The sequence below is a fragment of the Anser brachyrhynchus genome (assembly GCF_964034855.1).
Source record: "Anser brachyrhynchus genome assembly, chromosome: 2".
NCBI classification, from domain to species: domain Eukaryota; kingdom Metazoa; phylum Chordata; class Aves; order Anseriformes; family Anatidae; genus Anser; species Anser brachyrhynchus.
Genome location: NC_137695.1, coordinates 76,630,204 through 76,691,151, shown reverse-complemented (window position 1 = coordinate 76,691,151; position 60,948 = coordinate 76,630,204). Strand labels below are relative to the sequence as shown.

The window sequence follows — 60,948 nt, the reverse complement described above, 5'->3', positions numbered from 1 at the left end:
TTTTTTTCCTAACTGCAAAAGTAGATCTGTTCTGTCTACAATATTTACCTTGTAAATTTATGTCATTGTGAGCTCCGTTTGTAACTCTCTTGTTGCTTAGAATGAGTATAGTATAAATCAAACTCTTATTCAAATTACGTTTGATGGATTTCATATTAGTTATTAGAACTTATAATACAGTTTCTCCCAGAGCAGCTGATCTGTAGCTTAGAGCAGCAAGTTCTTGTAATTTCTTATGCAACATTTTATGAAAGTGAGTAAACTATAGCTAACAGACATGGCACCTACTGTCATATTCACTTTTCAACTATCCTAGCAGGAAAAAAAAAAAAAAAAAAAGGTGCAGATGAGCTTTAAAAGACACAAATCAAAAGCTACCACTGGATAAAGCTGCAGACTTAGATTTCTTTTTCCATTAAATTTAATGAAAAAAAAAATCTAAAAGAACTGAGCGAAGCTATGCTACTGCTTGTGCAACATAAGGTTTCAACGAAACTTACCGTAAAATTGTGTCATAAAAATAAATTACATGTTATACATATTGTGAATGGTAAAGAAGTATGGTGTAAGCCTACAGATTTTTTGTGTAATTTATTTTACTTAGGATTTTCTGTCTAAATGCATTCTGGCCCTGAGTGCACCACCAGGCCCTCCTGTCCCAGGTCCGGGCCCCACAGCAGCCCCTGGGCCACCAGCCCTTGCCCCACTGAGGCCGTAGCGGGGCCAGGCTCCAACTCCCCACAGCCCTGCCCTGCCCACAGCCAGCCAGGCCCACAAATGGGCCCAAGGCCTGGCCTGGCCTACAACCCTGGCTCCAGGGAGGTGCCCAGTACCCGGGGCTGGGGCTGCCCCAGTGCCCTGCTCCTGGCTGGGGCACTGGGACGGGCCCTGCCTGCTGGGCCCTGCCCTGATTTTCACATTCCCAGTGCTTGGCCCCAGGGAACTGCTGGCCCCCTGCTGTGCCCTGGCATATAGTTCTACCTGCAATTCCTGATTTTTGGTTTGAACACAGAATTAGGCACAACTTGTCATATGTCTTCTCAGAGAAGAGTGACATGTGACAATTGTTTAGGGATTTGCAAGAGTCAGCCTCAGTGTTACCTTCTGAACTGAACTCCATAAACTGCCATCTTTGAAGGACACCAGAAGAAACAGTAGGCTTCTCTAAAGTGAACTGCAGGATTGGAGCTTGAAAAACAAACAACAATTAAAATGTAAATAAACAAACAAACTAGGGTCAGCGACTGTCTAATATAACCACATGAATGATAATTCAATAAATGTAGCATTTTTCATTCACCTCTGCTGAAGTCATTTAGTAGACTGACAAAGTATATTAGTATCATAAGGTGATTTTAACAAGTTTGTATCTCCTGATGAATAAGGGGTTAAAACTACTAAGAATCGTAAATAATATAGATAATTAAGAATGTCTAGGCAAGATGTGCAGAGCAGCGGAACACCAGATAAAGAACAAGAGCCTCGTCCTTGGAGATGTCAGAACAGGACATTGAAACCAGAGATAAAGGGAAATACCAACCATAAAACCGGTACGAACAGGATTTGTGGTTGGGCAACAGGCCAAAATTGCCCACTCAGCAGAAAACTGGACCAAAGTTGAAAAGTACATTGGGAGGAAGACTCGCAGCCTTCCTCTTCAGGACCACTGCCCACCCTTTGACGACCACTACTCAAGGACTAAAAGCAGATCTGCGCAAGCGTAAGGCACCAAGAGACTAATTAGCATGGAAAGCGAGAGTAGGCGGGGATAGGTCATAAATATATATAGGCGCTTACGAAATATCCATCGTTTTGCTGTATAAATTTGGCATGGCTTTTCGTTTCAGTATGCACAATAGGCAGAGAGATCCCCCATGCATCCAGCGCTGCTAATAAAGAATATACCACTTGAAGAAATTGGAACCTTAATCCTTGAATCACTGAGAAGCTCTGTGTGACAGTGCTTTGTGTTTTGAGGAAATATCTCCATCTCCCACAGATGTAAATGAAAACAAAAAATTCTATGCATAGGGTATAGATCAGAAACTGTTTTTCCACACACAAAGAAATATGATGGGGATGAGAAGGATGGTATGAAAGCCAGGTTCTGGAATTTATTGAACAATTAATAAAGTGTTTTTGTTTGCTTGTTTGTTTTTAATTTATTGAAATTCATAAAGTTATCTGAGATATATGCCTGAAAGACCATGAAAAAGCATTTGTATCATGTGTCAATGGTACTATCTATCTTTAAGCTTACCTCCCACTCATGGAAGCAATGACTACATCTCTTCCTAAACTGGAATATGAGCAGTCTGTAAGATAATATCTTACATGAATTTTATACAGGTGTGAAAAGGATCCCTTGAACATAAACTCCAACTTGGTTCACCCAAGTGGAAGTAATTTAATTACAGTACACATCACGATTTTAAATTAATTAAAAAAAATAATAATAATCCTTAATGTTCAACTAGCCTATTTTTTCCCATCTGCATAGAAACATCTGTGAACAGAATTTTTTAAAGCTTGTATTTTCATTAGTATGTGAACTTTGACTGGCTTATCATCTAAAATATGATTCCTGAAATCAAAATCCAGACAACTTGAATGTGTACAATTAATATGAAGTTTACAAGTTATGCTTACATAAACATGTAAAATAAAACAAACAAAAAACAACACAAACTCACTTTCTTAATAAGCACGTTTCAAGACAGCATGAACTTTAGTTAAGTTCTGCACAGTGGTTCTATTTGTTATACATTTTATCAATATTCATTCATAATATTATTTTTTATATTTTATTGTATATTAATATTTAATATAATTTAAAAAGGAAAAACAGTGCTGATTGTTCATCAAAACAAAATTGTGTTGAACATTTAACAACTGCATTATATAACTTTCAATCCTTTTTACTTCATACTGGCCCTAGACTTGTGCCATGGATATTGTACAGTACCTAAACTCTTGATGAATACTCGGCTTTAATTTGACCAAAATTGAATCTGGTTTGTGTACTGAGTTCACTTTGCAGTCCACTCAAAGCTTTTTAACATGGTCTATCATGAAACTCTTTCAAAAGTTCACTTCCAATAGAAACTAAAACAGTACTGTAAAAACACCCATAAAAAGCTAACATTTCAGATATCAGTAATAGCAATAATAAAAAATAAAAATAAAATGCATTGGCAGTATGTAAACCAATATTAAAAATTTTTTTGATCTTGCAGAGCTGAAAAAGTAAGCGTATTTTTATATTTCTGATGTTATGGGATCAAGATACATAAACTTGAACTATGAAATTATCATAAAGGTAATAAAAAGAAAAATTAGATTCTCAGTTAAAACAACACAGTTACCAAAACTAAGAAAAGATTAGGAGTGTGAATATGGAACATTAAGCAATAAATAAAAATGATACACTTGACAAATGTTGTAAGAATCAAATTAATGTTTTGTCAATGGATGTAATAAGGAGAAAAGGACCAATATTAATAATTAATAATTATTATTAAAGAGGTAAAATTTTATAATAAATCTAAAATGAGAATAGACAAAACACTAAAGAAATATTCTGTAAACATCACTAATTGCATCTATCTCTGTTATACGGCAATTCCAATGATGGATATCAATGTATATATTTCCAAAGCTACCCCCCAAACTGTCACACTTCTACTCACAGAACCACTGCAAATGCAATAGTTTTATTCACATGGATATGTAAGTATATTATATATACTTTAATTTGTAAAGATTGCAATGGAATTAGCATTTTAGTTTGGCAAAGAAGTGTGCTTTCAAAGTGATTATTACCTTTATGGAGCTTTGGTCATATCATAGACTTAATTTGGAGGATATGAACTGAAATTAATCCAGAAGGTGAAATAGGAGCACACCTAGGCAAACCTTGGTTTGTCTGTGCACCAAGACATTTGGTGTTTTCATTCAGACTGGATCTAATCCAGAGGATAACCCTCCAAAATGACCATAGTGGGGACACATGCTTTTCCGTACCAATGGTTCATCTAATAGCTCCAATCCCACTGACCTGCATTACTTTTGAACATACACAAAGGGTACTAGACAGCTGAGACAGTACTAATATGTTTTGTTTTCTTTTTTTTTCCTCAGAACTTGCAGTAACACAGGCTATATTTGCAAACCTGTAACTTTTGAGCATTCAATGGGAAACAACTTCCCAAGATTAAACAAGAGATAGAATGCAATAAATTTTATTTTTTGGAAATTAAAAATGTTTATAGAAAAAGTGGTTATCATGCTTCATGAAGCAAATTAGATTGTTTCAAGTAAATTTTAGCATCTACTTTAAACTTAGAAGAATATGATATTATAGATAGGAAGTTTAGGGCAAAATATTGCTACCAAAGTGAAGTAAAAAGAACAAATATTGCAAATACCGATTAAATTGTACAGTTTTTAGCTATATAAGCTTTGAAATAATAACATTAATTTGTACCTGAAAATAAAGTGAATGAGATGAAATTAGGAAAAAAATAAGGAAATAGACAGAAGATGATTCAATGAGAAAAATATGATGTTTATGTCATGACATTTTAGAGGGTTTGCATTATTGATGATGCAAGATGCTACAAATGTTGCGGGGAAACTTTTCCTTCTCATTTTGCAAATGAAATATCTCAAGGAAAAAAAAGAAAAAAAAACTTTGTTGCTGTTGAAAACCTGGCAATATTTGCCTTAGTAATATTTAGCAATTCACAAATTACAGGGTGGCAGCCATTACAGCTATGATAATCACAAAAAATGTAGGAAGCTGTTGTCAGTAACTAACGAAACAGTCATAGTTAATGAGTATGCTTTTCTGATAGCAAGTCTAAACGGTGACTGTTGCCCCATTTGTATTAAAATTACAATAAAAACATTCTGGAGTATCTGTGAGAGGCCAAATGCATAAATGACTGAAGTAAGTAAAATGTTACAGCTTCAGAAAGGATAGCAGTGAAAGTAAATGATTAAAAATCATACCAATGGACAAAAAAAAAAAAAAGGAATTAGCTTAAAAAAATCTAAGTTCTTACTCTACTGTTCATAGACTAGATGTTTTATCTCTATTTTTATGAGCTTTTCTGCTTCAGTGGTATCATTTAACTAAGTAGAGGTAATGTGATTTGCCACCAGTGTATTTTTGGCTGGCTTTCAATGTCTACATCCTCCTGGATAGCTTAATTTGTAGTCTGTAGTCCAATTCCATGAAGATTGACCTGATTTTCTTGCACCCTGCTACAGAATAGTCCAGATATCCAGACCTACATTCTCCCAGGAAGGCATGATGCAATTCAGATCTGGATGCAAACACACTGTCATGATTAATTCCACAACAACAAGTAGATAGGTTGTTTGAGGAGACAAGGATCGACAATTTTACCAATTCACTAGCTGTATAATTACAAGAATGTATTAATATATCATCAAGTGCAACATTCCTCATACCAGAGGAATTCAGAAATTAGGATTTACCAGTCCTGGGGCTCCAGAAATGGCAATTATTACTTAATTACTTAATTATTACTGTAATCAAAGAAAAATTGTCCTTTGACGATGGACAAGGCTATGACCTTAACACATAGATTGTATCTGGCAGTTAAAAATCTATGAGTTTTTCAAAATATTTTTTACACAGCAGATAATGCAAGGTTACCCTACTGAAATATATATTCCTCCTAATGTATAGGGAGTTAGTACAAAAAGCGCATGGCTTCTCACTAGTATTATTTTGACAGTAGCTTTCAGAATTTCTACCTTTGCATCAAGTAAGCAAAGTATTTATTCTCAATTCAGATATCACAGATAGTATGTTAGTGTCCCATGTACAGAACTTAGTACAGTAGTGTGATGCTTAAATAGAAGGTAGCTAAGAAAAAAAAAGTTATAAGCTAAGCCTAATTAGTTTCCCCTAGGATATATCAATAAAGTGAGCTTAAAATTCTCACTGCTGTTCTGGGTTAATGTAAGAGTAACATCATTGTATTCTCAATGATGTTCATAACCACGATAAAATAATTCTATTTCTTAGGCAAAGAAAAGTTGAAAAAATAGGTTTATCCATTTATTTAGTCAGGTAATAGCAAATTAAATATTAATCAAATGTATATCAAAAATCACAGGTAATATCAAACAACAGTGAAAAATCTGCAAACGTTCATGATGTTAAGAGATGAATTGGTCTTACATATCAAAGGAGCGTATCATAGAAACAGTACGAAAAAGAGTCTACAGGAGTAATTCAAAGTATTCTATTGCCAAGATTCTTGATCTTTCATTGTTGTAATGCCACATTTTTTTTTCAGTCAAACAGACTTGAAGTAAATGAATTCATGTTGGTTGAATTCATAACACTCAATAAAAACTTTATAATACATAATTTAAATATTATTTAATAATTAAAAACCTAATTATTAAAATAATAATCTGATTGAAGACTTTATGCCTCTTGCAGACTATGGTAGCAGAAATAATTCAACATTGAAATAAAATGGGACTTAAACCTACTGTGTGGAAAAATATTTGCTTATAGAAGAATCAGATCATATGGTTGACACTTTGTGCTTCAGATTCTATAAATTTTTATCAACAGTTTGCTGTTATGGTGCTTAAATTGATGAAAAAATGGCCTCAAGATATGGAAAACTCTGCATCCTGTACCACATACATTTGGTGGCTTCCTATAGATCATTATCAGTAGTCTACTTGTACATGCATAATGGCATATCACATTGCAAAGAATAATGCCCCATTTCTTCTGGAGGACAGATTTGTCACATTTTAAAGTCCAATACTTAATTTATGTTCAGTAAATTCATGAACTTTCAGACTAGACATAAAGGAGGCCTTAAAAAACATTATAGATATCTCTATGGTATCCACTCTCTGCTGATTAAATACTAACGTTACATCTACCACTACACACAATCACAAATAGATTTTGTGCTGAGAACTTCCCAGTGTTTAAAAATGAAAATCAAGAGATAATAAGATGCATGAAAATTGGATCACATACTATTTTCTCACTGACCTTCTCTTACAGAATGGTTGGAGGCAAGACAAGAATAGAATGAGATCAATTACAAGAGGTTGAAGATTTATCTTTTTAACAGAAGTTGAAAATAATATGCCTATGAGCTGCTAGTATTTGAACTTTCTCAGGAAAATACTGAAAATTCAGGTGACTTAAAATCATCTGTTTGTTCTCCATCACAAAGCTACATAAAAAATATTAGAGTGGATGTTATTTCTATCACTGTATCATGACTCCAAAGGGACTGTCCCTGAGACATGAAAAACTAGAAGATGTTCTTTTAAACAACTGAAAACGCATCTTAGTTTAGAATCACAGAATGACTTGGTGACCTTAAAGTTCCAACCCCCCTACTATGGACAGGACCATCTTCTGCTAGATCAGGTTGACCAAAGCCCCATCCAATCTGGCCTTGAACACTTCCAGGGATGGGGCATCTCAGCTTCTCTGGCCAGCCTGTGCCAGTACCTCACCACCCTCTGAGTGAAGAATTTCTTCCAAATATCTAACCTAAACCTACCTTCTTTCAGCTTAAAACCATTACCCCATGCCCTACATGTGCTTGTGAAAAGTCCCTCTGCTTATAAGCTCCCTTTATAGGAACTAGAAGGCCTCTAAAAGGTCTCCCCAGAGCCTTCACTACGCTGAACAACCCCAGCTCTCACAGCATTATTTGTAGGAGAGCTTCTCCAGCCCTCTGATCGTTTATTTTTGTGGCCCTTCTCTGAACCCACTCTAACAGGAACATGTCTTGTGCTGGTGGCCCCAGAGCTGGATGAAGTACACTAGGTAGAGTCTCACAAGGCTAGTTAGGGAACTATATGGGAATCAAAAGGTTCAACTTAAGGAGGTTTTGTTTCTAGGGCTAAAGAACGGAATGGAAAGGAAAGGAAAAGAGATTATTCTTTCAATTGTCTTACCCTTTGAAAGTATCCAGTCACCTTCAGGATCTGTATTAATAGTGTTTGCATCAAATTCCCTCCCAAAAAATCTATCGTCAGGTCATCAAAAATCTTCATAACATATTAAGCCATGATAGGTAAAAATCAAGTGTAGAGAAACAATAATAAGACACCTATTAACAGGTCATTAATGTCATCATAATTATGATCATTATTGTAATCTGATCTATTGTTTTTGAGATATATCATCTCACTAAATTAAAATGAGAGAAAAAAAAAGAAAAAAGCAGGTTCCTAAGACCAGTTATCAGTATATGTACATCATTGCATTTAAAAAGTAAAGAGAAACGACCATTCTCTATCTCTACCCAGAGATGTTTGCACGCATGAAGAAAGCAAGCACGTGATCAAGTGTGTAAACAGAAAAACCTCAGGGCTCATTAAATTTGTAGTGATTTGTGATGTTCAGCATAGACTCTCACTGTTTGGATTCCACAACCTGTAAGAGATTAATATAAACATAAAATAAGAGGCTAAAGCATCAAAATTGTGTTTAATATGAAAGGGGTTAATTAAAAGGGATGCATAGTGCATTACATTCATAGCAAAATCACACCATAGAACAAGTAGCGGAGAAAAGAGATCACTGTAGTTAGTGCTTTGTTCTGATGACCCTGGTCAGATAAGTCTATCTATTTGCCATAAGATGAATAACTACTAATTTTGCAGATTTCTTCTCTGAATAGTCATTATACTTTTTAAAATTCTTTCTATGGAACACCAGCTTCAGATATACTATTATACAGATATACCAGCTTCAGATATACTATTTAAGGGAAGGATTCTCCTTGTAAACTTACTTATCTACAAAACCAATAGAACAAGAATGGGAAGAGAGTACTCAAACTCTCTTAGAAACTCAAACAATTGTATGTAGGCTTATATGCAAAGCTTCACTGACTTGAAATAATTTGAAGGAAAAGACGTCTTTCCCACTTTGCTCAGTACTTCTAACATTACAACAAAATCTCTCAACCACCAACACTTCAGTTTACAGCTTGTATGTCATGCCCTCATTTTCAGTGAAACCTAGCAGCCTCTGCTCATCTTTTTCTTGCATATACTATTCTGAAATTAAAGAGCTGACTAAGAATAACTCATACTGCCATAAGAAGAGTCCTTAATCAGTGAAAGGATATTATAAACCCAAATATATGAAATTTGAACATAATAAACCTGTTTTATTATCTATGAGAAAATATACTCTTCTGTAGCTCAGAAAAAAAAATCTGTTATCAAAACCCTTTGCATATTCAGCTATAAATCCAGATAACCTGTGATCCTACCTAATTCAGATGCAATACCCTCAATAAAGCTGATGAGACAACCGTAACACATTTTAAAAGCTTCCATACTTGTTTGCTGCTCCCTGTTTTCTGTTACAAAGAAACATTTCTGTTAAGAAACACTTCTAATAAAATAAAAAATAACCATAGCAAAGCTATGACAACAAGGAAAGAAATGGGAGAAGGAATAAGTTCAGATTTATTTCTGAGTATTTTTTATGAAGTTTAACAGTGTTAATATCAAGCCCATGCACTTCATTTTTTCTGGTAAATATCTGTACAAGGGTCAACATCCATCACCACAAGTATTAAGTCCTTCAACACTGAATTATATATACACGTTAATAGAAAATTCACAATGTAAAAGGAAGAGCTACAATTCTAACCTTGAACACATACATAAAAAGCATTCATTGAACTCATTTGAACTCTAAATTGATTTTTACTAAACATCACTCAAGGCTAAGTGAATTTTAGTTAAAAAGTTACTATGGTATCATCTGTCCCTCTAACAAGGATGTCAAAAATAGCCTCTGGTCTACTTCCAACTGAGCCCTTATCTTTTGCAGCAACCCATCTGCTGTAACATCAATGAAAATGGATTTTTTTTTCTGAGTATATTTAAAATGCATTGACAATTATTTTAGGTATTGCAATATGCATGTGTATTAAATCTGCTTATAACTTAATGTTTGTAAGTGAAATACAGACAACAAAAAGAATCTTTTTGCTATGGTCCATGAAATTCATTTAGGGAAGATTTGTAGAACAAAGTCATTTTAAGAGTTCCTTTTCTTTGATATCTGACACTGTGAATAGAGTGACTAGTTTCTCTAAGTGTAAATTAAAAGGGAGGTAAAGAAATCTCCTGGAGGTATTGAGTCAGACTTAAACCAACCATACACATATGGGAATTAGGAATTATGTGCATTTTCATTTCATCTAAAATTTATATTTGTAATATTTATTCTATGGTTTGTAAACACAACAAAGAAGACAAGACAAGAGGTAACAAGCACATTGTCTGAACGTAAGGAAACACTCTTTAGTACAAGGGGCTGACTGAGCACTGAAGCAGATTACTCCCAGACATTGTGGAGATGTTCAAAAGCCAACTGGACATGATCCTGGGCAAGCCTCTACATTGTCTTGTTTGAGCAGGGCTTTTAGACAAGATGACCTCCAGAGGTCCCTTTCAAACTCAGCCATTCCATGACTATGCAAATGAAGAGAATGAATTAGGGGATTCAAGTAAAGCAAGGAAAAGGAAAAATGGAGGGAGATCACAGCATACCTGTCAGCTACAGTCACTGGTCTGGAAGATCAGCAATGTAGGGATTAATTTCACTTTTTTTCCCAGCTTCCTGAGTATTTTTAAATGAAATTTGCTCCTCTGCTCTTCAGAATTTTAATGTATAAAAGAAAGAATATTTATCTGTCTTACTAGCTTGTTGATTAATTCATACACCTGGAGGTATTTTACAGAATCATCTAAAGAACTACTAAATTTGCTACCAATAAAATGAGTATGATGTAGTGGTAGTAAAACTGAAATAGAAGTGAAAACGAGAGCAGCAGTGGGAGCAAAAGCATATTTTGAAGATTTGGCTGTACAGCTGAAGGTCTTAGTTTCTTTCTTCAGTGCTAACCAGAAGCATAACATAGAATCATAAAATGATTTGGGTTGGAAGTGACCTTAAAAATGATCTAGTTCCAAACCCCCTGTCACAGGCAGGGACACCTCCCACCAGAAGAGGTTGCTCAAAGCCCCATCCAACCTGGCCTTGAACACTTCCAGAGATAGGGCATCCACAGCTTCTCTGGGCAACCTGTTCCTGTCCCCCATCAACGTAAGTCATTCATGGTCACACATAAATGAAAACAGATTTGGTAAGAGATTTGTGTTTTATTTTAAGATTAAGCATGGGTACATAATAACAATAGCATAAAATATCATCTGTTGCTCTTAGTTAGGAGTAACAATTTCACCTTCAAAGATGATCAGACTACTGGCTGGTTGTCAAGTTAAATGAACAGATGATGGGTAGTATCTTTCGGAAGTACTTTTTTGGAGTACTCTTTTTATGAGTACTTTTACCTATTTGTTGCTCCCCCACCTTTTTTTTTTTTTTTCCAGAATCAGAAAAATGAAGGACCACAAAAAGAAAAACAGCTCATTGTTAAATATCTTCATATTCAGGAAAAAAAATGTCTATACCACTTTTCCAGTGTAATTTTGCTGCAGGGTTTTTCAATGTCAGAGTTGTTTTATTAACTAAAAAAGACATTTGAGTCCAATATTTCTGAAGTGATCCGTGGCAACTGCCCATTATTCATAGAAAACACAATGCAATTCAAATTATCTTAGCCTGTCTCTCACTGAGTGAACCCTGAGCTACTGACTGAGGACAATAGGACTGCTCAGACAAGAAAACAGACCAGAAATGATAAATAAAGGAAAAAAAAATAATAAAGCCATTCCAGTGGAGCAACAGCATTATAAAAATAATAATAATAACATAATAATAATAATAATAAAAATAGTTTCTCAGTTTAAGATGAGAAGCTCCAGGGGCAGAATACTTCATTGGGGTGAGGAATGGGAGCACAGGTAGGGCGGAACACTTCAAAGCAAAGGAAATCTGTCATGCCATAGCTGCAGATGCCTAATGAAGCCTCTGGTACCAAGAATGGTCCTGGCAAGATATTTTACCTCCCCATTTGTAAAACATGGATGATTACTTCCCTTGTCATTTGTTGCTATCAAAAAAGTGTTCATATAAGGATAATCCACCTGCATTTATTTCTGAAACAGTCATCCTCCCAATATTTTGACTTTATGAATTATTTCAAAAATACAGAAGGAAAGTTCTGACCCAAACTTCAAATGAAACAATTTAGAAAACATTCTTTACAAATAAGATAAAAGACAAGCTGGGTAACAACAACTTGCCTGATAATATGCTTTAACCACTATTGCATTCAAAAATATAATCTTAATTATATACTTTACGTAATGTGGCAGGGCCAGACTGCTAGGGACAAAGATGATGAAAATCTGCACAGTTTGTGCTTGCTTTCTACTGTTATACAGTGTTTACTGTAGTCTAGTATATCCAGTTAAGCTTCATACTCTGAGGGAACACTTATCTTCTCTTCCAGTGCCCAGTCAACTGTATTAAAATAGAAAAGGGCAATACTGAATAGTGGATTACTCCAGCTGCATAGGTGTTAGAGAGCCACATTTGCCTTATGTTCAGACACACAGATTTCTTATTATGACATTGTTAAAAATTTGGCCTTCTATCCTTGAAATGGCAACCATGTATAGGAAGCTAACATAGAACTCGTGAACTAGGGATAAAGGACATCAAATAACATCAAATTTGAGTACTTCTGTGCATGTAAACATGCATAACTCACAAACTACAGATACACAAAAGTACTCAAGAAGACTCCTATCACATTTTTAATAACTTGAGAGATTTAATGATATAAGATTTGACTGCCTTGGTTTCTGGGAACTATATACCATGATGGAAAAAGTGGAAAAGTCATAAAATATATAAACTTGTAAGTGATGAGTTTTATATTGGAAGAGGAAATACATATATAGATTGTAGTACTCAGAAAAATATCTCCCTAGTCGCTGCTGTTTTCAGTAACTACATTTGTGAATGACCCACTCTGTCACTATTACTTCAGAAAGAAGTAGAATCACAGTAGGCCCGAAACTTTTCCAGTCTTTTGTTTTGTTTTTTGAACCTGACAAAATTTGATTACACTACACTTGGTGGACGAGCTGTTATCACACAGTTTCTTCTGTGTTTGGTTATTAAAAACAGAAAATAAATATTAAATGTTAAAGCTTATACTGTTAAAAGTGTGATGCTTTCTATTTTTATTTTTTGCTTTATTCTGCTGGGTTGCTTTTTTTTTTTTTTAAACTTTCCCAAAAATGTCAAGAGAAAAATACACAGGAAGTTTGAAAATACACAGGATATCCCTCGTATTTTCCCCAGTTCCCCATGACAGCCCTATTTCTAAATTGGAGAGAGATGGATTTGAAGGCTGGACCATTCAGCAGATAAAGAATTGACTGGATAGCCGCAACCAGAGAGTTGTGGTTCACAGCTCTACATCCAGGTGGGGGCTGGTGATGAGTGATGTCCCTCAGGGGTCTATCTTGCGACCGGTGCCATTTAGTATCTTTGTCATAGACAGTGGAATCGAGTGCACCCTCAGCAAGTTTGCGGATGACACCAAGCTGCACTCGACAGAAGGGAGGGATGCCATCCAAAGGGACCTGGACAAGCTTAAGAAGAAGTAGGCCCACATGAACCGCCTGAAGTTGAACAAGTCCAAGTGCAAGGTGCTCTACCTGGGTCAGGGCAATGCCAGACATGAGGACAGACTGGATGAACAACTCATTGAGAGCAACCCTGCGGAGAAGGACTTGGAGGTTCTGGTAGACAAGAAGATCAACATAGGCCAGCATTTTGGGCCCAAAAGGCCAACTGCATCCTGGACTGTTGGCAAGGCCAATGTAGGTCGACAGATGTGACTGTCCCCCTCTGCTCTGCACTTGTGAGGCTCCACTTGGAGTACTGTATCCAGGTCTGAGGCCCCCAGCACAAGAAGAACCTGTTAGAGCAGGTCCAGAGGAGGGCCATGAAAATGATCAGGGGGCTGGAGCACCTCTCCTATGAAGGAAGGCTGAGAGACCTGAAAATGTTCAGCCCAGAGAAGAGACGGCTCCAGGCCGACCTCATTGTGGACTTTCAGTATTTTAAGGGGGCTTGTAAAAAAGATGGAGAACAACATTTTGCTCAGGCAGATAATGATAGGACAATAGGGAATGGTTTTAAACCAGAAGAAGGAAGATTTAAACTAAACGTAAGGAAGAAAAAACTTCACTCAGAGGGTGGTGGGGCACTGGAGCAGGTTGCCCACAATCATACAACAGAATCGCACAACCATTAGGGCTGGAAAAGACCTCCAAGATAGTCTGGTATAACCATCCCCCTATTACCACTATCACCCACTAAACAATGTCCCTAAGCACCGTATCCAACTTTTCCTTTAACTCCCCCAGGGACAGTGACTCCACCGGTTGCCTCCCTGGGCAACCCATCCCAATGCCTTACTAATCATTCTAAGAAATTTCTCCTAATTTACAACCTGATTTGGAAGATGAGGATGCCCCATCCCTGGAGGTGTTAAGACCAAGTTGGACGAGGCCCTGGGCAACCTAATCTAGCGGGTGGCATCCCTACCCATTTCCGGAGGGTTGGTACTAGGTGATCTTTAAGATCCCTTCCAGCCCAAGCCATTCTATGATTCTATGATCTCGTTAACAAAAAATTCTCAACCAGCAACTCTCTTCTTTTATCCCTTTCCCCACCGTTTAGGAAACTCCCTCAGTATCTAGCTGTTTAAAACTATGCAGTTAACTGGGCAATGACAAACCATGTAACTTTACAGAGGTAGAATAATACTCTATTTTTCTATTTATTACTTGTTGTAGCCCACATAGTAGATGTTCACAGTAAATACATTCATTTCTCCATCAAAACTCCTGAAAAGCAGGATTGGGTTCTTCATTGCACCCTAGCAGTTTCTGAATTCAACTTAACTGGTTGGCAAAGCTAAAAGCAAAATCTTATAATGTTTAATGCCAAATGAGGAGTGACATTTTTTCTCATATTGCCAGATGTAGAGATTTCTGTCTGTTCTTGTAACACGTCAACTGAAAGAGTGATCTGCAATTAAGGTACAACTCTAACACTGTGGTGTAATCCTTCCCCTCATATTCTCTCTCTTGAGATGTGCTTTGTGCGCATTGCCTGGCACAAACGGACACTATTCCTGATTGTGCTATCAGAATTAATAATAGGAAACAAAATGCCACTGAATTAAGCAGAATTACATACTAATAATTAATACATTAATGTAAATAAACACAGTAAAGATTGCATCCTAGCATGATTAATCTCTTGGACATTGACTACTATTGGCAGGTGAATTACAGTGACTGTGTATAAAACATTTTTTAACATATTTGATTTTTTTTTAATAATTATCATACCAAATTTCGTATTTGATATTCCCAAAGTATCTTTTTCAGGCTGGACTGGCTGATATAGGTGCTCTTATGTTGAGATTTTAAGTATTTCACTGTGTGCATAGATGACAGCTATTTAATACATCAAGAACTCACATTTCTAAAATTTTCTGTTGCTTAAATATACCTTTGCATGTTATTGTATATGCTATGCCTTTTACAAAGCAGATTCTAAATGAAAGAAGACTTTCTCCTCTTTCTGTCTCCAACTACCAAACCCTTTAAGTTTTCCTCAGAAGTTTTTTTTTTCCCCCCTCTAGACTTCTATTGATGCTCACAGCTCTTCTCTGGATTTTCTTCATTGGAGAGACATTCTTGAACAACAGTAGGTATTGTAAACTACTATCTGTGCTGAGCACTATTTGTATCTGACATCACAGACTTCTCCTATAATACCAACTGCATGCCCAGATTACTTATCTAGTAGACTCTTCTGTTCTTGAAGTTTTAAATACAGTAATACTGACAGAGACACTGCCATGGATCAGAAATGGTACTATGACAACCACCAGATAAACAGTCATTACCACTTAGCTGCTCTCATGCTTTTGGCAGACAACTGCTTTGAAAGCTTATCATGTTTCCTGAACTTCAGTTCATTTTATGCATGTTTTGTGCCTACATTTCAGTTTACCCTCTAAGGAGTAGTGTTTAGCTGAATACCTATTTGTTATTTTTGTACTGATAGTTGGTTATGCTGATGTGCCAGAGTGGCAAACTGAGTGTAAGTGATTTCTCAAGAACAGGGTAGGCAACTTCTGAAGAACAAGACATTGCACAGAACAACAGATACAGATGTTTGGGGGAGTGTGGTATGGCCAACTGCTGGCTGAGAAGAGGGGAAGCCTGGGAGCAGTAACAGGCCTCTTTCACTTGCCACCTTCAGGACATTATAAACTTTCCTCAGTAGAGAGCAAAAAATTAAGTAGACGTCTCCACTGAGGTATACCACCATCAAATTGCCAGAGAAACACAAAAACTGTGTTTTTGTGTTCAGTTACACAAAACTGTACCAGAAAGCCCAGTAATCAAAACATTCTGGCTGAACTTGGGCTTTACAGAAAAATCCTTTTGCCCAGCAAAATATTTGTGATTCTTGATAGCTCCACGCTTCGCTTTGAAAACAGGCTGTTTGGTACTCAGTAAACAAGATTTAAAGCCCCTTTTCATGTAGCCTTTGGATGTAACTTTTTAAGTGTTCGTGTCTAAGTATAGTGAATATTTTTGCAAGGACAAGAAAAAGATGTAAATTAGAGCATCTTGGATGATCCTATGGATGTCACCAAGGCTGCACAATTTTTTTGCATCAATCATTCTATTTCAAGTGAAATGCTATAGCATTTCTTTGTAAAAGTGCTTAATTTTGAATATATTATTTTCTATTTGGTCAGCATTTTGTTTTCTGGGATTTGACATAAAAGTACCTGAGAAGATAATTAAGCCTTTTCTTGAATGTCTGAAACTGCAGCTATGCTGAGGGACACAGGACAGTAACAAAATCAGTGCTCTTTAACTCTGCGTATTGGTAAGGAGGTTTGGGGGGGGGGGGAAAAAAAAACAGTGAACCTGAGTATTGGTAATGGGAAAAATGTGATTGTTGATAACAAATATATACATTAAAGACTGGGCATACTACAAGCCAGAAGGCAAAATCTGTTTTTACATTCCTCCAACTACTAATTTTGAAATTTAATATAAAACTATAGGGATTGAACTAATGATTTTAAACAAACAAACAAAGATTTAAAAAACGAGACACAAACTTAAAAGCTGCAAGACTCCCAGGGCAAATTCAGTGTTATCCTACACAGGAAAACTGAAAATAGTAAACACTGGCAAACAATGTTATTTTCATCTCTGCAGCTAAATGAAATATTTTGTTTCGTTACAAGTACAATTTCTTGTCAAAAATCATTTTAGGCTAAGTTTTTCATCCCATTTTCCTTACAACCAGTGCTTAGTTTCACTCCCACAGGTGCAGAACTATGGACATTGCACTGTTAAGCACTGTAAAGGCAGATCTGAAGAAGCAAGGAGATTTCATATTGAATAAAGAAGAGAGGGTGGTATCTAGAAAACAGCAGCATTAAGTTCTAGCTCTCATTCCAAAGGAATTGAAATAGGTCATCCCTCCACAGACCATGACTATTTTCCTTTACTGAAATTGTATCACTTCAAAAACATTGCTAATATTTTTGAGCCTTGAACCCATTGCCCCAAGCCTCACCAGAGAATAACATACATCATGCTGTCCGAAGGATAACTTCCTGCTTTATTTTTAAAAATAACTTTACATCTGATACTTATAAGGAATTACTTCATTTTTCATTGTGAAAAGACATTTAGTTAAGGGAACTGTGATGCTACCAGCCTCTATTACCTACCCTAGAATGCTTACTAAAAATGCCTTATTTTTATTAATATATTTTAAATTTCAATATTTCATTTAGAGTTGTCAGTGCTCGTACCAAAATAATAAAATAATTGTGTATTAGAGATAAATAATAACAATGAATAATAATGGATAAATAATGATGAATAATAATGAAGATGAAAGACAGCAGTATTTTCAGTTGAGAGACATCGCATTCAGAAAAAAAAAATCACAATATGTAGTACATTATGTTGTTGACAAAATATTTTATCTTCATTTCCTCAGGTTTCTTTCTGTGTTAATAAGTTACTGCCTAACTGGTTACCTACCTCAGAAATGCTGAAATTTTCAGCACTACTAGTGTTTTTGAGGAGAACTGATGGATTTTTTGATTACTTATTATAGTCATCCTGATTTTGTTTTCGTGTAATTGTTAACAGGATCAACTCACAGGTACAGATAATAATAGTGACACAATATAGATATTTGAAAGTTTTAGCCATGGAATCTGACTTCCCATTTTTACTAAAGCTGCTCAATATTAATAAAGTTGGAATAGGCCAACCAAATTATTCCTTACCTAGCTTGCAATTCATTATTAACCATCCTTTTCCCCTGTTAAAGTAACTTCTTGTGCAGCACCATACCAAGAACTACCTTACTTTTATTTTCTTAGAAAGTAAATTATCCTGTTAAGTTCTTCTAACATAGATTTTTGCCTTTAGTGATTAACTTCACCCCGTTTTTATTCACTTCTGTCACCTCTTATTAGGTTTTCCTCTAAAATCTCTTAATTGAGATGAAAAATGTCTATTGAACAGATCTGTTCTGCCTATTCTTTTTTAAATGTAGGTACAATATTTGTTATTAATCATTCCTAAGGCCTGATGTTTGACTTGATAGATGTATGAATAAGCTCAAGAAACTTGCAATTCCATGTGCCAGCTGCTTCTGGTATGGCAACGCTACAATCATCCTAATTTGAGCACTTTACAGCACAGGGAGTCACAACCACAATCCGAGAGTTTCACCATCACATCCCTATCCCTCACATGCTTCTCTTGATAGTTATGTGATAAAGACAGACTTATTGCACTTCACCTTGATTATGCAGCAATGCACATGTGGCACAGCTGTACATGGGTTAAACTGTACCTGAAAATGTAGCTCCCTGAATGCTTTATCTACTACAGACAAGGAAGTTTCCATGTTCATGGTTTCATTTTCATTCTCCATATTGTCTTTGCTAACACCATGTTTCAGAGTCCTTAACAAAGACTTGTACAAAGCATTTATCTTTCTTTCAAGATAAAGGTAGATTTTTTCTATTTCTACTAGAATAACCCCTCCTTCCCTTACTTCTTTAAAATTTATTTTTTTTTATCTAAGTAACTCCTTGATGACTGTCAATATGCTTTGAAAAGTTTAATTTATTATAACTGTTTGTTTCCCATTTCTCTTTTTTTTTCCCCCCTTTTAAATTATGGGGTTGGTGGTTCTGTTCATTTTCTGGACAGCCTTTTTTGTTGTTGTTTGTTTTCTTCATTCCTTTGGTCTTATATTCAGCTTACCTGGCAACAGACTATCACAGGAATATGACACAGCTGCTTGGTTTTTAGTCTGCAAGAGACTCTAGCCTGAATAAAAATTTTCCAATATAAGAAGTCCACAAAATGACAGGTGATTGTGAGGCAAACTACACATCACCAACAGTTCAAACATTTTGTTGAAAAATTACCTTTATAGAAAAAATGTTGTGTGCTAGACTTCTTTTCTGCGTCTGGAAGTGGAGAATTCTTGTTTCTAACTGATGAAACTCTAACTCGTGTCTCACCATCTTGAAAAGATCCTGCCTACCAGTTATCAAACACCTGTATCTGTGAGAACAGCAGCAACCATTTGAAACGGCTTTTTAACCAATTGTAGCTGTGGTTCTTCAGGGAACTGTCATCAGTTCAGAATTCCCAACAAGTTTTGAAACCCTCAAATAATAATACAAACTTATTATAGATCCTCGCTATGCTAATTCTTGCCTCTTGTATGCACAGCTTTAACACAGCTATTTGGAGGTTTCTGATACGCTGTTGAGAAATGCATACACACAGATGAATGTACAAGCACTTGCAACATGTCTAAGAAATACTTTTCTTTCATAAGCAACTGTTCTTTAGGGACTTTCAAAGCATTGCCCTGAAATTTTGAAAACCATGTTCAGAAACGCAGTAAGGTTCTTTCTTTAAGGTATTTATTCTAAAGTTGTTGTGGTTGACTCTAGCCAGCAGCCAAACAACTACCCAGCTTCTCACTCCCTCCCCTTTCCATGGGATAGAGAGAAAATAGAAGGGTGAAGATAAGACTCATGAATCAAGATAATGATCATTTAACAGGAAAAGAAAAAGTGTGTGTGTGTGTGTAGCAAAAACAATTCATCCACTACTTCCCATCAGCAGGTGGATGTCCAGCCGTGTCCTAGGAAACAGCAACATAGCAAAGTTGCTTGGGAAGACAAACAACATAACTGTGAATATTCCTCCTTCTTCCACTTTTCGATGATCTCTTATTGCTGAGCATGGCATCACCATATGTTATAGAATATCCCTTTGGTCCACTGGGGTCACTTGTCCTGGCTGTGTGCCCTCCCAGCCTCTTGCCCAACCCAGCCTTCTCACTGGAGTCACAGAGTAGGAAAAAGAGAAAGCCTGGACACTGTACAAGCACTATTCAGTAACAGCCAAAACACCGGGGTGTTATCAACACTGTTTTAGCCACAGCTATGAAGTACAGACTAATTCCAATGAGTGTTAAGAGTTATGGAGTCCTAAGCTCCCTTTAGAAAAATCCACTGTGTGTCATTCCATAATGAGAAATACAATGCAACAGCATGTATTAAGCACAGTCTGACACACCTAGTGATTTTTAATGAAATCTCTGGTGTGGCATCTGTACAATAGTACCACTGCTTATTGTTTTTCCCTCTGATGCTGTGAAGTTACAATTCAGTAAACTTCCACTTATCACCACATTTCTGTACAGACTTACATTGACCAGACAAACAACCTCAGCACACTAAGTTTAGCTAAATTATCTGAAAGAATGCTTGTTTACTGTATGATGTTGCGACTACTTAAGGAAGCTTAGAGGAAAAGATCTAGAAAGCTGAGTTTCCTTGTTTGAGGGAAAGTATAAATTCAACATCATCATTTCTTTTCCTTGTTCAGCTTTGAAACTCTGGCCTTCTCTGATGTGGTTTTATTGATTCATCTGAGTATTTCTATCAGTCTGAAGTGTTTCATTCATGAAATATCTTTTTTTTTTTAACCTTTCAGATCTGTAGCAAAGAGTGTTTCTGTAGGACAAACATGGCTGCAAAGTAAACTTAAAACTCAACAAAACCTTGAGATTTATTCCACACTGTTAATGAAGAAAACCTTTTTTTTAAAAATCAAAATTCAGCAAGCTGTATGGCATCAATACAACTATGTCCATTCACAATGTGAACTGCTGTAAGAAATCTTTAAAATATCCCAATTAAAGAGAGTCAGACAATTACAAAAAATAAGACCACAATTGCATCTTTCTCTCCTCTCAACTTTTTCCTCTGTCTCCCTTTCTCCCTTCCTTCCCCCCAGTCCCTCGAATCAAGTGGACTTACCAGAGCAATGTTAAAAGGTCTAGCTGATGTCTTATCATTCTCTACAGAGCTTTGACGAACATCAAAGTATAAAAGCCTTTACCAGCTGTAAAAAAGTTTTAGGAGAAAACAGAAGTGATTAATAGCAATCACATCCTGTGCATTAAAGAACCCAGGAAAAACTAACAAAACAGATCTAGTTCTTTCCTCAATGATATTTTTTCATCTCCTCTCAAGCATTCTACTTTCTGCTGTTGACTGAAGAGACAAAATGATATGAGAAAGATGGATAAATATTTATCCATATGGTATGAAAGTGCCCATTATAAGCATAACTCGAAAGAATTTTTAAACTTTAACTATGTATTGGATTAAAAAAAACCAAACACAATATTAATCCCACACAACAGCACAGTGATTTCTTCCCAGAGCTGTCTAAACAATGCTAGAAGAATATCAGCAACAACTAAAAAGCAAGATACCTATATTCCATTATCACTTTTTTTTTTTTTAATTTCCAATAATGCAATCACATCAGTGAAGCAAGCATCTGAAAATGACAGACTAAACTACACATTGGTGTTACTGATGCTACATAGAGGACATGGCTTTGCTTTTTTGAGCAAATGGCCTCTTAGCAAAACTGTAGCGTAAAGCAGCCAGGTCTACTCTACTCTCAAGTGGACAGGAGGACTTAGGTAAGACTACTTACACTGAACTTCACACTAAATTAAACACACAAATCCACTAATTCTGACACACATGAAGCTCTTATAGCTCTTAATGCCATGAACTGTAGATATAGCTGATTTGGCTTTTCACAAATGTTAAACTGCTTAATTAGCTTCAATTTAGAGCTAGGTCAAATCCACATACCTCCATCACTTTCTCTTTCAGCCAACCTAATTGCCTGGAAGTCTTTCTAGCACTGACAGCATCATCAGTCTGCTGCTTTCCAGATTACAAAAAGAATAACACAAATGAAAAACTGCAAAGTTAAAGTCAAAGGACAGAGGGAGACTGAAGAGACCTAGAAGCAAAAGAAATGAACAGACCTCAAGAGGTCATAAAAGAATTTGATTCCAACTTGGAAAAACAGTAGTAGTCCTTCAGTTATCTATGCAAGGTAACACCTACCAGAGACAAATAAAAATAGTTTCCATTTAAGAAATAAAATGTATATATAGGTACGTGAGACCAGCCACACTACATACAAGGATACTAAGGGAGATGGGCAATACCATTGCAAGGTAGTTCTCCATCATCTTTAAAAGGCCATGGTGATTAGGGAACCTCCCTAATCTGTAATCAACAGCTCAATATCTGAATAGGTGTCAGCTGTGGGTGCAATTATCTTATTACTGTTTAATGTCTTTGATAACAACCTTGATAAAAGGAGAATGCATGGTTGTTAGACAGATATGATGCCTCAATGCCCTGCAAGCTAGAAAGCCATCTAAAGCTGAAGTATGGCTATGAAGGCCTTAGAAAGGCTTACTGCTTTTATGCTCAGGATGATTTTCTCTACAGTTGCACACTATTTAATCTGAATCTCTAAGTACCCAAGCCAAGTTAGCATGTCTTCAAAAACAACAAAAATCCTATACCTCAAAGAGATACCACTAAAAAGAGGTGTCTACATTTTAGAACTTATCTAAATTTGGAAGTGGGAGAAATATTCTGGAATAAAACATCATACATATAGTAATGCATTGTGTTTATGTTCACAGTTTTTCAGTGCCTTTGCCTTCCTAATCCATGAGTGCTGGGAGGCATTCACTGGGACATGTAGCAGTCCAGATAACATCAGGTTTTCCGGACACTGTAGAACAGCCAAAGAGCACAGATTTAGAAGAAATAGAGCCTAAGGCCTGAAAACCTGAGTTTAAACAATAACCATAGATGTTAGGGAAATGCATGTAAAACTTTTACAAGCCAATGTCTCATAGTAACAATTTTCCTGATTTTTCCTGGGATGATAGGGACAGAAGGAAATGTTCTTGAAAAACATGAGGAAAGGCTAACAACTCTCAAAGCTCAGAGACTAAAAACATGATGAGGTATGTAGCTTCTGAACTAAGTATGAGAGTAGGAAACTGTGCTTTGGAAAAATGTTAATTTTTACTCTTTTTTGGGGTGCCAAACTTGTGGTTTTGCATGTTGATGATTTCTGGCCTGTATTTTTTAGGTTTAAATGTGTGAAGTTTTTGTTGGAGAAGTTCTCATCTTGATTTCCTTTTAGGAAAGATTCAATAGAATGATTTCTTTTATTTAAGAGCAAGACTACATTCATGTTTTTAGCTGTTTCTGCAAACTAGTTGCACTTTTTTTTTTTTTTTCCGTTTGAAAGAAAATATTTCTAGCCATTTTTTTTCTAGGAAACTAAGCTTTTGCATTATGCCTTTTTCTGGTAGTCTCTGTATGCTGCCTCTGTGTTCTTCCATTGCCTAATGCAGTACAGGGACTTCAATCCAGTGTGAGCATACTGGAACATTTATGTGTCTCTTTATACAGTGTATAGGGCAGTGATGTCAGAAATACTGAGCCCAAGAACAAGATGGTTTTAAACAGCATGGTGCAGCACCTCTCCTGGCTTTCCCAAGCAAATGCTGTGATAACACTCATTCCACTTTCACAACAAGCTCATTCAGATGATGGTATCTGAAGATAACTGTATTCTACTTTGCAAAGATACCTTTATTCTTCACAGATTTGAGAAAAAAAAAAAAAAGTTATTGCAAGAAAGAGTGAGCAAGGGTGCAATAGACTTCTTACCCTTCACACAAACTGAATTCAGATTTACAATTCAGTTTGCAATTTTGGTTATAACAGTAAGCTTCTACATTGCAGGTATATGTTTGAAAGATGGCAGAATATCCAACTAAAAGCAAGAAAGGCTTGTTGAGATTTCATGGGGAGCAGGGCGAGCAACTTCACTGGCTTGTTCTCACACACCACGACCCTTCCACCCTTCTTCCCATCTCCCACTGACTTCTGTGAATCCCTTCTGCTTCTTTTGCTAATACCTTTGCTTTATTTAGTCCACAGTGGCATTTATTAAGTTCAAGAATATGATCTGACACCCCAAAACACTCTGCAACAAAGCAAATCCAAATTAGACTCTCACCAATAAGTAACAAGTGCAGCTATCTTGTCTGTCTGTGATAGGAGGTAAATCTTAGAGATTAACCACCCATAGGTAAGAAATGTAGCTGTCACTCATTCAACATTGTACCCCATCCTTTTTTTCCTTGGCACGGGTGTGATACGGCTGGTATTTATGCACCAGCTGCTTCTGGAAACATCTGCAGGCAGTAGAGCAGAAGGTAGAAGGTGTTTTAATTCTAGCTCATCTGCAGAGAAAAGCTGTTTACTTAACTTTTATTTTTGTGGATTGAAGGTTAAATTTAGCAGTACCTCAGGTTAATCATAGGTAATTATGTTGTACATCTGCCCCCAAGCATGTCTCTGAACTGTCATTTTCAAAGTTTGCTTGTTTTCTGGTGATAGAGTAGGTGTTCAAAAACATACATTTTCAGAAATTTTTAAACCAGTCAGCACAATTTAAGTCAGACATACCAACAAGTCGAACATTTATATTTGATAACTGACACTGAAATGCTAATGTTTGCTTAAATATTTTACTTAAATCCAACATACCACATCATGAAAACGTAAGTGGTTAATTGTTTAATCAGTTAAAAGTTATGAAAATAATGGGAAGATGTTATAAAGGTAACAATAAATATTTGCAGTTATAACCTTCACTTATAGCATGTATCTCAGTGTGATGTTCTTTAAAGTACTGCTTCAGTTTCAGAAACTCTACCCCGGACAGTTTACGATCTCTCAGCAGTTTATTTTACACAGCTTTTCCTGAGCACAACAGGTACACTCTCTTGATGGCAAATTTCTTGCAATGATTAGACAAAATACATACAATGTCTTACAAAGAAGGAAGCAGAGGGGACTTCCTAACAAAGTGAGGAATGTGACTGCTTGCTCTGACCATAATGGGATTTGAGCTACATATGAGACAGGGGAACAAAAACTAAAATAAGATTAAAAAAGATTAAATCTATTTATTTTTCAATGGTGGTAAAAAATAAATAAATAAAAATAGCAATTTATTGTGGAAAAAAATGCACTATTAAAGTTTGACTTTTCAAAGAACATTCTGGACAGATTGGAGAGCTGTGTGATCACCAACTGCATGAAGCTTAACAAGAGCAAGTGCTGCGTCCTGCACCTGGGATGGGGCAACCCTGGCTATACATACAGACTGGGTGATGAGATGCTGGAGAGCAGCCCTGCACAGAGGGATCTGGGGGCTGTGGTTGACAGCAAGTTGAATATGAGCCAGCAGTGTGCCCTGGCAACCAGGAGGGCCAACCGTATCCTGGGATGCATCAAGCACGGCATTGCTAGTCAGTCGAGGGAAGGGATTGTCCTGCTCTACTCTGCACTGGTGCGGTCTCACCTCGAGTACTGTGTGCAGGTCTGGGCACCACAGTACAAAAAGGACATTAAACTGTTGGAGAGTGGCCAGAGGAGGGCTACAAAGATGGTGAAGGGCCTAGAGGGGAAGACATATGAGGAGCGGCTGAGGTCACTTGGCCTGTTCAGCCTGGAAAAGAGGAGGCTGAGGGGAGACCTCATTGCAGTCTACAGCTTCCTCACAAGAGGGAGTGGAGGGGCAGGCGCTGACCTATTCTCCTTAATCACCAGTGATAGGACCTGTGGGAATGGGGTCAAGCTGAGGCAGGGGAGGTTTAGGCTAGACATCAGGAAGAGGTTCTTCACCAAGAGGGTTGTTGCGCACTGGAACAGGCTCCCCAGGGAAGTAGTCACTGCACCAAGCCTGTTTGAATTTAAGAAGCGTTTGGACTGTGTGCTTAGTCACATGGTCTAAAATTTTGGGTAGACCTGTGTGGTGCCAGGAGTTGGACTTGATGATCTTTATGGGTCCCTTCCAACTCGGGATATTCTATGATTCTGATTTTTTCCATGCAATTTTTTTATGTGAAAATACTCAATGCCTATCTACATATTTAGTTATCTCTGTATTTAATATCCTTCTCCATCTTTTTTATTAATGTTTATCTTACATAGTCTTCTACAAATTATATTCTAAGGCAATGTCCCTATTACATGAGTTCAACCTTTGTATAACAATAGAATAAAACCACACTTTTATGTCAGTTGCAATCATCAGTTCATCTCTTGTTACTCAGAATATATTCCCTTCATTTCATCAAAACCTGAGTACCAGATATCAAAACTAAGGAAAACAGAGTTACCACATTCATCTTTTTGACAGTGCATGTGTAAGATAAAATCTTTATAAAATTTGTGTTTTAAGGCTGTATTTTAAATGGCCTGAAAAAGTGATTTCTTGCATGAAAAGAGAAGTCATGTTCAATAAAGGAATTACATATCCAAAAGGAAAAGACAAATAACAAAGTTACTGGAAAAAAAAAAAGTGAGAACGATTTAGATACATTTGTAATTAATAAACAGGGAGGGATTTTTCTTTGTTATCTTGTCAAGTTGCAGTTATGAAGACATTGAGCTCTATGATGATAAGGGAATTCCAATGAAGTTATGTCAGCAAGTTATGTCAAAAGGAGGATTGCTATCCTGACTTATATAAAGAATGACAGTTCTTTCCAATACTTCATTTTCTCACTGAGAAAGCTTTAAAAAAGCACTTGGATTAAATAGCTAAATTAACTAATTAAAATCTGTGTGTTGCACTTAGAGAAAAAAATTGTGTGTACTGAGCCTCATAAACCCATGAATGGTAGAGCTCCTGTAATTATAACCCTCTGTGAGCACATAATCTTAAAACAAATCTAAAAATATCATGTTTAATACTGTATTGTGTTTAATCATTTCATCATGAAAAATAATTTGTGAAACAATTAATTTTGGATTCATCACCATTTCCTCAATATACATGGAAAGTTAGTTTTTTTTTCCACTATATATCATTGTGTATTAGTTCAGTAAGATTTTATTATTTAGAAATCAGTATCTGTATACCTGAAACATTGCTTCATCAGAATACAAGTCAAGTAAAAAGATTAAAACCTGTTGGAACCAAAAAATATATATAAATAAATAAATATATCCTTTAATTTAAACTATCCTTGCCTGTGTAAGTAAATTCAAATGAGAACAAATTTAACCTTTTGTCTTCCTGTATAACTCAGTTGTTTGAAAACCAGTTAAAGGATCATAAGCAGCAAATGAATATTAGTGTTAAAAATAAACTGAATTTTCATTGAGTTTATCATTTTTAGGCTAATGATACAGAAATTAATTTCATATCTGACTTAGGATGGAATATGGAATGGTCTTTAATCAAATTTTATTTTTCTATTGCCTGCAGACTTGTAATGCAATGCCCCATATAATACAGTCTCATTGACGACACTGTTTATTTTATTCTGCTTCTGTTTCAGTTTTAGCTACACTAGCTCAAATAGATCAGCCACCCACTCAGATTAAGACATTCTCAGCAGTTAATCATAACTGGACTCAACAGAGATCCAGTTGTCCAGAACTTCTCAACTAACAGTCTCCCAGCCTATACACATCTTCTTAAACACTCACTTGGAGTACGCAGGTAGCAAGAAAAATTTGGACAGTTTTTTTCATTTCAGTTCCCATTTTTTACTTTGGGGTGGCGAAGGAAGAGGTTGCTTTTTTTTTTTTTTTTTTTTTTTTTCAGTTAACATTGCTGAATGGTGTAAAAGGACTGGGATTTTAGATTTTTAGAATTAGGTATAATTCAATATTTATGGACTCATGCATATAAATAGAAACTCACATGAAAATCAACAAAGAATAAAATACATGCCTCAGAGTCATTTTTAAAATAATAATTTTTCAAAAGTAAAAATTTCATGGAGATGAACACAGGCATTTGATTTTGCCAAGTAATCTTTTCTAGGCATATTCATGGTAGATAGACAGCAATAACATTTGAGAATATGCTTACAGCATGATATAAAAGCTACTTTTGTATGCTGCTCCAAGCCTCTTCTGAAATTATGACCTGAGAGCTAGAAATCCCAGTCCTGTCAAGAAAATCCCAGTCCTACCAGATGCAGCTGACCTAATGTTACTGACTGCAGACAGAACCAAACAGATGTAACAGTTATCCAAGGCAAATAAGCTATCCTGGACACCAGGATTAGGCGAGTCACAGTAGCAGAAAGCGTGGTTTACATGAACCTCCCCCCACTTTGGTGATGCAGCTGTAGTGTTCCTGGTCTCTGGTCCATTTAGAACTGGCTTGGCTACCCCTGTTCTATGCTGCTACAGACACCCTCACAGTTAACATTTTCTCATTTTTACTGGTAAACTAAGCCATAATTGGTCTCATTGATTTCAGAGTCTATTTACTCATGAGGGCATCTGTAGAAGGATAGCTGAATCTCCCATAGCTGTTTAAACTGATTCGCTCCCTTCTTCCTACATTATTTCTACAGTGTAATTGTAATTACTGTTAATGGAGTTGCACCCATAAAAAACCTGCATAAAGAGCTTAAGGTATTTAAATATCTCAACAGAACTGTAACACTCAAAAAACAGAAACTGTAGAACCATGTATGATTCCATGTTTATTAATGTGTATTTTCATTAAAAACACTCTTCTAAATGCCGAAAATACATTCTCAGAAGAAAAGAAAGATGAACTTCAGCGAATTGAAAGTAATTTGGGATGCTACATACCACAGATTCCTACTCTTCTTTCATATTCTAAAGATGTTCAGAACATTTCTTTTCTGCCACTGTTGTTTACAAGTTATACAAACAAATAAAATAAACTGATTATGTGACTAAGTTTACATGGAAAATGGTGCATTTACCTGTAGATCCCCTTCAGTATGTCTGATTTATCTTAACTATATGTTACCAAAGATTTTAGGCAGAAAAAACAATTCACACGTCTCTGTATGGAAGTTCACAATAGCACTGCATCAAAATAGTAAAATAAACCTTTTTTCAATTTCATTTTGTTCTCTTTATTTTGGGGGATACTATGGATGGTCAAAACATTGCTTTGAAACATCAGAAGAACTTACAAATTTAATATTTGGGAAAAAAAAAAAAGGCAGATAAAATATTTAGATTGTTCCAAAACTTTTAAATAGATAATATCCCTTCAAGAAGAGACAAAGTAAGGAGGTTCTCTTTGTGACTAAATTAAGAAACGAACAGCTGCACAAGATTCACAGGTATCTTATGCAATACATCCTCAAACAATAGATTTCTTCTTATTTAGTACAAAAGAGAGAAAGAAATTTTTGGCTTTCTCTTTTTCCAAAAACAGCAAGAATATGTTGAGAAAAAAAAAAGAAAGAAAACAAACAGTAAAGAACAGTTAGCAACCTAGTTAAGAGTGTCCCACTACATGTGAAGATGAACTTGAAATCACAGCTTCAAGGAAAAAAAAAAAAAGTTAAAACCAAAAATATTGCATCAGCATCTGCCAGTTGTAATATCAACATAACTGAAGGCAGGAATACGATGGATACACCTATCCAATAGAACATATGCAAAGATTAAACCTCCATACTGCCTGAGGGTCAAGTGAGGTTTGTTTGTTTGTTTGTTTTTCATGGAGTTGAATGGGAAGTAATAAAATCACTTTTAGTACCTCTTCTGTACCCACTCCCCACCACCCAGCAGTCCAAGCTGGCAAGTTACTACTTCTCTAAAGGCAAAACATATCCCGGTGCAGCCCCAACAACCAGAGATAAAAATATGACATATTTCAAAAGAGCTATGCATATTTCATGGGCAAAAAGTTCTCTCCTTATAGACAGCAGGCACAAACACAACAAGCATTTGTTAACTATGTTAATAGCTATCTCCCTGAATACATACCTATTGTCAGAAGGCATTGTTTGAACTAACTGTATGTGTTTGGTTATATGAAATGGCATATGTCTGAACCCAGAAGGTTGTACAGCGAACAATGCCCTGTCATGTGATATGACATATGTATGTATCCAGGCTATAGAGCTGCCACATTAATAAGAGCATTTTAGGTGTAACAGATGAGCTCTCTATTTATATGATACCTTTAAAAGAACATTTTCTGCTTCTTTAAACTTGCTTTTAATAAGAAGAAAAAAATGTGAGTAGAAAACAAGTTGCCTTCTTCCTCCACTCTGTATATTTTAAAAAGTCTATCAGCATAAGAAAATGTATGTGATACTTAACATAACTGAATGTAATTCAACAGCTTACTAATTACAGTTTCCTAAGAGATGCCATTTAGATGATCCTCTGCTATTTTCTGAAGTGATGCACTTAAAAAGTTCAGTATCTTGTAGAAACTTCACATAACACAGGAGCCGTGTGAGCTAATCTGATGCAATTCTATCATGACCATGGAAATATATAGTAGAATAACTAAAATGTTATTAAAGCATTGCAGAGAATATTTATTCAGTGAGCAATGAGTCAGAGAAAAGTGAAAGTTCTGGATTTAAATATGTATGCTTTCTTCCATCTTTCTTTGAAATGAACAGTTATTCAAGAAAGCATATCTATTAACAGTAAAGTGTAATTTGCAAGTAACAAAATCATGGGGAACTACTTGTAGTGCTTATTAGGAACAGCAAACCCCAGCAAGCATTTACAGTGGCCAGCTGTAAAGTACTAAACACATATAATCCAATCTTGCTACACAATTATGTAATTTTAACTTTGCTAATTAAATATTTATTCTGAAAAGAGCAGGAAAGCATCTGCTGTTACGCCTACTCTGTAGGATCACTTTAAAACTTCATTTACCAAGGATTCACAGTATCTGCAGTGGCTGGAGAGGGAGTACTCTCTCCCACTCGCTGGCCACCCTTGCAAGGGACCTTCTTCAAGCACAGCACTTCACAGACTGTTAAGTCTTAGTAGTGTACTGGCCAGGCACGTTTTTGGACACAGACTGTGGATGTGCTGCCCCTGATGGTGCAGAGACATCAAGGTGATGTCAGAGTTCGTTATTGCTGGATACTCACACACCTAAGTCTTATTGGAGATTTTAAAAAGAATTGTGAAATCAATTTTTCATGACAGTCTGGTATATCTCAAATAAAATGCATCTCTGAGTAAAGTACTATAAGAAGAACACAAGAGAGAAGAAGAAAAGAAATGAGTATAAAACTAATGTTGTTGGGGCTGAGTTTTTGATTTCTTTCTATCATTTTTTGCTATGCATTTTCTCAAGCTCACAGTTAGAATGTGTAAGTTTCCAATTTGGGGAAGCCAAGTTTCAACACCTGTAGAAAATTTGACTCTATCAAGGCATTAAAACTTGGATATCCAAAATTAAGATATTTGTGGTCCCATATACCTTACGAGCATCCAGGTCTTCTTCCAGAACAAATTCATTGATTTAAAACACATCATTCAATATTGTAAATTGTTCCAGTTGGTTAATTATTGTAATTACGTTTGTGCTTCAATTCCCATTTGAATGAAGCCTCCAGCTGAATGCAGCTTCAGATGTGTCCACCTACTGCATCTTCTTTATCTTTGCACAATAAAGCAGAGGGGAGGGGAAGGGGAAAAGAGAGGGGAGGGGAGTGAAACTATTAAGAAACTCGGAGCAGAGAGGCACCACACTGTATTTTCTATCTGATGCTGAAACAAAAGATGCGAGAGCAAAAAGTGAAAGCAAGATGGGATCTGAGGGTTTTGGAAAACTGATAAAATTCTTCAACATGTGCTCCTCAGGTCACACAATAGACTGTTATAGACCTTTAAATTTCTTTCTTTTAAAATTCTGTCCCTTGCAAGAGAGATGAACCTCATTCTTTTTAATGCCAGAGATTTGTTCTCTGTTTGAAGAAGCCCAGATGGCACCACCCTATCTTCAAAAGTGAGGGCAGGATATACAGCTGACAGTCATCCTCATGGAAGAAAAAGCCACCTTCCTTCCCTAAGCCACTTCATATTGTCAGGAAAGGAAATACGGACAGAGAAGAATACTTGAAACAGACATAATCGCTCAAATTATCTACATACTCTTTCAGTATTTGTCAGCACTTCTGATTCATATAGTTTAAGAATAAACATTTTAAAAGGATTTAAATTTGAGATTAAAATATACAATTAGACGGGACAAAGCTGATCGGAACCTAAGGATCATCATTAAAAGTGAGATTCTGCCTGGTTTCTTCCTGATATAGGAATTCCGCATTTTCAACAGAACATTTCCAAATTCTACTTAGATGGTAGGACACAGCTTTTGTATATCCTGGACCTCATTACTTTTGTTCATGAGACAGGAAGATAATCCTTTATCCCTTATATTTTCCCCTTGACCCTGCTTATTTTATCAGTGATTTCATCACTACTAAAATTGAGATGAAAATGTTTTACTATGGTCTATAATACTAAGCTCTTATTAAGACTTTATGACTGTTTTCACGCAGATGAATAGCTGTACTGCTTTATCAATAGGTACATGAAACTAACCGTAAGTTTCAAGGAGCAGGAGGTATTTCTAGTCTCTTGCCATCAAAGGTTTACCTTACATATTGGTAGGGAAAACAAAATGAAAGCCTGAGTCAGTAGATAACTTGTATCTTCATATTTTTTGAATCAAATACGTTGCCCAAGGACAATTTATTTATGCTCATGCTAAATTTTGAATAGCGGCATATATTCAAGGTTAGCTACCTGCATGTCATTATGGAATAAGCCATGAGGCATATCTCGGGTATAAGGTTGCTAAATACATTATCTGTAATCTCCTGATAACAAGTTAAATGAAAATGTAAAATGTTACATAAAAATAAATTTACATTAATATATTCACAGTAGCATTCTTTCCTTTGTTTTTCTCAGGTTGTCCTTTGTCATTAAAGAGAAGCACGAGCTATTAAATTGAAGGCTGAGGTACATTCAATGAAGGGCAAAGCTCCAGCACATTGTGAACAACATCTCAGTAAACAAAACTCTTGATGAAAGAATTCTGGAAGTCATAGGTTGGGGTATGAAAAATAGGCCCACTTACTAAGCGTGTATTTCAAAGTAGCTTGAATATGTTATGAATACCTTACTTAAATAATGTTTTTCCTATTTAAAAAAAAAAAAAACTCTTGAAGATAATTTTTAGGAAATTTTACATTTCTAAAATGTTTTTGTGAACATCTTAATAAATTTTCAGATTCTTCCATTATTCCACGGCAAAATGAAGCCAAATAAAGTAATATTAAACAAACAAAACACACACACACACTTAATTTGTTGCTCATCAAACAGCTCAACCCAGATACATTCCCATATGTAGGATTTGAATGTCAGAGGACTGCTGTACCAATATATTAATTAAAGGAAGTTAATCTCAGTAGTCAAACATATAATACTGAAAGTTACTACCTACTGAGAACTCAAGTAGAAATTTCTTAAAATCATAGCACACTCTATGTTACACTAGAGTGTTCCTTTAAAGGTTACTTCCTAGCTAGCAAATGTATAATTGCTCCATCTGCCAACCCTACAGCACTGCAGTACTGTCAGAAGTGCCATATGTGGAAAAGTCAGACTGTTGGCCTGTTTATCTAATATATATATTCCATAGAACCTGTCTAATAAAATGTTAACATCTCTCTACAGATCTGAACATACATCAGGAATGTTTGTTTTTCTGATTCCCTGTTAAATAAGTGTAGGTGATTTGGAATAGCTAGAATGAGATCATGAACTCTACTACTGTATCCCAGGAAAATCAATTTGTTCTGTTAACCATTGTAGACCTGAATTTTCTGAAGAGATCTATACACTAAAGAAATATAATTGTATGTTCATACTTCTAAAGCAACATGAATTTTGGCCAAAATAATATCTGAAACCTCTGGTCTTTTTATTTCTATCATGTATACATCTGGGTATAAAAGTTTAAATTTCTGAAGCTAATAATTTAAACTATCAATTGAGAAAAAGCTAAATTAGTCTGAAAAGTCTGGACTAAAAAGAAATGCTGAATTCTACTTGCTCTTGCTTAATAGAGGATGGGCAAATAGGTTTTGTTTGTGCTTGTCTTTTTAGTGCCTAAATATATTTTTGTGTAGAAGAGAACAGAAGCCAATTAATAACTGCAGGCATATTTCTTAGACTTTACACCTAGCTTTACTGTAGGTCAAGTTACTATACATTTTACAGTAGGCTGAGTTACTAAAACAAAATGGTACTGGGAGGAAAAAGGCGTTTTGATTCCAGACTTTACTTTGGGCAATAAATAAATAAATAAATAAATGCAGATTTGATAAAGTTTCCAGACCTTCTACTCTAAGTAGCTGCTTTTCCTGTGATTACGGTGACTCTTCAAATAGAACCCTTACAGAAACTTGACGTCATTTATTGACAGCCTGTAATGCTGCTTTATAAGTTATAATTCAATAAAGCAATTCACTCTACACAAATATTATCTTCCTTTAAAAGAACGTTTATAACCCAAGGCAGCAAGTTAATACATATTTGCCCTGCTAATATATTTACAAGCCATTTCAACTACTTTGTTCGTGCATGAGAGAGTCATCTGAATACTAACTTTGTTTAGAATGGCATTATGAAAAATGCTCAGTAGGAATCAAAGCACTTTTAAAAGACATTGGAAACAGAATCAAGCTAAACTCACACAAGACTGTCTCCAAAGTAGGTAAAAAAGAGCACTCAAGTGTTCAAAGGTCCCTTTCTTACTTACATTAATTCATTCTTTTAAGTCTTTATGAGCTGCTGTGAGTAGTTAGGAATCAACAGCCGATATGCCAGCAAGAATAAAAGCCCACCCCTCCCCTGTAACTCCTAGGCTCCATCGCAAAATACCCATCTGCTGTCCATGCTAGTAGTTATCCCCTGGAGCCTCTGAGAAACCAACTTAAGGACAGCCAATTTTCTGCTCACAGTTCGTAGGTGTCCACCAGAAAAACAACACCTATCACATAGCTGTTGAATTGCCAAATGGCTTCGATGAGGAATGCATAACAGTATTACATAGTGGTAAGCCGAGATGCACAAAACAAAGGAACAAGACTTGCTGGGTTTGTTTAACATTTTTTCATGTCTAGTGTAAAAGGAGTGTCTTCTACCAAAAAACACTGCATTCCAATTTCATTTAAGAAATATTTGTGAGCAATTTTCATAGACTGACATTTCATAATTTATACATAAAAGCATGCATGCACCCACACATAGACAGGATCAGCCTCAGTTCTTTGACAGATAGGGAAAATCATTTCTCCACTCTTGATTATTTGAAGCGGTACCCCTCACTTCTGCTTCTTTGGGCATCTGTCCATTTTCTCAGTAGGACAGATACACTCTTTCAATATGTTTTAGTACTGAGGGTGATTTGAGTTGCACATATAGGAAGAAGAAAGCATTTTCAGAACTCATTGAGTTCATGGTTTTCATAGTTCATTTTCTATTCCAGGTAGTATTTATCAAAGGGTAGACGGACTGATTTTATTTTCCCCCAGAGCGTATTAGGGAACCATGAGTTACTATTACTCACAGTCTAGGAATAACAAAAGTTCAAACACTTGAAGGGAATCAGCTCCACCCCTCACCTATTTTCTGATCAGCTCCTTAATTCCTTATCAATGCAGGTAGAAATATATTTTTTCAATGTACAACTAATATAACTCCAACAGCAAATGTGTGATTTAGAGAACAGCTTTGATTCTGAAGTCAGGGAAGCAAACAGGAACCTCTGAGTAATACATATGAAGTGACGCAATGCCATTGTAGAAATAAAAAAATCATCAACCGAAACATTTTACACTGTAGAAATCATGAAAATCAATGGTGAGATAAACAGAGAGAGCTATATTGCTATGAAGACCAAAATTTCCCCCAAATAATACAAAAATTTCTCACTTAAATACAAGAAAAGAATAGAGCTTTGGATGACATCAAAACAGTCTTTTTACTGCCTCCTTTATTCCTACTGGATTTTGGTTTGTTTGTTTCTCCAACAGATATATCCAGTGCCTTTTCCCTCTCTTCCTAAACCATGTACTTTCCTTTAGGTTGTGGCTCCTTAAATTCTCATTTCTCCTGACATCTTTCCTTCCAATCTAGATGTTCATAAAATACCCAAATGACAAAAAGAAAAGCAACTGCATGGAAGAAAACTTGGGGAATACGATGAAGAGAAAGTTATTCTTGAGCACTTCACAATTTTATAGTATCTCCTATATGATGAACATAAGCAGACTGTTAAAGACTCATAAAACACGGCCAAAATAAAACATTTATCTGTGACATTATGAGGAGGCATACAACATCTGAATCTGAAACAGCACAGTGGCAGGAGGTGATACAGACTTATTCCTCAGCTTGCACACAATTTATATTTGCTTCATCCCTCTGGCCAAACTCATACCCTTCCTGACTGGTTCTGTTTGCTTCTCCAGAACAAAGCTTTCTTATTGTCAAACTTTGTAAGTGTCTCAAACAGCTGTTAAATTTTCTGTGAGCTTCAATTCCCACCTCCTTCTCTTGTGTGCACTTTCAGGCAAATTCTTCTGGATAAGAGAGAAGGAATTAGAGAACATTGCCAGTTTTGATACCTCTACCTATTTTCTACTGAAGTGGGTCCTCGAGAATAGAACTGTTTTTTTTTTTTGTTTGATTGACTGGTTTACAAGAAAGGGCAAGGAAAAACAGGCTGAACATATTGCTCTTTTATCTTCCTTCCTCACATTGTTATGGGAAAATAAGGAGAAACAAGACAGGCTCACAGCCACCAACCTGCTTTCAAACTACACAAGAAATTGTTTTCCTCCCTAAAAACGCATGCAAAACCTTCCTGTTCTTTTTGCTTGTCCCCTACATACACTTCCCACCTTACCTGGAAATAAGGTCAGTAATTAGGTCTTTCTTCTTTCTTTTCTGTTCAGAAAAAGAGAGGAAAGCAGCAGCACCCAGCTGTAGGGCAGAGATTAGCCCTAGTTTTCAGCAGAAAGAGGTTAATGGACAACATAGATAGATACCTTCTGTGGATCAAGGATAGTTGATACATACTTGTTGTGGTTTAACCCGGCTGGCAACTAAACACCAAACAGCCATTCGCTCACCCACCCCCCTCCCTCTCTGGGATGGGGGAGAGAAACGGGAAAGTGAAGCCTGTGAGTTGAGATAAAGACAGTTTATTAAGACAGGAAAATAATAATAATAATAATAATAATGATAATAGTATTACTAATAATAATGTGTATGAAACAAGTGATGCACAATGCAATTGCTCACCACCTGCTGACCGATGCCCAGCCTATTCCCGAGCAGCCCGGCCCCCCACCCCGGCCAGCCACCCCTATATATTGTTTAGCATGATGTCAGATGGTATGGAATACCCCTTTGGCCAGTTTGGGTCAGCTGTCCTGGGTCTGTCCCCTCCCAGCTCCTGCTGCACCCCTAGCCTGCTCGCTGGCAGGACAGAGCGAGAAGCTGAAAAGTCCTTGGCCTGGTGTAAACACTGCTCTGCAACAATTAAAACATCAGCATGTTACCAGCGCTATTCTCATCCTAATCCAAAACATAGCACCCTACCAGCTACTAGGAGGAAAATTAACTCTGTCCTAACTGGAACCAGGACAATACTTTTAACCATAAAGGTGGTCCTGACTTAATTGCATAAATATCTGGCCATAAAGTGCAATACCGGATACTCCAAAAGCCCTTCTCTCCTGAAACCAAAGCATAGAAACATCCCTTCTTCCTCAGGCCACTTCCAAAGAAGACCTGGCAGAGTTCCCAGTTAAAAAAATATTTATCCTTCCAAAGAGACTGTGTAAGGCTAATTTTCACACTGCCTCTCTCAGACAGAAGTACTGATCTACTTTCCTACCATAGTATCACAATCATTCAAATGTGTCTGAAGTCAGTGCGATAAAAGTTCTGCATCCGGCAGGAACACCTGTTACTTTTGTTACCTTTGTCCAGCAATGTCAGGCTGCAACACAAATCTGCATGGAAAAGGCTGCCATACCAAATGGGCCTTTCTCTTCAGCTTTTAACTTCAAATTTCTCCTCATTCTTTCATTAATCACAAAGCAATATTGCTTTCAGAAATAAACGTAAGTAATTAAAAGAAAACCCATTCTGAAGAAATTCACACTCAATACTCTCTCAAAATGCACAATTTTTATGTGTGGCATGCAAAACATTTCTATTTTCAATTCAAAATATTTCTTTTTTTTCAATAAAAGGTTTTTTAAAAACAGTACTAATTTAAGACTAAAATAAGGACTACAGAAGCTTAACACTGACAAAGTAAAAAGGAGAACAATGTGATCAGCAGCACTTAAGTAAAATGGGTACTTTAACCTTGTTCTTGTTTGTCTAAATTTAATTTTTATGACTTCACCTGTTCTCTTCCTTGTGTCTGAAGAAAAAAACTGTCCTCCTGGCAATAGGGAACTTGTAATAAATTTCTGATAATGTAAATATGCAGTGACCGTTCTTCAGAAGAAGTAAATATATACAGGAGTTTAATACAAGTGGTCTATCATATTATCTAGTGCTGTCTTCTCCCTCACAAGATTTTATTACACAATATAAAGTCATCATGAAGTCAAAAACATTCACAAGTTCGAAAATGCTAGAACATGGTTTGTCTGCAAAGCAGTAATTTAATCCCACTGTGGGTATAATTACGGTAATTCTTTAGATATGTAATTACACAGTGCTTTTTTCCATATCATCATACATCGTTCCTGCTGAGGATGGGCTGTGCTTGGTTAATGAACAGCTAGTCACATTCCGCTCCATTTTGATGTGCAGGTTCAGTTACTGCATGGTATCCAATCCCTGCTCTGAACACAGAATTATTGGGTTCTTCGTGAACTTTTCTACAAGAATTATCAACATAGTGGAAGCACATTTAATATATTTAAATTTGCAATACTATTGTTAATTGTGAGTAATATTGTGATTATACAGATCAGACTACAAAATAAAAGAATTTTCCGTATTTACATAGCCAATATAAGAGTGACAGAATCTAACTTCCCAGATTGCTTTGTATTTTGTAGCTTTGTGTATTTAAAATGCACGGATTTCTGTTGCAATTTTCAATTCCTCCAAACTGAGCAGCCAGCAAATGAGAAATATACAACTAATAATTGCCTTTGTGTTAAATGACTTATCGAATGTCACACAGCCTCTTTTACAGTGGAGTAGACAGAACTCCAGAGCTTCAGAACAGTAATGAACTATCTTAACTACACGGTTTTCTTTTTCCTCCTTGCTACACCTGGGTCTGTGTAAGACAGTTACCTACCCGAGCTCCCTGTGAACACCCTGATAAGCAGGAGCTATGAAACCATGCCTCTCAGGATTGCCTAGCTGCTAGCTGAGCCCTATGAAAAGCTGCTTCCTCAGTATCACCATCAGGGAATGGGAGCTAGGACTGATGTGCAGCTCTAACCTACTTAGTACACCAGGATACTTCTGGTTATTCTGGTCAAGGGTGGTAAATCTTTTCCTTAAACAATGGAAGGATTTTTTTTTCCAGTAAAATTATATCCAGCTGCTTTTTCTGATGTTGGAAGCTAGTTTAGCTACTATGATCCCAATATTGCTTGTGAATGGTCTGTACCCAGTAAACATGTTACAATGAATTTCCACAGGAAACCCCAAAGTAAGCAACGTTGATTTCCAAAAGGAAGTTATTAGGTGAAAAGCCAGTACAAAATCAAGCAGCAAGGAAGGGTGAAAAGCCATCTGGCTTGGCATAATCCTTTTATCAGTTTTGATAATGCTTCTTTGAAGGTGGAAAAAAGAATAAGCCAGGTAATAGATTCAGATTAAAGTAATTTACATAGAGAAAACAGCTCTTCAAAATCTCTGAATTTCAGTGATTAAATTACAATTTATTTAAAAAGGAAATTAGCATTTCTGATTCTTTCCCTTTGAATTTCATTGTAATATATATAAGATTTTATTAAACAAAGAAATGGGAACAATCATGGCTTCTAAACTGAACCCAAACAATTTTCCTCAAATTGGAATTGAACTAAAAAACTGTTCTGAAGTATATATTGAAATTTGGCTTCAAGAGATCAGATTATTTTCTCTTTACTCATTCAGAATACAGGTTTAACTAAAAACAAACAAACAAAAAAACGATTTACCTTATTAGGGATCTATTCAGCAAAGTGCTCACTTGCAGCTGCTCAGGACTTCAGGACAGCAACAAATAGCAGCCTCTTTCTCTGCCTTTTGCTATCTTTGCATTGCCACATGTACAGTACACAAACTTGTTTCAGTCTCATGGCACTATTGTACACTGCTCTGCATGTCAGAGCATGGACTTGTTTGGAATGTCAGATTTTGTACCTGCCTGATACTAGCTCTGGCTAAAGAGCTACACAACTCAGCAGATCCCAAAACGAGAGGACTGCACATCTCTCAGGTTTGCATCTCCACAGTAAACTACCTGTTGCTGCAGCAGCACTCTTCTTCCCATGGGTTTATGTCACTATGCAAATGTATAGGTGCTGCTATACCACTCTGTATGTTATGTGAAGAATTAGAAGAAAGGGAGTGGAGAATACTTCTCATCAGTCCATAACTTAAGCTGCACTGAGAAAACTCCTGTTGCCAGTGAAGCACAGCATCATAGTGTCTTTCAACCTTACTATCTGTATGTGCCAGTGCTAGGGTACTGGGACAGAAATTGAAATGACATGCTAGAAATGCAAATGAAGTGTAAGTTCTTACATTAAAAAAAAAAAAAAGGGAGATAAAATCTTTTAACCAGCTGCCCCATACCGTCAGAAGATCCTCCACATAAAATGTGGTCTTTTCATAATTTGTTAAAGAACTGGTGCTGGCTGAACCAAATCAACTTGATCTGTAACAGAGCTAAAATTGTACTGGTATGGTTGTCTGATTTATGCAGATCATTATTTCGACCTTTCCTTTTCCATGTAGAAAATATCAATATAAAATTAACAGAAAATCTTCTCATATTATACTCAAAATAAAATAAAGAACATTTTCTCTACTGCAAGTTGAGACAAGGCTGAACATTAAAACAAGAACAAAAACAACAAAAAACAGCACTCTATGTTCCAGTTTGGAAAGAATGCTTTAAGTCGCTGTGATGCTTTTATTTCAGCAACATGCCAAATAATAAGTCTACAATAAGAGAAAACAAAAAAAAAAGCTCCTGGACATGTACAGTTTTGCCATTCCTGAGGTGCTTCAATTTTACTTCTTTAGTGACTGATAGCACTCACAAACTGAAACTTTTTATTCATTCATTGATATGAGAAGACAATGACAGGCAAATGGCTCCTTATTACAGCTCCCGAAGTGCACACAGCACAGTCAGATCATGATACAATTACATGAAGTGACTTCCATCTAGTTGTTCCCACTCATGTTTTCAATATTCTTTTTTAAAAATGCAGAAATATTTAATGTTACTCAAACCTTTACCGTGCAGGATACTCTCCTCATCTAGATCAGTTATATTACTAATTGCAGTGATAGTCCCATGTAGCAATCACATAATCACAAATACAAAATCTGAAGAAAAATCTGAAGAAAATAGTAGTTTCTTAGAAAAATAAGGCAAAAGTGAAAGTCAAGGAAATAATTTGTCTTGCACTGTTAGATAAATAATGCAAGCCTTTAAAAATGTTAATCTGAATTTAAAAAGAATTTCCAAGACTGAATCAGAATAAAATAAAACATATTTAATAAAATGTACAGATGTATAAACTAAACTAGCAGGTAGAAGATATAACATATTTGTGTATTTTTGCTGAACTATTCAGCAAAACAAACAAAAAACCACACTGCATTATGTTTCAGATGATGCATTTGTTTTCATAAGTAATACACCACGGTGGGCTTTTTTATTATTTTTTTTATTATTTTTTAAGTGAGTTTATAGGAAATTCTTGCTTATGTCTTTGACGTTATTCTGCATATTTGTGAAAACTATTTCATAGTTCACTTAATAGGAGAAATTTTTAATCCATTAAAATCCATTAAACAGTACTGAATGTCAGATGAAGAGCTTGAAGTGTTTGCTCCTTGATTTAGAGATGGGATTTTCCATACTGCAAGTGAATTAGAAACACAAGCTTTCATTAATGTTTTTTTTAAACTCTACCCAAGCTTCTGCTCCTTACGAAACATGCTATTAAACTTTTCCAAAACTACAGAGTAGGAAACCGGTCCAAAGTGTCTAGTACAAAATCAGAGCCATCATCAAATCTCATCCAGCGTATCTTCCTACAAAAGGCAGCACAATATATAGCTGAACTTTAGAATATACTGTTAGTCGAAGTAAAAATTGAAGTCTAATAGTTCCAAACAGTTAATATTTGTGATGGCCCCAGACAAGCCCTTGCTAATTAAGTTAAAATTGCAATAGCAAAAATCTCCTCATCATCCTACTGTTGCCTCTCTTTCCCAGTGTTAATGCTCACCCCTTGGGAATCCTTCTGGGTCCTCAGGTGGACAGCTTCACTCTCCCTCAGGACAATGGGAGGTGGACTACAAGCTTTCAGCATCCTCAGAGCTTCAGTGAGGTCACAGAATCACGGAATCACAGAATTGTAGGGGTTGGAAGGGAACTCAGAGCAGAACCTAGAGCAGGTTGGCCAGGTAGGCGTCCAGACAGGCCTTGAATATCTCCAGAGAAGGAGACTCCACAACCTCCCTGGGCAGCCTGTTCCAGTGCTCCGTCACCCTCACTGTGAAGAAGTTCTTTTGCATATTGGTGTGGAACTTCCTGTGCTCCATTTTGTGGCCATTGCCCCTTGTCCTGTCCCCACAAACCACTGAAAAGAGGTTGGCCAAATCCCTCTGTCTCCCACACTTAAGATATTTATAAACATTAATAAGATCCCCTGAGTCTTCTTTTGTCAAGGCTGAACAGACCAAGGTCTCAGTCATTACTCATAGGGGAAATGCTCCAGGCCCTGTATCATCTTTGTGGCCTTCCACTGGACTCTTTCCAGGAGATAAGCCTGATGCTCCTGGAGGGGGCCCCTTCCTCCTCAGTTTGGGTACACTTAGGTGTATTTTTGTAGCCTTCCTCAACACAGCGCACATCACTGACAGTATCACACAGCCCCAGCTCACCCTGGCTAAGTCAAAGTCACAGCATGTGACTAAGTCACTGTCACAGTATGTGCATACCATACTTCAATATACTATATACATTCCATGGAATCCCATAATCCTAGACTGGCTGAGGTTGGAAGAGACCTCTTGAGGTCACCTGGTCCAGCCTCTTTGGTATCTGGGGTGGCCAGTGACACCTGGACCAGGACCAGAACCAGGGCAGTCCTGCAGGCACCAGACCCTGCACGCCCAGGGCACCATGGGGCTTCTGCTAGTGTGGTGGTATTATGCAGCTGGGCAGCTGAACTCCACCACAACTGCTCACTCACTCCTCGTCCTCAAAGGGTAAATACTATGAAATGAAAAAAAGGGCTCAAGGGTTGAAACAAGGACAAGGAGATCGCTCAACAATTATCATCATGGGCAAAACAGACTCAGCACAAGGAGATTAAAATAACATTGCCTATTACTAACAGACGAGAACAGTGAGAAACCAAAAGCAAACTAAAAACACTTTACCCCTATCCACCCTCATCTACGTCCTCCCGCCGAGCGGCACAGAGGAACAGGGAATGGGGGCTGCAGTCAGTCCCTAAACACTTCATCTCCACCACTCCTTCACGGTCACTCTCTGCCCCTACTCCACGTGAGGTCCCTCCCACAGGATGCCATCCTTCCCGAACTGAGCCTGCAGGGGCTGCCCACAGGCAGCAGCTCTTCAAGAACTGCTCCCACATGGCTCCATACCACGGGGTCCATCTGTCAGGAGCAAACTGCTCCAGCACGGGTCCCCCACAGGCGGCAGCTCCCCCCAGACCCCCTGCTCCTGCGTGGGCTCCTCTCCACGGGCTGCAGCTCCGGCCCAGGGCCTGCTCCTGCGGGGGCTCTCCATGGGCCACAGCCTCCTCCAGGCCACATCCACCTGCTCCACCGGGGGCTCCTCCACGGGCTGCAGCATGGAGATCTGCTCCGTGTGGGACCCATGGGCTGCAGGGAGACAGCCTGCTCCACCAGGGGCCTCTCCACAGGCCGCAGGGGAACTTCTGCTGCATGCCTGGAGCACCTCCTGCTCTCCTTCTGCACTGCCCTTGGGGTCTGCAGGGATGGTTCTCACTCCTTGCTCTACCAGCTGCTGTTGTGCACCAGGTGTTTTTATTATTTTTTTGTTTGTTTGTTTTCCCTCTCCTTTCTTAAATCTGCACTTGCTTATTGGCTCAGCTCTGGCCAGCGGCGGGTCCCTTTGGGGCCAGCTGGAACTGGCTCTTATCTAACTTGGGGCAGCTGCTGGACTCTTCTCACAGAGGCCACCCCTGCAGCCGCCTGCTACCAAAACCTTGCCATGTAAACCAACACAGATAGTGACAGCAAAAATCACATTTACTGGGCTACACATCTGGTACAAGAATGAGGGAACATCAGATGAAATTGGTAGAAGTTTCAAAATAAACAAAAAGTAGCTTTTTCTTCAGAGGACACATCTCCTGGGAGATATGGATAATAAGAATTAGTAAGGTTTCCAAAAGTGGTTAGTTCCATGATTCAAATTCATGAGAATAAAAGCAAACTGCTAAGTCTAGAAAAAAGGCACCACTTGGAAATCAGAAATTAAGCTACAAATTAATGGAAGCTGGGATAGTGTCAGTGTATTCACACTGTGCTGCTCTATTCTTACTCTTAACTAAGCAACTGCTGCAGACAGCATGTCAGAAACATGGTAGTTTGTTTGGCAAAACCTGGATCTGACCTATATCACTTTTTGTCCGCTATTATCATTTGGAGATATAAGAATTTAACATGTTCTGTAATAAAGATTCTAGTATAATAAAATAATTTACAGTGTATTCAAAATATATTTCTTATAGGTGCTGTTCATAGTTCTTCCTCTCACATGTCTGGATTCACAAAATTACATAAAAGCAAAATCTTATCCCAAACTGCAAGTGTCCAGGCTAATACAGCGGTCAAGTACCTAATGAGACAAAACTGCTGGGAGCAATAGGATAACTATGTGGTCTATAATAAGCGTAATAGAACAGAAGAATTCTGTGTACAATGAGTCACTCACCCTACTTACCCCAGCTTTGCACATTAAATTTCCATTAACTAATGGGGAAGAACAATGAAGTTCATATACTTTAAATTCTGGGAACAACAAACAAAAGCTTTGCTCAATTTACACCATTGAAATCAAGAACATTACATTGCTGAGAAATTGAGCACAACTAGGACCAAAGTTGGGACAAATATTTTAATGTTACTCTGAGTTTCCAAAAGGGAATTTAAGTTAGATTAACTGTATTCCTGTTACAGAATATGCAGCTTGTGTGCATATTAATTGACCTATAATATTTCAGATTTATGAAGGCTTCCACTTGTCCTAGACATGCAGAGAGAAATACAAGATAAAAGGATTGTGGTTTAATTAGGTTTCAGTGTATTAATTCATCTGAGAGCTATCTGGCAGTAACTCATACAGTGCAGGTCATGATTCATTTTTATTTCTATCTGGCCAAGAGATTGTCATGAGTTCCTTTTGTCCACCTGCCCACCAGACAAATAACCATTTAATATGAAGACCTGTCATCACAAGGCACCTCCATTTAGTCATTTGCCTAACAGTCAGGTGAATTTAACAGTCAGGTAGTTAGCTGTTTCCCTGATAACATGGGCAAAAAATATATTCACTACCTAATAAAACAAAGCACAGCCATTAGTCCTTGGAAAATTCAGGTAATAGCTGTGTTATTTCAATACGAATTAATTCTGTCTTTATCCTGCAATTCATGCACTTTTTGGATCGTCAACACCCCCAAAATTTAATTGTTCCCCATCTTACCTGATTGCTTACCACTTTACCTTTTGCTGCAGCATTTCAGAGCACTTTAGTCAGGGAGAATTATTTCTCCCTCTCTTATATCTCTTTGTCTTATAATGACTACAGGCATGTTATGTGATGTGGCCAGCACAGGCCTGTTGCATGCACTAAACAGATACATACTAAGCAAGATCCAAGTAAAATTTACTGTCTTGAACCCAGATGGAAGTACACAAAATTGTGTAACTGGTGATGAGGTGTAAATATTCTATGAAGTTTTTATATGGTTCAGGAGCATAGCAAAGCTGTAACTGCTAAAAGGAAAACAGAGACTTATAATGCAGTTGCATGAACGAAGGAAAATATATGCAAGAGAAAATCTGCAGGCAGGAGAAAAGACCTTATAGTGGCCTTCCAGTTCCTACAGGGGGCCTACAAGAAAGCTGGAGAGGGACTCTTTATCAGAGAGTGTACTGGCACAAAAAGGGGTAATGGCTTTAAACTAAAAGAAGGTAGATTTAGATTAGATATATGGAAGAAATTCTTTACTATGAAGGTGGTGAGGCATTGGAATAGGTTGCCCAGAGAAGCTGTGGATGCCCCATCCCTGTAAGTGTTCAAGACCAAGCTGGACAGGGCTTTAACAACCTGGTCTAGTGCAAGTGTCCCAGCCCATGGCAGGGGAGCTGGAACTAGATGATACTTAAGGGTCTCTTCCAACCCAAACTATTCTGTAATTCTATAAAATGGCTCAGAAAAGTAATTTTGCAGAACAAGCAAGAAGGGTGCATGGCAGAATTAGGATAATCCCGCAGAAGAAACAGGAAAGACTACAGAATCTTACAACTACAACAAAGTCTAGCTCAGAAGGGACCTCTCAAGAGCATCTGATCCAATTATTTTATAAGCAGGGTCTTAGATTATTTTATACAGGGATCTGTCAAGCTAAGTCTTAATTATTTGCAACAAGAAAGATACTGCCACTTTTCTGGACAACCTATACCATTGTTTAACTCTTCCCACAGTGAAGATATTTTTTTTCTTATATCCATAGAAAGTTTCCCCGCCAGCAGCTTGTGCTCACATCTTCTTGCCCCATCAACTTATTCCTGTGAGGAAAACACATCTGCCTTCTCTGTAACTACCTTTCAGGTACTGGAAGTCTGGGATAACTCCTTCCACACGAACGTGTCTTCTCTTCTCTAGAATGAACAAATTCTTTTTACTTTCCCTTGTATTTTAATTTTTCCAACCCTCCTATCATCTTGATAGGTGTCGTTGGTGATTCACAAACCCTCTCAAGCTTTATGATGTCTCTTGATCTGGGGGGGACCAAAACCAGACACAGTATCCCAATTACAGTCAAAAAGTATCAAGTAGAATGAAGTAATTACACCCCTTTATCTGCTGGCTATACTCTTGTTGATCTAACCCAGGATACAATTAGCTTTCATTGCCGCAAGGGTGCTTTGATAGCATGTTCAACTTCTGGTCCACCAAGACCCCCAGGTCTTTTTCTTTCTGTAGGCGTACCACAGTTGATCAGACCCCAGCTCTTACTGCTGCTTGGGATTATTCCATCTTTGTTAAACATGATGCAGTTCTTGCTTACCCAGTCTTCCAGCCCATCTAGGTGTCTTTCAATGGTGGCTTTTCCTTCTAGAATATCTACCTTGTCTCCTAGTTTGCTGATCCATATAGCTGACATACAGGTGTGGTTCATTCAACCCCTTCATGCAGGTCCTTTAAAAAGATATTGAATAGTATCAAACCCCTACAGAACTCCACTCATGACCAGCTGCCAGTCTGATGGAACCAGAAAAATACTGCAGAATAAAAGAAGCCAGAATAAGTCTGGATTCCAAAAATAGGATGTCAAAGGCAGATGAAGTCACGCCCTTTTCTTGTGGGGGTGGGGCTGAAACATCACCGAGGAACGAGAGTGAAAAAAGTATGCAGCCCTCCTTCAGACATTTCTATCTTGGCTTCCCTTATTAACAGACTCTTAAGACCAATCAGCTTGACCTTGGCAACGCAGAACCACAGATATCAGTTCAAACTACAGTGCCTCAAGTTATATGGTATTGTGTGATGACAGATAATTTATGTTAAGTGTCTAACAAACCATTGCTTTGTATATGTAGTGATAATGATTGATAGTGATTAAGAACAGAACACTGGAAATGTGTATCCAATCCATTAAAGAGTTGTTCTGAAGTTTGAAACTGTTTTGTTAGTTTTAAACAATTTCATCAGTGACATCTACTTAGATCTTAATGTTCAGCTGCAACTGTGGTAGAACACAACTGTGCAGTGTAGTTGTGCTGCAGGGGAACTGTGAGAGGCAGGCCTTTTTAGCAGAGTAATTTCCAAGCAGCTCAAGAAGCAGATCTGTGTCATTTTTCTACTTAATTACAGCACAGATAGAAATGCTATAATTGCTCTTTGCAGATGGAGTCCCATAATTTCCCTGAGACAATTTTCACATTATTCCCAGACCATTCAACATTCTTTTTGTCACACTTCGTGATGTAAGATTTAGTTCATGAATGAGAACCAAACATAAACCCACTAAACTCGGTCTACCTGCCTGGGGATCCATTGCCTACAGGTTGAAATGCTATTTATAGGGAAGATTAGCTCTTTAGGTCTTCATCTCTGTTTTAACAGATTCCTTCAGCTGTGCTTAGTCTGATGTGTCTCATCATCGATGTATTGGTAAAATGCATGATATAGTGCCTGCACATGTTCACCCATTCGTACAGTCCTACTTATGCTTATGATCCTGAAGTAAAAGACAGACAAGAGCATTAATTTTAATACATATAAAATAAATAAAACATTGAGTAGATATTTCCCTAGAGTTTATGAATTTGGATGCTAATGCCAATGGATATTGCTGTTTGGAATTTTATTTTAGGGGGTGCTGTGTTTCTAGCTAAACTGAATGTAAACAAATAAAATCTCACTTCACCATACCAGTTTGAACAGTACGTGCTCTTCTCTGATATTAAAATAAATTTTCATTTCCCTTTCCTATTTAAAAGGGGAAACTATCAGTACTAGTAGCCTCAGCATATCATTAAGTGAATTGGTCCTAGCCTCGTCAGTCATATATTAGCAACTCCGTCAACTTAGACTGCACTCACTCCTTTTGCCACCTATGAGTGGTTTTAATAGTTAAAACATTAGTTATTCTCCAATTATGATAAATTTCTGCATTCCAGAACAAAGATATCTTAACAAAGCTATATATAGTATCAGATATTCTATGTTAATCACAGGAATACGTTAAAATACCTGCCTCCATGTACCACAGTAAACAGAAGCAGGCTATCCACCATATAAAGTTCAAAGAAGAGGTGAGACATCATATTTATTCTGACATGCTGTGAGGTAGGAGCATGCATACAAGGATGCGTATGCGATTTGTGGAGAAGCTAATACACAGAAAAGTCATATTGCAGTTTGATATCCAACAACAGCCATACTTTTGCCTTGTAACATTCCACTACAAAAAATACAAATCCTAAGACCTCCTCCCCTAGCAAGTTGAAGAGAACTGAACATTGAACTGATAAAAATTCTTTTACTATACATTCATTCATCACAAATAGTTAATTGCCTTCTCTGTCAATCCTCTGATGTGCACGCATGAGTGTATGTGTGTGCCTGTATATTCGTGAGCTCTCCACCTATCACTGTCTGAAAGTATTCTATTATGTAAGTACAAATTCTCTGCAGCCATGGGTTTCTATCACTTCTTCAGCTTATCTATGCTGTGACCTTGAACAAAATACAATGCCAGGCTTCTACTTAATAGAAATGGAGAAGGTGCTCAAGTCTTACCCCAAATAATGGGGATATGTCTGGGAAACCCCAAAGCAAACTTCATTCTCCAGGTTGCTGTTTCTTGAGCTTGTTCATACTGGCCATCTGTCCCTATACTATGCTAACAGACCTGCTCTTTGCTTTCAGCACCATGGTTGAAAGTTCATGCAATTGCAAGAGGCTTTTGCTGTATCCAAATACCTGGCTGTACCCTATGGCTGAATATATATGAAAAAATATCTCACTTCTATAGGATAACCTTCCCCAAAGGCAGTGTTCTCTCTGTCGTACCTATTTTAGACTAAATCAGTCTCCCCTATCTGGGGCTATCCTATGAAGAAGTATCCCCATTCTAATATGCTCATTCGTCTACAGTGTCTTTATTTCTAAACACTCTAGTGAAAGATTATTTTCCACTTTGGTGATGAACACATTAATAGATGATGGGAACATGAGTTTGCAAACTTTTTTGGATAAAGCTTTCTCAATTTTACTGCATGTTAAGATAAAGTGATGGGAAAGAAAGACATCACAGAAAAGAGAGAGGAAAAACAGAAAAGAGCAATGTTAACTATGTTAAAAGAAGTAGTGTTCTAATGCGAGGAAAAGCCAAATGAGGAGTATTAATCTTGTAGCACTCCAAAGAAGGAAGAGGGGAGGCAGGGGCGTCAACAAATCACTGACAACCTTTTTGCTAATGCACATTTCAGTAGCTTTTCAATTATTTTTAATCCTTCTCCTAATTAGAAGTCCCTGGATTTATTGAGATATGGTAATTTGTCATTTTTTGTTCTTAAATATAAACACATAGTCTACATCTAATAAGGAACATAAGGATCCTTGTCTGAATTCACATCTCCCCAGGTAAACGTAGCATCAAACACCAGATAGAGGAGAAGAAGCAGGAAAGCCACTCTGATTCTCCTCTAGAACTGAGATTTTGCCATGCAACAACATACACCAGACAAATCCAGATAGATGAAGTCTGTAGTGCAGCAAGCCAACCACAGATTCTGTAAGGAGATATACTTTGACTTAAATCAGAAGTAAAACTTGCAAGACAACCTATTTTCTGGCCTCTACATGCTATTCAGGTTCTCCAAAATCTTAAACCTGGTATACAGCTTCCATGTTCCCCTCCCTGCTAACCACCAAATGAGAGAGACGCTGCCATGTGCTTCTAATTCACTTGCACATTCCAAATTGGCAAGATGCTTGAACTGACACCAGAAATGCCTGAGTCACCTCATTGATCTTAGCACTCATGCTCACATGTAGGTATACTTTTAAGTACCTTGTTGAATCAGGACCTTAAAGTGCATTTAAGAAGCTCATGAACCCTGTTAGCACTGAAAGTTAATATTAAATGCATCAATAAATGGTGAAAGATAAGATGGCTCCTTAATACCACATTACAGAGCAAAATACTTCTGTAAATTAACTCAGCCTTCAGAATGGGTGGACTGCAAGAAAATTATATTAAATAGCCAAATATTATATAAAATCAAATTCATTCTGGGAATTTGCCCTGTCAGGCATGTATTTCTCCAGTAAAATGGGTGTATTTTTATTGAGACTAACATTTAAAATATTGCCCACTAATGTGGTTTCATTGCTCATGCAGAATCCAATTTCTATTTATTCTGTACAGAGGTTACAAGAGGCGTCTACTTACTGAAGCCAGTTCAATAACTGAATGCAGAAACGTGTATATTTACATTTACTCACAGTAATCTATCATTTAGCTGTTTGTACTGCACAGACCCGTTATTGAAATATATTGCTTTTTCTCCATAATTTTCTCCTGTCTTGTTTCATGTAGACTTTCTATTACATTTCTTGTACCAGCCACCTCCACCCCTCTAATTGCTTTTCTTACCAACAATCTCAGTGTTTAAAATGTGGTAGACTCTTTTACATAAAGATCTGCTGAGAGGTTCCGTTTTTCTTTTACATTTTGTCAAAAACCCATAGATAAGAATACAGGGGCAGGCCAGAGGCAGGCTATGTAAAAGACTGACATAGTTGACACAAGAAATATATTTTTAAGTGTAAATGTTAAGAGCAGTGCTTTGTACCAGTTACCAGGTTATTACAGGAGCTCTTTGCTCACTCGGGTCAGGATCCAGTAAGTACCAAATCAGAAACTCACCAAGGAGGTTTTAAGGCTCCCTGGAATGCCTGACCTCATACAGAAAACAAGAGGAAATCCGTTATCAGGATACATTCACAGAAGTAACCACTTAAATCACAGCCTGCACATATTCTTCCTGGAACTAAAAATGGCTTTCACGAAGAGTAACCAAACAACCAAACACTCACCACCTTAAGTGCTGACAGACATGAAACATTTTAGTAGGTGCAAACATGTTGCACTCTACTAATTTATTTTTTTAAATGCTAGTTTGTTTTATAAATGTTCCCCAGAACTATTTTAAAGCCAGTATAAACTTATAACCAAGTATAACCAGAAGCTATACATTGAAAAATATATATATATATGTTGCATTTAGCATTTCAACTGGCCTTCTGATAATACTGGAATATTTTCCATATAGAATTCAATATATTAGTTTCCCAGATGTTGCTGGTACATTTAAGATAAGTATTTACAATACTTCCCGGCATGTAAAGGCAGGTAGGGTACTCTCACAGGCTCTATTATTTATTGTTACTCAGTCACATGGTAACATGAAATGAAAAGCAAAGGTGATCAGAATAAACAACAAATGGAATAAAATAATTCAACTCACTTCTGAAGCCATAATGTAAGGCTGCAAATTTCAGTAGCTGATTAAAAGCAGAAATTCCTTTTAAACTTTATTTTGTGTCATCATTTCCTTTACTGACTTCCACTGTTCAGGTAAGGTTTTGCCTTTTATCTTTTTGTTTTATCTTTTTCCAAAAATCATAAACTGAATTAATAAGAAACAATATTCTATTCATCACATATACACATATGTGGCAGGTGAAATTTTTGTATTACATGCAGACAAGGTGAATCAACTGCACTATATAGACTGTTTCACTGAAGAACTCCTAGTAACTGTGTAAAGGTTAAATTTCTCATACAACAAATGACATTCAAGTTGCACTTTTCCTGCATATTGGGACCAGTATTACTATTGCTGGAATTAGTTATGTTTACAAAGGTGAGATCCACCTCTGCCTGGGAAGGGAAAGTATTTAGCTGCATAAGTACAGTTCATATAGATTAATATGGAATTTCGTTCATATGGTTATGGTGTGATGAAAACAGATCTGTTGTTTTACAATGTTGTCCATGACAAAGGGAAGAACTCAAAGAAACGTTGAATTCTGACACATTTTTCTATGACTGCTCACTGTTTACTTTTATCCAAAACAGACCTGACTCCAACCTTGCTCAAGCTGCTGTAAATTAGGAAAAATTCTATTTAACTGAGTTACATTAACATGGAATCACCTAATCCCATGGCTCTTTTAGGATAAAATGCTATTATTTCATATTTCTAAATTCATTTTCACAAAAAGGCAGGGAAACAGCTAATAAAGAGAAAATTCTGAGTGCATTTTATATAAAATATTTCCGGGTTGGCAATTGACATTTTGATCTTTTTAAGAATTTGTTTTGGCTTTGGTAACATTATCATACAGGCTCCAGATAAATGGATATTTTACTGTCACAAATTGCTAGCATAGTAATGAACTGCCAGGCTGGTCTTAACATATTCCCATTTGACTTTCCTTTAGCTATTAAATTTACTAATTGCTTTCTTGTACTGTGGGTTACCAGCTTTGAGTATGTGTTGATTAAAGATCAGCATGCCCAGTAGTCGATCACCTGCTTTGTAATTATACCTCTAAGGCTTCGTAGCTGATTGAACAGTCTGGTTCTGAATATTACAAGTGGTTTTATTTTCATCTCCCTGGAATATGACTCTCAAGAATTGAATGGACATCCAGAGCCAGATGTAGTTTGCTTCTGGCAACAAAGAGTGGAGGAGTTGTTTTAGCAAGAAACAAATTCTATGTGCAGGGAAATTATGCTCAACAACATAGTAAATATAGGAATTTACATCTCCAAGGTCAGTGTCAGAGCCTGTCTTACACTCCTTGCATAATTGTCTGATGAAAGCTATGGGTTCTGATGATAAAGTCCTTTTTCTACCATCTGCATAATTTCATGAATTTGCTAGTCCCTTTCTAGCCTGAAGCTGCTTTTCTACCCAATTGTCAATGCATCAGCATTCTTTCTCAAATTTTAATTATTCTTTAAGTGATTCCCCAGTGAACTCCACATATGCTGTAGAGGCAGAAGGCTGGAATCTTTCTGAACAGTGTTCATCCAAGTCCAGTCTGTTTTCTGTATACCAGCTGGCATTCACTAGCCAAGGGTATAACAGGGAAAACAGGAGTAACTTGCAACTGCCTATTAAGATATCATTATTCAGTCTGCTTAAAATCAAAGCTCCAGGAATTTCTTCCTGTCAGTGCAGTTTTTTAATTTTCGCTTTTTTTTTTTTTGCTGCTTAAAGAGAATTCATGAGTTCGTGATCTACTATTTGTAAGAATACAAATAATGCAACAAATATGTCAAGTTGTGAAGCTACAGACACTTCATCAAAAAGCAAATATGTATTTCACACCGAAGTATGAAGTAAATCAGAATTCCGTTGTCATTTCCAAAGAAAGTAAAGAAAACTCTACTCATACTGCCACTGGAGGCATAAAATCCATACAGAAGTCCTAAATAAGACAGGACAAGTTCCTTACCAGTCTGAGACTCAGCAGCCAATTCCATGCTCACTCTAAAAATGGATTCAGGACAAATGTCAGCCTCGCAGCACAGAGGGCTTCCTAAATGTCTGTGACAGTTTGCCAGATATTGCTCATGTTCCATGAACTGCTGGCTGAAATCAGTGTCAGGCAGATATCACTATCATAATTACTCAGGAAATACTATTATTAAACTAGCAGAGGCTGAAACTAAAAAACAAACAAACAAAACATATATTCTGATTTATAGAAAAAAATATTTTGAAATCGATTATCCCTTCTTCTGGCATTTACATATTTAATGATAGCATAAGAAAATGAAGGTGAACTTTTCACAGAATTTGAGTCAGTATCCAAAAACAGCATACAAACATGAAAAAAGACTTAAAATGATAATTTCTTTATTTTTCAATATTTTTATTGTCACTATGTACCATATTTATTTCATTGTCATATATTTATCATATATCATCAGTGCTTCTTTAGTGTCAAATACTGAGGCACTGACTATGTTTCAGGTGCAAGTCCATTAACTTTTGAGGCTCAATTAAAATTTGCAATATTACTATGCTAAGTGGCTTATGAAGAATCAACAAAAAAAAATACAGTCTTTAGATACTGAAAAGCTGATTTTTTTTTCTAAGTAATCATGTCTCCTGCACAGCTGAGGCATCTCCTTTATCAACTAATGGGAAATAATGAAATGATTCCCTGATGACAGTGAATCTTTGTTGAAATTTTTTTAAAATGTATTGTTCAAGTGTTTTCAGCAGTTAGCCAGCTTGTGGTCTCTCTTGTGGCTGTCAGCTGAGAGACCCAAGTATATGACAAAGTGACAAGAGAAGTTAGCATCCCCATTAGGCACAAAAACAAGACCAAAACAAATTGACTAGGAAACTGTTGAACCTGTCTCTGGCTATGAACTCATGACAATCAGGTAGCTTCCAAGGTGTAACACTTGTGAAAAATCCACATTATTCTTCAAAAATATAACTGCATTGATTTAAATTATTATGTTAGTTTATACCCTATGCATGTTGGTTTTTAAATAATAAATAATTTTTAAATAATAAATCATGCAGGTAGAGAAGGTTTGCCTATTTCACTGATGTGTTTAACTTCATCACTGGATTTTAGCAGAACATTCAATACAGCTTTTTTCTTTTTTTGAAAGTTTTTAAATTATAATTGTACTAAAAGCTAGTGCCTGTAAGGTGAGAAAACAGTATTTTAGACAAGTGATTCATTAAATCCTACCTTCAAGAAGATGATCTTGCTCTAATAAATCAGCAATACACATATAGTGTATTTAAGACAACAGTGGGATTCAAGTAGCAAAATTGAAATAAAATAATGTGTGCAAAAAGATTAGCCACCTTATCTAGAATTTAGATTTCCTGGTGAAAAATGTAATATGAAGTAATACCGTTCTGTAACTATTACATCCAAAAATTGTCTTACAATACAAAATATTTGGTGGAATATCAAGCTTAACGTAATAACATAATATTTTCCATTTTTCTTCTGATAATTTAATAAATGATAGAAAAAGCTGGAAGAGACTTCTTTAGACCACCCTAGAAGTTGTCATATCAAGACCGATTTAAGGCATAAAATTGGGAATATAAATTCTCTGAATTAATTTCAGTTGCAGATGAAAAAAATTTCAATCTGAATTTTGAATCCAGAGTAAATGAGTGTATCAGAATCCCTGAGAAATTCCTTCAGTGGTCAACTATCTTTAATATTTAGAATCTGCATCTAATTAACAATAAAAAATTTCCAAGCTATAAAATCCCTGTGTATAGAGGTACTATTATTAGTGTTAAGTTGTGCAATACTTTTCAAGTAAGTGAAGTTAATTTAGTTTTACTACAATGTATATGGTATGCTGTTTTTTTATATTAGAAGTTATTTCCTTTCTCCTTTAAGTTAGTTAATTGCACTCTTTCCAGTTTGCACTACATCTGGGTATCACAGGCAAATTGTTAATAATTTCCCTTATATTTTATATTTTCAGCATACATACTATGTATTTAATTCTACATATTCTATAATTGCATTGTACAATTTCAGTTATAGGTATCAGTGTAATCCTAATTTAAAACATACATATAAATTATTGAGATTGTGAAGAAAAGTTCCGAACATTAAAAGTAGCTTTGCACATCCAAGACTTTGGTTCTAGGAATTGCTACGGCCACTTTACATTGCACATCAGCTAATTCCTAGCCAATTTGTTGCACCACCCCCAGCCCCGATGCAGGTGATATTAGCAACAGTTCTTCTGTAGTCAATTTTTTTAACAGATGAAGAATACAAAATAGTTGGTGATCATTCCTGATTCAAAAATGGTATACAGTATCAATAGCTAGAATTCGGGTAATATGACTCACAAATTCATAACACTCTATCTCATACTCTGCTACTGTTAAAGAATTGAACTGTTTATAAACATCATTCAGTTTTGGCCCCCTCACTACAAGAAGGACATCAAGGCCCTGGAGGGTGTCCAGAGAAGGGCTACAAAGCTGGTGAAGGGCCTGGAACGCAAGTCCTATGGGGAGCAGCTGGAGGAACTGGGGTTTAGTCTGGAGAAGAGGAGGCTCAGGAAAGACCTTATTGCTCTGCAACTACCTGAAAGGAAGGTAGGGAGCTGGGGTTTGGCCTGTTCTCTCAGAAAACTAGCAATAGGACAAGAGGAAATGGCCTCAAGTTGTGCCAGGGGAGGTTTAGGTTAGAAATTAGGAGACATTTCTTCTCAGAAAGAGTAGTCAGGCACTGGAATGGGTTGCCCAGGGAGGTGGTGGAATTACTGTCCCTGGGTGTGTTCAAGGAAAGGTTGGATGTGGTGCTCAGGGACATGGTTTAGTGGGTGACATTGGTAGTAGGGTGATGGCTGGACCAGATGATCCAGAAGGTCTTTTCCAACCTTAATGATTCTATGACCATGAGGAAGGAACCAGGAATCCTTTGATCAAAACTTAAAACTTGGGTATTGTGGGAAAATCTCACCAAACCATATGCAATCTACCTGTGATCATTGGTACTGGAGACAAAAAAGGCTAAGATGTTTGTCTCTAATTAGTAAGATTTTTCATTTTAATGGATTTAGACTGCTGATGATTACCTAGCAACTATTAAACAAAAAAAATAAGACGACTTACATCCCCTGCTATGATCAGTTGATAATTCTGTTTATGAGTTTAAAACAGGAGACTCACACTTTCACAGCTGTCTTTCCATCAAAAGATGGACTTTTGGAAAATATACATGATGTATATTATGTGCCATACATGATGTATATTATATGCCCCCCCGTGACATCAGAAAAAAAAGAGACTGGAAAGGGAGGAACATGCCATTTGTAGCTGTTTTCCATTTAAGTGTATTTTACCTCTTCTGCCTTTCAAATACTTAAAGAATAACTCAATCCTCTGATGTAATGATGCTCACATAATAAGACGAGTACCTGTGGTCAATAAATACTAAGAATGTCCAGTGTACTAATGAAATCAGCAAGGTTCAGTAGTTTTTTGCTGTATAGGATGAAATCTCCCTCCTTGAGATGTAAGCAATGCAGAGTGTCCAATTATCTGTCGGCAAAGGTGTATTTACCTTTCAAAATTTCAGTTCACTTGCAATGCTATGTGCATTGCCTGACAGTTTCTGTTAGATCTGCCATGGAAAAAATTCACATTTAGATCAGATCCTAAACTTTACTAAATAGAAAACAACTGTTTTTCCACTCTATTAAATTATCACTGTGAACAGGATTTTGGCAGCAGGTTATCACAGAGTTTCAAAATACTTTTTATACAATCCATGTTTAAATTTAAAGTGACACACAAGCAATGATTCTTAGCTACATAGCAAGAAAAGCTACAGATTTTCTTACCATATGAGATATATTTGTAGGTTCACAGATGGCCAATGAATATTTCTAAAGAAATTTAATACAGAGTACCAAAAAAGTTTGAAACCTGACTGCTGAAAGTTAAGATTCTGTAGCGATATTTACCTCTGGAAACAAATAAATACATCCTTTTTCACAATACTGCTGAGCATGTGAAATTTGAATTGAAGAAAAATAAGTTATAAGTGCTGAGCACTTTGGAAAACCAGACAAAATACCTTTTTCAGTAAGTAGGCACAACACGTAGCGCACTACAATTAAATATGGATGAGCCTAACTTTAAGCACATGGCTTTAAAAATCTTTGGCTGACATTTTCTAACAAAAATATATGATTCACATATTTAAAATTCTTTAGATTGAAGTGAAAATGAGGAGATAGCATTTACAAATATGATTATTTCTAATAGCCTCAAAAATTATTTGTTGGCTGTTATGTTTTCAAAGCTTAGTCTAAACAAGTTAGTGTCCTCCAACAGGTGTACAACCAAGTTTTCTTGGGTCCAGAACATTCTGTTTATTTTTGCTCTGTAGATACACATGCATGTAATTTATCTTTTTTTCCTGGGAATGTCTTTTATGACTATTTTCATTGGAGTTATTTTTTTCACAAAACCAGATGTATCTAGCTTTGAGAAATCTCATCAGATCTATGAGGGGAACTCTTTTGCAGGAATGGCCAATTAAGAGGTAAAGTTTGACTAAGGACATGAGTTCAGTTGGATATGAGAGCTCATGAGAAGGTGGCACAGGATACTGGCAACTAATGCAGGGGCTAAGGACACAGCATGAAGTGCAAGGCAGAAGTGAGAGTGACAGGACTAAGCCGCAGCAGCTCCTGGGGGCTGTGCAATTAAGCTGGAGAGGAAGTTCTGCCTAGCATTGCACTATTTGTGACAAGGCAGAGGCTGAGTGAAATCATTTACATTGTTCCTCACAATCATTTGCATCCCTCCTTGCTGATGTTTGCTTTCACTGACCCAAGCAAAGCTGCAACAATCTCCTAACCTCCAGAGCAGGTAGGTACCCTGAGATACACAAATCTCCATGCCAGGCAGTTATCCGCTGGGCTTCTCTCATCTCTGTAGTCTGTGCCTTCCACCACAACATCCTTTAGACCATAAGCCACATCTGGAAGCCCCAAATCCATGAGAATTTATTTAGTTAGGTGGTCTCTAGAGGTCAGCCCTACCCAGCATTTGCCAGGAATCACACCTGCCTAGCATAGCCTCTGCTCCGCTGTTGATTAAAATATCCTCCCTGGCAGAAAAAGGTGAGATGTCAAAAGGTGAATATGAAGACAATGAAAGCAGATCATCAGGAAGTTTTTACAGAACTGGTCTCCACAGAGAGGTGGCATGAACAGGGAGTTCAGGAACAGAGCAGCAGGAAGATGGGTGTTTGTATGCGAGGGCCTGATTCTCTGGAATAATGCAAGAAGTACCAGCAATGGACTGGACTGGGAGAAGCTCTACATCAGGAGGGCCGGGGACTGGTGGTCTGAATTGGAGACCTAGCTTATATATCCACACTACAGACCTCCCTACTTGGAGGCAGCGTTCAAAGAAGAGAACTTCCAGTGGCAGACAAGATTCAAGAGAGAGGTTACTGCAAGAACTCAATATGTAAAAATTGATGGGGCCAGATGAACTACATGAAGCTATATCTCAGGGTGCTGAAAGAAAAGGCTGACTCTTACCAAGTCTGCTATCCACTTTGAAACGTCATGAAGATGCAGCAGGTGTCCCTGATGTTTGGAGAAAAAAAAATCTTGCAAACACCTTCAGAAACCCAGGGAACATGCCATTTAGCCTCACCTAGGCCCCTTGGAAAATCCTGAAACAAGTCCTCTGGGAACACATTTCCAAGCACAAGAAGAAGGTAGTTAACTGGAACAATAAACATTAGCTTACCAAGGCTAAATCATACCTGACCAACCTGATTGCCTCCTGGGATGCTATCACAGACCGATGTCCCTGGGCAGGGGGCTGAAGTGGGGTCCACTGCTGGGCAGGGACCATAAGAACTAACAGCACCCTCAAGGCCCTGACATCTTCTTTCCCTCAGTCTGCT

The 60,948-nt window shown here is 37.0% G+C and overlaps 1 long non-coding RNA gene across 3 annotated transcripts; it reads right to left on the bottom strand.

Moving 5' to 3' along the window:
• Positions 1-346: 346 nt before the first annotated feature.
• Positions 347-24,591, bottom strand: LOC308190636. Of its 3 annotated transcripts, none has more exons than XR_013947418.1 (4): positions 22,578-24,591; positions 22,317-22,470; positions 21,462-21,546; positions 347-8,464 (listed from the first exon to the last, which is right to left on the bottom strand). It is a non-coding gene; the product is annotated as an uncharacterized lncRNA (long non-coding RNA). The 3 variants fall into 3 exon arrangements; XR_013947420.1 differs by lacking the exon at positions 22,578-24,591 and adding an exon at positions 22,496-22,573 and having other exon boundaries at positions 22,317-22,388; XR_013947419.1 differs by lacking the exon at positions 22,317-22,470 and having other exon boundaries at positions 22,578-24,582.
• Between the last annotated feature and the right edge of the window lie 36,357 nt (positions 24,592-60,948).